Source organism: Dasypus novemcinctus, chromosome 10, assembly GCF_030445035.2.
Source record: "Dasypus novemcinctus isolate mDasNov1 chromosome 10, mDasNov1.1.hap2, whole genome shotgun sequence".
Taxonomy (NCBI): domain Eukaryota; kingdom Metazoa; phylum Chordata; class Mammalia; order Cingulata; family Dasypodidae; genus Dasypus; species Dasypus novemcinctus.
In genome coordinates, this window is record NC_080682.1 from 96,734,969 (window position 1) to 96,807,057 (window position 72,089).

The following is a 72,089-nucleotide window of genomic DNA, read 5'->3' on the forward strand; positions in this document are numbered from 1 at the left end:
AATGAAAGAGAGATAAAACTAATGTAATTTGCTTCTTATTCTGCAGCCTCATACAGTCAATTCTGTGAGACACTTCTCCCCACTCATGCATTATCCTCTATGGAAGTCACTCCAGGGATGTCTGAATTCTTACCCACCCCCTTAACTTCAAAAAATGTTACTATGGTTGTTATTATTGTTGCTGTTTTCATTCTTATCATCACCACCATCATTATTTTATGGTCATTGTCTCCATCTCTTTAAGTATTTACTAAGTATTTACTACAAATATCACATTTAATACTCAAAACAATCCTGGTGAATTGCTATTATCTTCAACTTTACAGAGAGGCAACTTTGATTCAAAAAGAAAAATAACTTTTTAAAATTAAGAGCAAGCATGACCTGTGACCAGGATATAACCTTGGTCTATGTGACTGCAGAGCCAGAGAAATGGAATGTGAGAAAGAGATGGTAGGGAGCTGGTTACCTTAAGTCTTAAGAAAAACTGTTAAGATAACTCACTAAGGGTGTTCCAGACTACCTTCCGGATCAGAGAATTTTCATTTAAACCATATGTTTACTCCTTGGCATTGGGGGAGAGAGGCTATGAGGTCAGAGAAATGGTTTTGTCTGACTAGTTGGTACACTTAAAGCAGATTTCCAAAAGAGGCAGGTTTTCTGATTTTAGGTGAGAATTTTCAAGGGTATAAACAAAAAGAAGAGATAAAATCTGGACATGTTGGGATTGGAAGATAGAGTGAGGACAGATTTAAACATCATACACAGAAAGAAGGCATGGAAAGAAATTGAGAGGAATAGAAAGAACAGAAGAAACACTAAGAGCACTGATCAGTGAAGGACCATGGAAACGAGCTCTAAGGGGAAAAGCAGGGAAGGGCAAGAGGTACTCAAGAGGGTCTTGATCAAGTCAGGGCTGACTCCATATAACTATCTGTTATTAGTCATAGTGGAATCTCTGGCTGAATGTTCTCTTTTGTGCTAGTGTTACCCAAGAAAAGAGAAACAAATATCTCCTGGAGATATCACGTGATCCACATGTTCCAGTATCTGTCTTTTATCATAAGGAAAGGCAAGTGCAGAAAGGAGCATGTGTTGAACCAGTCCAATGTTAGATTAGCAGGATTTGGAATGGTGATGAGGCAGTCAGAGTGAGCAAAGTATCAGGGTCTTAAGTATCAGTTCATACAATGTGTGGATGGACAAACTCAAAAGATTGAGTTTGTCTCTAGAATTTACTTCTTTAAATCCTTACTCATGGATCTGTCATTTACTAGACAATTCTTATTATTAAAAGCCCCAGACAAATGTAAGCTGTATTTAAGATTTATCAATATGAGACTTGAGGATACTGAAGAGGATTTAAGTGTCTCAAAGGGCCAAAATAACACAGAAATAAAGACAAGAGCATGACTTTGTTAATTTATAATGAGTTAAAAATTTTCACTTTCACATTTGTTGGGTACGATTGTTCAGAAAAATAATGGACGAGGAGGGTTTTGAAAGGCAGCTCATATTCTTCAAATATATTTTTCTTGACCTCTGGAAACTAGTAAGGAAGAAATATTTTCACTTTGGGGCTGAGTATAAGTCACTTAGAGTCATGAGAATTGCTGTCAACAGGCTTATTTTAGCCAAATTGTTTTGCATTTTTTTTGGAGAAAGAACAAGTCTTCAATGACTGATTATTTCTGAAAAGTAACAAGAAGAGAATTTTGAATCATTTAAATCAGAGCAAAAGTAATTGGGTTTTCCTTAAATAGCATATTTTATTATCTTAAGATTTTCTTTTAAAAATTCACATTGATTCTTTAATTCTATTTTAGCCTGATTTTAGCTCTTGAGTTAGATTTTTTTCTCAATACTAAAGCTTACTCTAGGATATGGATTAAAAAATCATTGATTAAATTTAGGTGACAGACCAAGATTAAATTGATATTAGACTTGACTCTCTGTAGATAGTAGGTCTACGGCACCAATTATATAGATGGGGATAAGTGAATAAAAACATCGTGCAGGCCATTACTGAACTGAATTCTGTAAAGGTACTTTACTTGGTGATCTAGGATCGTTGAAGACACTATCAAGATCAGGCCAGTAAAGAGATTTCAGGTAAATCATTGAGTAGACATTATAAACAAAAGGACTAATGATAGGAGCAGTAATTCTGGCCAAGAAAGTTCCTAAAAAAGAATACACAATTTAAGAATGTGGCCTGGAAGTTGTTGTGAGTTGCTCATTTTGGATAATGTTTTTGGAAGATGACCACATGTTTAGAAAGGGTGTTGATGATTTTGCATCTGAGAGGCAGAAAGGAAGGTCCATGTGAGTATGAAGTGGATGCTTTATTGAAATGTAAAATTCCAAAGGTGAAGTAGAGAAAGACAAAGCAAGAATGTGGGGATGGGTTTCAGGGTGATTGCAGGTAAGCACTGATTTCTTTTTTTTCCATGACACAGATCTTGCTCTTATCATTACCCTACCATAGCAGTGTGATTGTGGAACTGTGGATCAACAAGTCAGCCCTATGGCAGTCTCAAATTCCAGCAGTGCTCTTTCCTCCACATTCTACCTTACAGGCATCCCTGGCTATGAGGAATTTCACCACTGGATTTCCATTCCATTCTGTCTTCTCTATGTTGTTGGAATAGTGGGCAACTGCACCATCCTACATGTTGTCCGGACAGACCCCCGGCTTCATGAGCCCATGTACTACTTCCTTGTCATGCTTTCCATCACTGACATGGGCATGTCCATGCCCACGATGTTATCACTTTTCAGGGTGTTGTGGTCCATTTCCAGAGAGATCCAGTTTAATATCTGTGTGGTCCAAATGTTTTTCATTCACACCTTCTCTTTCACTGAATCATCAGTACTCTTGGCCATGGCCCTTGATCGGTATGTGGCCATCTGCCACCCTCTGCGATATGCTACCATTCTCACCCCAAAACTCATCACCAAGATTGGAATTGCAGCTCTGCTCAGGAGTGCCTTTGCCATGATTCCACTTCTGGCCCGACTGACCTTCTTTCCCTTCTGCCACTCCCATGTCCTTTCTCATTCTTACTGTCTGCACCAAGATATGATCCGCCTTGCCTGTGCTGATACCAAGTTTAATGTTATATATGGGTTGGTTCTGATCACTGTGCTGTGGGGCATGGACTCTTTAGGTATTTTTGTGTCTTATGTTTTCATCCTCCGCTCAGTGTTGAGAATCACATCCCATGAAGGGAGGCATAAAGCCCTTAATACATGTGCATCCCACATCTGTGCTGTACTAATTCTATATGTACCCATGATTGGATTGTCTATTGTCCATCGTTTTGCCAAACACTCATCCCCTCTCATCCACATCTTTATGGCCCATGTCTACTTATTGATTCCACCTGTGCTCAACCCAATCATCTATAGTGTGAAGACCAAGCAGATTCGCCAGGGAATCCTCCACATGCTTCTCCGCACAAACATAAGTTCTACTGTGAGATAAGCATGTTCTCAAGACAATGATAGCTTAAGTTCCAGTGATGCAAACTCAGGGATTTGTCTTCTCTCTATATGTGCCAACACAAGTCTACATAAAGAGCAGAAATAAAGTCATCAAAAGCAGCATGAAGCAGCCCTAAACAAGAGCACTATAGTCCACTGGTACTATACAGCCTGAGTTCACACTTTGCTCAATAAAACCACATTAATATGAATGTTTTGGAATGTGTTAGAAATCATTTCCGCCTATTCTCTTCCATTTTTAATCCTTACTCTTATTAAAAACTTCACCCATGAAGTTTTTCTTGAATATACCAAACTCATATTTCCTTACGTCCTGATAGTCTATATTATTTGTCATGGAATCTTATACTATATTTCTTGTTATATAAATTCTCTGTTATTTCTATCTTTCCTAAAGTCAAAGAAGTCTCATCTTGAATATAAAAGCATATTAGGGCACAAGCAGAGGTTCTCAAACCTCTGAGGAGATCTAGTTTCCTCAGGGGCAGGAAAAAAAAAACCATTAGCCTAGGATTTTTATCACCCCTAAATTTATATATATATATCTTACAGATAATTGAGACTCAGTAATTTTGTAAACCTTTCAGATATATTGTTACATGCAGGCAAAGATTATAAACCTCTGGTTTAAATGTACCTTAATAATAAGTTTACACTCTTCATTTAAACACTCTATGAGCAAAATATAGCTCACTTAGTTGTAGCTATTTATAAGTTGGTAGCAGAAGAATACAGATCACCTAACAAAGTCTTTAAATTCTTATCCAAAACTCTTTTCCATATAGGAAAATTTCTTGTATCTTTGAAATTATCTAGCACATACCTTTGCATAAAGTTGTTACAAATATACTTGAAAATTTAATTGAAATTTTTTGGTTATATATTTACATTTCCTCAAAGGAAAAATAAAATAGAGAATAAAAAGATTTCCAAAATCTTTGTGGCCCTCAATACTTGCATATGTCTTAATAATAGGTAATGTGTTTTTATATATCTTATATTAATCTAGTTACTATTAAGAGGAAGGCTTTGCCACCTATAGGAACTAGTGCTAGGTTTGTTTTACAAGAGGCAGTTAATAGTAATTAATGAATGTTTAACTGATTAATAAATTAATCGATCAGTGAATGAAGAATGGCTAGATTGAATATTGAAAAAAAAAAAAATCCTTCTGAAAGTCTTCTCTGCCTGTCTATGGAATCCAGAAGGGTTCAGTAGCCAGAAGTTAAAATAAGTAATCTGCATTTTTTTGTATATCAATCTCCTATCATTAGACCAAAGTACAATGTAATTGCTTTCATAATGCCAAATGTTATTGTTTAGATAAAGCAATAATAATAATCTTGATTCTTCCTCAGAAGCTCCTTATGTCAAGACATGATGGCAAAAAAAAAATAATAACAGAAAGAAAGCCCACTATTTCTTTCTTATCCATTATTCCAATTCATTATTCCAATAAAAACCTGAACAATAAAAACAGCATTTCCTTCAAAACAACACCGTGGATAATCAACTGATTATACACAGAATCTAGAAACAGCCACACACATTTATAAAGAGAATTTTAACCGTATAAATTGTTCAAGGCTTTCAATCACTAGACTATGTATGTATTAAAATTTTATAATTTTCATAACACATGTTTCATTGTTTGACTGACAGGGTAATATTTTAGCTCTGTGATATATCAAGAGGCAGTTTTTTTTTTTCTAGTGGAGAAAAGAGTTTATGCATTGTGGGGATTATAACAGATAGGTTTTTAGGTGTGTAAGTACGGCCTAGGTACTACAGAGTGCAGTCAGGAAAAAGGTTTGGTGTGAAAAGGGCTAAACTAAGAAAAATTTGTATGTTAACAATAAAGAGCCAGTGAACCCAGCTTTCATGATCCTGACCAATCCCTGTGATTACTTTTTGCCAAGAACTGTCTGACACACTTTTATCTTTATTAAATCAGAATACTAAGAGATACTGCTCTCCAAATGTAACAGATCAATCCATGTTTGGCAAGCTGACCCAGTCCAGGACAATTATACTTATTGTCCCAGAGTCATTACAGCTGAGACACTGGATGGCATCAATTCTAGAAGAGATGTTCGGGCTCTCCTGTTGTTGAACTATTACAGCAGCCAGCAGTTTGAATATTCAGTTTATCCTTGTATGTCATGATATAACTCAGGAATGTTTTCACACATTAAAATATCTTGCTTTTTTGTTTTTTAATTAAAGTCTATTTATATTGTGTAATCAAAGAAGTCAGAGAAATCTTTGTTACACTAAGTCATTCAAAAAGATAATAAATAGATGTTCTCCGAAAACTAAGGGAAAGGTTTTGAGAGGAAAGTAAAACAAATATTTTACCAACGGGTCCTATATAATACGAAAAGATATATATGGGAGTTTGTTATATAAGAACAACAGCCTTACTTATTTGGTTAATTAATTATGTCATATATGTATCCAATAATTGCTTAACAAATTATTTGTATATTCTGGGTCCCATGGATAAAATGGTGAGACTGGGTTTGGAAATAATCCAGGACTTTTTTGGCCTGTTCATGGCAAATTGACAAAGAAAGATCATGGGTTACACGAAGTATACTTAATCTTCTAAATTCTCCACTCTGCTGCTGTGGAATTCCATTGATTAGTACCTGTAAATCCTCCACTCCATTACTGTGGATTCCAGTGATCACAAATTCCTAGATTGTGACACTCTTCAGTTGTATCTGAACAGCTGCCAGTTAGCTTTCCATTTCCCCCAGGTTAGGCATTCTGGATATTTAAATTATATTCAGATGTTAGGTTTTCTGAGGACAGATCGGCACAGATTGATTCAGACATAACATTCAAATCTGTTGATTTATCCTGGGATTCCGTCTTCCTTGCTGCATCATAATCTTTGGGTCATGTTTTGTTTTGTATTTTTCTTTTACTTCATCTAAAGATCCTTAGTACTCCCATTCTTATCTCTTTGGTGTTTACTCCATAAACAGTGGGGTTCATGGTAGGGGGTACCAGTAAGCAGAGGTTTGCCAGGAGGATAAGGATATGCCTAAGGATGTTATACCCAAAGCGATGCGTAAAGAAGGAGTAGAAGGCCAGAATATAGAATAGCAACATAACACATATATGAGCTCCACAGATCTGAAAGTTCTTTGTCTGGACCTCCCCTGAAGGTAGTCAGAATACAGTCTGTAGGATTACCAAGTAGGAGAGGGAGATGAGGATAAAGTCCAACCCTGTGGCGAGGAGAGCAGCAGTGAGCCCATAAATGCTGTTAAGAGTGATGCTATTGCAGGCCAACTTGGCAATGCCCATGTTCTCACAGTGGGTGTGATGGATGGTGTTCGTATGGCAAAAATGCAGCCGGAGAATGAGGAGGACACTAAGAGTGACTTAAGCCACACTCCAGGCATCCAGAGCCAATCCCACCTTGCCAGTGAGAGAGCCTATAAATAGGGTTGTACAGTGGAGGGTGCACAGATGACTACATAGCAATCAAAAGCCATGGCCAGAAGAACTGCAGATTCAGATAGGAACAGAACATGAACAAAAAACGTCTGTGTGAGGCAGGCAGGAAAAGGTGATGGAGAAGGGCCCTGCCAAAAGATGGGAAGCATTTTGGGCACTGTGACCATACAAAGTAGGACATTGTTGAATGAGCTCATGGAGGTTCCTGTCCCAGGCCACCACTGCCATAACCAAGCCATTGCCTATCACAGCGAGAAGGTACATGAAGCTGAAAAGAATGGTGATCCAGATGTGGAAATCTTCTAATTCTGGGATACCCGTCAGCAGAAGGACAATGAGTTGAGTGAATGTACAGTTAGATGCTGTTACAGAGAAGTGGCCAAAGCCTGTTACATGAAAAACAGGGAAAAGAGCTAGAGTGAGCAATAGCAAAAAATGGACTTTTCTTCCCAGTCAAATCATAATAATTCTTTTTGACATGACCTGGAGGGAATAAGGACAGAGAATAAAATGGTCTGAGATGAATTATTAGATAACTGAATTATCATATGCAAATTGTTTCCCTTCTCCTGGATAGACTGTTCTCTTTGGAAAAAAAAGTGTGAATCAGAAAAATCAAGAGCTGAATGTTTTCTTTTTTTGAAATGTCAGTGGTTCTAACCATATAATTTATGTATATTTATTAGAACTTTTAACAGTTTCACGTCCATAATTTCTTCTTTATGTTTTGATGACCAATCTTTAAATAGTGATTTCTCTATTTCTTTTCTCTACATAAGACTGAATAAAAGGAGGGAAGAAATAATTCTCCATTTTTCTGAGGCCAAATTGAATGGCAAAAGAAGGGTCAGATGGTAGACTGATAAAGAACTGGAAACAACATGAAGTTTCCAATTCTTGCTTCTCATCCTGAGAGTGTTAATTAGGTTAATTCTTCTACAATAAAGAGAACACTTTTAGTTGTATACTTCTCATAAAGACCTTTGAAGATAATGGCTGAAATAACACTGAAATTTAAAGTGCTCTATAAAAGTAGTGATAGTCTTTATATAGTAATAAATACTGACACTCAAGGATCATGAAATTGAGCCAAAGAAGGAAAGGAAAGTTTCAGAGAGCGGAATATTCTCATTCGCAACAAGAAAACACATAATTATTCAACACCTATCATTGAAAGAGTCTTACGCGTAGTATAGTGACTGCCATTTTCATGACTATCACCAAGAGAACAAATCAAATTTTAGAGATTTTATAACAGGGGTTGTTGTTTTATTATATGAAATAACATTATAAAATAAACCTTACTTTTCTCTAAAAAATGCTTTAAGTACAGAATTATGCAGTTTAGGGGCTTTCAAAACAACTTCAATTTAACTCTCCACGTTCGCAATCAAAAGCTGTAGTTTTGGGATCCGAGCAGCTCGGGCGGCGGGAGGAGCGGCAGCGTGAGCAGCAGGCTTGGGGCAGGCTCTAGGCACGCCCGGGACCCGAGCAGCCTCTCGGCTGCCACCATGCCTGGGGGGTCCGCCCGCTCTGCTACCAAGGTGTCCTAGAGGCTGGTCAGATTGCAGAAAGGGGAGGGGAAGGAGGAGTCCAAGGCGAAGCTGTCAGCTAAACCTGTTCCTGGGCAAGGAAGCCAAAAATGGCAGCGGGAAAGGATAGATCTTCAGGCAAAACAAACAAAAGTGCAACCAAAAGTGAAAAGGAGGGTAAAGGAAATACGATCAGAAGGGGCTAACCTAGAAACTACAGATTAGCCTACAGAAGAACATGGAGAAACTAGAAAGAGGAGAGTCCAGCCTCTGATGAAACAGTTGAGAAAGAAGCAAGTCTAGTTAATCTCTCTACCACGTCTCATCAGTGGTCCCCGTTTCTCCCTTTTTGTGTAATCCAGGGGAATATTTTTATCAACTTTTTTGTTGTAAATAGTGTTTCAGCAGCTCTGGAAGAATATTTTTAAGGAGGAAATTGGAATCCCATTTTATCCCATTTTTTAAGTGTAAATTTTTTTTTTTTTTTTTCAAGAGGTGAATCACTGGCTGATTGTTGATTTTTTTGGTACAATCAGAAAAGAGAGTTAGGGGCCTTGATTGTTTTGGATGTCAACTAAACCAATACTAAATGGTGATTTTGAGTTACAGTCATGCATTTAATATGTGCTGAACACTTTTAATTATTTCTCTTCCCATGCTTTTAGTTAGAATTGTTTAACCACTCCCTGTCTTGGCTTTCCCTGTCAGAACTGTGTGCACTTGCAACATCCTTACTCTTGGTGATCCAGTTTTTATAATGACTTTGTTATATGCTGTGAAAGATTGGAAATGTGTGTACATAGCATGTATGGTATTAAATTATGAATTAAAAGGACTAAAAACGTGACAGCTTATTGATATCTGAAGATACTGGTAGTTGATGTCCTCCAAATTTTAAGCTGGAAAGCCACTGAAATAACTTTAGAGAAGACTTACAACTACATGGCTTTTAGGTTTTTGGAATGTAGATTAAAAATTGTGTACAATTTGTTCATAATGTCTATGTACTGATCATCAAAACAACCAATGAAATCTCAGTTATGAAGGAAAAAAGCAATAGTTTTGGCAAAGCTACTTTATAGGTTTATCAAAACATTTAGACTGCAACTTCTTGGGAGTTTCAAAGAGTTATGCATAATAGATGATATTGCCTTAAAAAACAGTCACCCAAATCTGAAATTCCACAGGTTTCACTTTTTATGAGTGGCTGTCACATCATCAGATAGCCATAAAACTGCTCTGCAAGCTATCTATCAATCATTCTTTGCATTACTTGAAATCATCCTTTCCAGATTATCCCAACCCTTAACAAATTACTGAGATACATTATTGCTTTATCAATACATATTTATATTATCTCTCTTTCACACTCTTTCTCTTGCTCTTGCTCTCATCCAAAATCTGGATGAGAAGTAAACAAAAAACTTCTCATCAAAGAGCAAACATATATTAACAAATAGATATATTGGCTTTAACAAAAGCTCCTAGAGTTATTTTGTTAAAACATGGAACTCTGATCACAATTTTATGGGAGCCTCTTAAGACTGAGATTTGCTTCATTTATTTGGGTGTCTCCCAGCAGTGCACGTGTATAACACCCATGTAGGAAATTTCAGCATATTTAAATAGAAGACATATCACATATCCACACAATAAGGAACAAAACAGCAGTAATAGTAAAAAATATGAAAAATGCAAAAATATATCAGGGCTTACAATGTGACAAACATTTTCCTAAAAACTACTCCAAGCACTTTACAAGGATTATCCAATTTATTGTTTTCATTTACTATATAAGGAAGCTATTGTTATTAGCCTTTTTTTTACACAAGAGAAAATTCAGGCACTGAAGGATTAACTTTAGGAAGTTTACATTACTAATGAATGTGTAAACTCTGTTTTCAATCTCAGGGATCCTAATTCCAAAACCCCCAGTTTTAAACACTAAATGATTCTAATTTACCTTTTAGATGCATGTTTTTTCTAGACCATTAGGAACATAAAAGGGCATATCTTGAATTTCCTCTTAGTACCTCCCACAGTGATAGTCCTGGTGTTAGAGAAAAAGTCATTACTAGATTATAAGAACTCAGAGGAGAATATTTATACATCTTTATAGTATTTTGATATCTATAAAGAACAACAACCCAGGGAATAACCTCTGGACCAAGGAGCCTTTTGGTTAATATACCTGCTAAGTGGTTGCTCTTATTTTTTTTTTAAGATTTATTTATTTATTTATTTATTTATTTATTTATTTATTTATTTATTTATTTCTCTCCCCCCCCAACCCCGGTTGTCTGTTCTCTGTGTTTATTTGCTGCGTCTTCTTCTTTGTCCGCTTCTGTTGTTGTCAGCGGCATGGGAATCTGTGTTTCTTTTTGTTGCATCATCTTGTGTCAGCTCTCCGTGTGTGCAGCACCATTCCTGGGCAGGATGCACTTTCTTTTGCGCTGGGCGGCTCTCTTTACGGGGCGCACTCCTTGCGCGTGGGGCTCCCCTATGTGGAGACACCCCTGCATGGCACGGCACTCCTTGCACACATCAGCACTGCATATGGGTCAGCTCCACATGGGTCAAGGAGGCCTGGGCTTTGAACCCCGAACCTCCCATGTGGTAGACGATGCCCTAACCACTGGACTAAGTCCGCGTCCCAAAGTGGTTGCTTTTACAACTGAGACCCCACAGTCAGTATTTGGATTAACTGACTAAACCATCTCTTTAACACTGTGAAATTATATTTTTCATTTTTAATCTCATCTGATAATTTTCTAACCCAGGCCAAATCTCTGAACAACAACTCTCCATTTTTGTGCCAGATCAGTATTTAGTCTTAATTATAATACTATACAATTACCAGGTGTCCTTCAGTATGATGTATTGAGGTTTTACTGAGAAAAAAGTGTGAGTGGACTTTGAAGAACTTCCACTTTTCAAAGGTAGATAGTTAATTGTTTTGTTTTTTTTTTTTTTTAGTCTTTAGAGTGATCAAACTAGACTTCAAATAATAATATATTCCTAATTAGGAAAATTAACTAGGCCTCCCAAGCAGAGTGCAATTTTCTACTTCTATGGTTAAATTAGCACAATTTACAACCTGTTACTACAACTTATAGGTCTAAAATTACATGTAAGACTCAAAAGAAGTCATGATAAATACCAATCTCATAATATACTTGTAGGCCAAAATGTCAATTTATTTTATGTAATATGAAATATTACTTTCTTAGCAAAATAAATACCTTTGATATCCAGAAATAAAGAATTTCCCTGAAATTGTTTCCTATTAAATGTAATTAATAATCTTGATGCTCCTTATTCATCATGGAATCACAACTAAAGAGGATGTTGATAATGATGGCATTGATGGTGGCAATTATAGCCTTAAGGAATGCAATTTAGATCATTAAGCCTTCAACACAAGATGAATTTTCCAGGCCAATAAGAGTCTATTCTCAGAGGAATGAGATTTTCTTGATTTTGACTAGAATTTTTTTCTGATTCCCCCATTTGTTATCTCCTCCTTGAGAATGTAAAAGGAATTCAGCTTTCAGACTTAAAACTAGAAGTACATTTTGTGTTTATTGCAATATAAATGAGAATTTAGGACAATAATAAAAGAACTGGTTCCAAAAATATGGTAAGGGAAACTTGGAAGAATTTACAAAGGTAAACAAGCACATGGCTGTGACATCAGGTAATGTAGTCTGTAATCCGGATCATTAAAATTGATAGGGCACCTTCAAAGAAAGTAGCTCTAGTTAAGATCTGACAGGAAAAAACTGATCTAATACTGACACAATGCACCCGCACTTTAGAGCTCAGAAACCATTTTAGAGGGTAGTTATAAAGTCAGAAAATATAAATGATAGTGATGATGATGATTTACAGAATGTATCCCCCTCTTTTCTTCTTCTGGTGCATGTTAATGGTTGAAGTTTATTCAGTAAAATTCAGAAACCTAGATTATCTGAGGAAATGTGTCACAGAAACATGTGAAATGCATTAATCCACTTAGCTCATCAACATTTTGCAAAGTGCCTTGATATTGAGAGGCAACGCTTTAATCACATCTTGTAATATCATGTATCAAACTGTAATGTCAATAATCCATTTATATTCCCTGATTTTTCCAGATTTTTATGACTGAGTTGTATTTCCCAAGAAATATACCTTATATAAAATATTTATGCAATTAAGAAAACATATCAAGTATTAGGTCCAATCATTTGCTTCTAAATGGGCATAGGAATACACATGGAAGAGGCCTGAGTCTGGACTTGAGTCCTAGCCATTTATGGACATTGACCTCAAAATACATAGCTAACAAAAATATTTTGTCAGTGTTTTTGTTAATTTGTTTTTATATGAAGCTGAATGTATTTATAGCTGATGAAAGAGCATGGGCTTTAAAATATTTGATATTTCCCATCCAATTAATTTTCAGAAAGTTGATATGAATCTATATTCCAAAACTCATCTAAAAGTGAGTGACTATCATGAGTACTTTCACTATTATTAAGGATTCTTCTCTTAAAAGTTTTTTTCAGTTTGATAGTGAAAGTGTTATAACTCATTAATCTTTTAGTTCACATTTCTAAAATGAATATTTTAGCATTATATCAGTGACATGTCTTGACTGTTACTGAAATTGTTAACATCATATCTCCCTATTTATCTACTGAATTGAAATATTATTTTTATCAATTTCAATGAGTTGTTTGTATTTTAAAACAAAGGGAAGCAGATGTGGCTTTGTCAAGCAGTTGGGCAACTGCCTATCACATGTGAGGGCCCAAGTTTGATTATGGGGGCTGTCTAAAGAAGACAAGAAAGACAGCAAGCTGATGGAATGGAGTGTCACAACAAGATGAAGTAATGAGGAGACACAACAAGGGAAGGAAACACAATGAGAGACACAACAAGCAGGGAACAGAGGTGGCTCAAATGCTTGGGTGCCTCTCTTCCACATGCTAGATCCTGGGTTTGGTTTCCAGGACTTCCTAAAAAGAAGATGAGCAGACACAGAGAACAAACAATGAACAGACATAAAGAACAGGCAGTGAGGGCAAACAATGAGGGGGAGGACAAATATATATATAAAATAAATCTTTAAAAAATGTATTATACCACTTCCAATAACTACTGAGGCAAATATTTTCCCAACATATTTATATTAATGTAAAGTATTTTAGCCATATTAGTTTCTTGGATTTTTAAAATTATTTTATGTAAATTGTATCAATAATGATAGTTTCAGCTATGAATAGCAAAAGGAAAATGAATTGTTTTCAATAATCAGGAAATTCCATTAGCTGACCTAATAGAAATACAGATGTAGGCAATTTTAGAGTTTTCTAACTCATTGTTCTAAACAATTAAGTATCTTCTAGCATACCCACCCCAATTTGTTGGTTATGGATTCCTTCTCTGTTTTATTTAAAGTTTATTTATTAAACATGTGCAGTGCACCACTACACTTTTATATAAGAACACAATTTGAATAAACCCCAAATGTAATGATAATGACAGTGAGTCTTAAAAATCTGTCAAAATGGTAGTCAGAACAGGAGAGCATAATAATATCTTGGGATAGACAATAGGAATGGGAAAGTATACTCACAAAAGTTTAGTGGCTTAATGAAGATAGAGACTAGGATGAAAACAATAATTGACCATGATATACCCCAAAGAAATTTTCACAACGGAGGGATTGCTGAGGATGGCTGTGTATCTGAGAGGGTTGGAGATGGCTACATAGTGGTCCAAAGCCATCAATCATAGGATACATGACTCCATCATGGAGAAGAGGTGAATAAAGTACATCTGGATAAAGCATGCATCAAAGTCTATTTCATGAACATTGAACCAGAAAAGCTTAAACAGTGTGTGTAAGGTGGTAGCCCAGATGCGCAGGACACTGACAGCTGGGATGGGAAGAAAGAAATATGTGGGTTCATGAAGTGATTGGTCCACCCTAATCACCATCAATATGGTGCCATTACCCCCAATGGCAGTAAAGTATAAGGCAAAGAAGCTTAGTGTTTAGTGATTTTAAGCTCTTAATTCTAGAAACACTGAATATAACAAATTGTTGCTTAACACCTTGCATAATATACATATAGGGTACTTCGTATTTAAAGTGGTCTCAGATGAATGCTTTTGATTTCTTCCTGCATTTCTGCTGAGGTATACATAAAGTAAAAACCTAATACTAAAGTTAATTTGCACAGGAATCTAAAAGGAACATTAATGAAGTTTATCAATATGTAAATAATATAAATAATTGGTGAAATATACTCATGCTTTCCAAACATATTTTCCTTATTGTACTTATTAAACATTATTTGAAGGAAATAGAAGATTTATAAAAGTAGAACAAAGTGAAATAAAAAATGAATCAGAGGTAAACTATAATAATATGTGATTGCTTTTGATTTAAAATATTTATGAGTTTAAATATGCATGTAAAAGATTCTTTCACACTCTGAATAAAATATGCACATTGTTTCCAAATGTATTCTTTTGATTATATATTTAAAATGTATTTTGCAGAAGATAGATGATTTATAATTGAGAGAAATATTTATATACAAAATGAATTACAAATAAATAAATAAATAAATAAATAAAAATTGTAAATAAATGAGTTAAAAATAACATTTTATTCCTACACTTCCAAATAATTTAGGTATGTGTTTGTTACTTTTATATGATGTACAACAATTACCACACAATAGTTGCTTAAAATAGCATACACTTTTTTTGTCTAAGTTTCCCTGGTTCAGGAGCTCAGGCAAATACTCATTTCTGTTCTCTGCTCTGGGTCTAGCAAGGATTTAGTCAATTTGCTGGCCAGGCTGCATTTTCATCTGTAGGCTCTATTGGAGAAGATTATTATTCTTAAATTTGTCAGGTTGTTGTCAAAATTCATATCCTGTGGCCCCATGACTGAGAATGTGTATTTTTTACTTGATGTGACTGGAGGCCAATCTCATTTCCTAGTGGAAATAATAGTTCATAGAGGTCAGCTGCAGTTTTTAGCTATGTGAGCTTCTCAAAATGGCACCTTATCACATCAAGGCTTGAAGGAGCATTTCTTCCTCTACTCTGCTAAAATGGAGGAAAGATCACATCACCTGTGCTGTGTATTTGTTCTGTTGAGAAATAGAAAAGCATGACCTTGTAGGAGACTATCTAATGGACCACTCCTTCCTTGTGCTTCTGTAACACCCTTGCAAAACATGACCTTGCAAAAAACTATCTAATTGACCACTCCTGCCTTTTGCTTCTGCCAACCTGGCAACACATTAGCCAATAAGTGAAAGCCATGCTAATTCTACATAAAACCCTACAGAAACCTGTAAAAACTGTAAATCAGAGGTTGAAAATTCAGAGATTGATTCGCCTCAAGGCCCGCACATAATAAAATTGTTCCTCTGCCTCTCCAAATGCCATTTGGGTTTCTCTGCCTCTCAGGTCATCTGGGTTTGCTGCAACATTTGGTTCCCTGACCAGGAAACTCAACTGAGCAGGCCCTTTGAACCTCCGGTTTGGGATTGCTGGGCAAAGCCTGCAGAGATCTCCACACGAATGAGGCAGAACCACCTGTCCCCTTGATGGGGCCTCCTTCGTGAAAAGCATCCCTGTGGCCCATGTCCTCCAACCCAGCCTGACTCAGTGGAGAGGTGGATTGAACAACATAAGAAGATGCCAGAAAGGTAAGACTCTGGGGTTATGAGACCCAATCAGTCCATCTCTGAATGCAAGGGGAGACTGATCACCTCCCAAAATCTCAAGATTCAAGATTCTGGGATAGAGTAGTCCCTTGTGTAGGACTCAGTAATCTCTGAGTGATTGAGTGAATGAATGGGGACTGCAGAAGTTTGTCTCTGCTGACCCGGTATGTGGCTCCTGAGCCTGTGCTATGGAGTACAAGTGGGCCCCAACCTACACTCCATGACTATATCATATGGCATAACAGCTAATCCAAACTCTACCCAGATGCCTTAGCTAAGACATGCCTAAGTTCTTGTGAGAGACGTGGAGAGGTGGGCATCCAAGTGGCCTCGTGAGAGGCACCCCTCCTTTGTTTGTCCTGCAACTCCAGTTCAGGAATGGGATCATCACAGACCAAACTCAGTCTTAGATTGTGTGTTAAAAAAATTCAGAAAAGGCTTTTCCAGGGATTATGGTGTCCATATATCTCCCAGAACTCTCCAGATCTTGTGCAAGTTGGAGTGGCCCATGTTTGGTGTTGACTGGCCCTCAGAAGGGACCCTAGATGTAACCAAGGTTTGTGCACTTTGGCATGTAGTCATCGGGATACCTGGCCACCCTGATGAATTTCCCTACATCAATACCTGGTTAGAAATCACCCAAAACCTGCCCCCTAGGGTTCAACTCAGTGTTGGAAGAAAGGGTCAGAGTAGTGTCCTAGTAGCTCAGATGGCCAGACCTTGAAAACCTATTATTCTACATGGACCTCCAGAAGAAGAAACATTATCCCTGTCATATGTTCCAGCCATTCCAGGACATCTCCCTGCCCTGAAGCCTCCATAAGCAGATCTCCCAGAGACTACTCCACCTTCAGTCTCTACAGGCCCATCAGCCCCCTCCCCTGAGGGGGCTCCTGAGACCCCTTTGGCAAGAAGACTTTGTTCAGCACAACCTGCGCTCCAGATTACTTTCCATGAAATACAAAGTCCAGCCCAGATTCTTGCAGATGGGATGGTCTAACCCAGGAGACCAGTCCTGTTTTATCAGCCCTTCACAACTACAGATCTCTTCAACTGGAAGCATCATACCCCTTCATATTCAAAAAAGCCTCAGAGTCTTATTGACCTTATGGAGTCCATTTCCAAACCCACTGCTCCACTTGAGATGATTGCCACCAACTCCTCCTGACCCTGTTCAATATGGAAGATAGAAACAAGATTCTCATAGAGGCTAGAAGTGGTTGTGAGAACAGGCCACTGCAGGTGTCCTGGATTCAGCGGAATGGGTCCAAGAGGTGGCACCAAAAGCCCAACTGGCCTGAGACTTTAACACAGATCAGGGTCAGACTGCTTTTCAGTGGTACTGAGAAGCCCTCCTCAGAGGGATATGGGAAGGAGCAATACAGTCAACAAACATGTCCAAAATGGCCTCCATCACTCAAAAGCCTGAAGAACCTCCAGGAGGTTTCTATGAGCATGTCTGTGAGGTCTTCATGATTTACACCCCCTTTGACCCAGAGGCCCTAGAAAGCCAGAGGATGGTCAATGCAGCTTTCATTGCCTAAACCTGCACCAAGTGTGGGCCAGATGAGCTCTGCTTGCCACCACCCTTATAGAAGCAGGTATTGTCACAAGAGTAGGAAATTGACTGAGAGGATTCGGTTCCTCCTTCAACTTTTATTACAAACTCTTTTGAGAACTAAACAAGGACATAGAAAGAGTTGCTGACTCCTTAGTCTCCCTCCAGAGCCAAGTCACCTCACTAGCCACAGGAGCCCTGCAAAACAGGAAAGCCTACTGAAAGAAAAAAAAAAGCAGCAACATTCATCTTCCTTAGGGAAGAATCCTGTTACTACATCAATGAATCAGGAATAGTTTATACCAAGGTAAAAAAGCTGAGAGACCAGATCCAGAAAAGAAAAAGGGAACTAAAGAATTCATGGAGCTGGAATCTGGGACTATGGTCCTCTCGGCTCCTGCCCCTAGTAGGTCTCATATTAGTCACATTTGGTCCCTGCATAGTCAATGCTCTCATCAGGTTCATTGAAACAAGAGTAACCCAGAAAAAAACAGCAAAATTTCTGGCCCTAAGAGAATATAAGCTGCTTAGCATGAGTGACACCCTATAAAAGCTATAAGGGTGTGAAAGGGAGGAATGTTGAGAAACAGGAAAGCATGACCTTGCAGGAGACTATCTAAAGGACCACTCCTGCCTTCTGCTTCTGTAACTCCCTTGCAAAACATGACCTTGCAAAAAACTATCTAATTGACCACTCTTGCTTTTTGCTTCTGTTAACCTGCTTGCATATTACAGTAGAAAATTTGTGTGCCAACCCAGCAACGCATTAGCCAATAAGTGAGAGCCATGCTAATTCTACATAAAACCCTACATAAATCTGTAAAAACTGTAAAACAGGGCTCATAATTCAGAGATTGAGTTTCCTCTGTGCCTGTGTGTAATAAAATTGTTCCTCCACCTCTCTGAGTGCTGTTTGGGTTTCTCTGCTTCTCAGGTCATGTGGGTTTTCCCCAAAAGTTCCATGCTCTTTGTTAGAAGCAAGTCACAGATCTGACCACACTCATGGAGAGGGGTTACACAAAGACATGGACAACAGTGGGTGCTGAAACAGCAGGGATCACCTTAACTACCATCTAGTCACACTGGTGTTAAGATTTTGCTCCTTTTACAGCATGAGCACAAGGAGCAAGTCATTGCATGAGCTTATATTTAAATATTCTATGCTATTAGAATATGATTGTACTGATTTTAAAAATCCAAACTCTTTATGGATATAGGCATACAAAGATGACTATAATGAGAATGACTTTATCTCATTGAGGAAAATTTCTACCTTTATTGGGTAATGCAAATTTAAATTACCTGATAGATTTTATAATCTTGAAAGAAATATAGTTACAATGTTATAATGAAATAATATCCTCCCAAGTTTGTTTATTTGGCTCACATTCTATGGTCATTGATTGAAATGTCTCTCTTTATAGTACTATAAAATATCTTGTGACACATATGTATTTGGTGACATCCACTTGGGAAAACCTTAGTCTTACACAAATCCAAGTATTCATCTTTTCCATTCTTATACCTAGATACTTATGTATAATAAAAATCATATTACCTGGCAAACACATCACTCCCAGTGAACAGTTTCTATTCTTCTGTTTCTTTTTTTATTAGTATATATTTTATTCTGTATATTTGTTCTTAAGACACTTTCCTCCTTCACAATCAGGTATCTTCTTCTTCCCTGAAATCTTGGTTGATTAATTTGCTACAATATCATACACATACACAACATATACAATATATAGGAAACATAAAAGAAAGCTACTAAGCCCTATAAAATCTATTACTTAATCACATTGAGTTTTTCTTCCTTCCTGTTGAAAACTTGGCTCAATACATAATCCAACCTCAAAACTGAAAAATTTATCTTTTGGCTTCAGAGCAATAAAAAAAACTAAAAATCTATTCAAAGACATTTGTGAGAAGCATATGTTAATACTTCCATAGAGGAAACAGTAGTATTGGGAAAAATTAACTCATTAATTATTCTTGAATGCAACTGTAGCATGTAGAATCTTGGGATTCATAATAAAGGAAACATTATGGACAAATGGAAAAAAGTAGCAGTAGAAAAAATATCTGATATTTGGAAAACAAAACTTCCTTCAGAATCTGAGCTTAATAGAACATTAAAGTAAATTCCTGAGAGCCAAATTAAATATTAAATTTGAAAAATATATATTAGAACTCAATAGGAAGGAAAAATCCACACCAAATACTATAGATGTAACTGCTATAACCAAAATAAAGACTCCTTTGACAAAAATAATATAGATAGCTCTTCCAGATTAATATGAGATTAAATTAATGATGCTGAAATCATCATGTGCTAATTGCTAAGCCTACTATAATGAAAACAAAAGAAGAAATACCCATTTCAGTAGTAGAAAAAAATGAGATGAACAGTTTTTAGGATACTAAAATAATTTTCTCCATCAAAAAGAATTGATTAAAAAAAATAGAACCCATATTTGACTCTGTTAATTAGAAGTAAATATATATCCAGAAAATAGGAAATTACCCAATAGTCACTAACATCAGGTTTATTAAATTCTTTTGAAATCCATGGTCTCAGAAACCCTAAAAGAATTATTCTGAGGAAATTGAATGTGCTTTTAGCATTATGGTTTTCCATATCTTTTTGATGGATACTTGGTCTCCTTTCAGGAGCTGGTGCTATAATAAGTTCACTCACAAACTATCTTTTAAAATGATAATTTAGTGACAGGGGCTATGAGTAGTAGTAAGGATATTTTCATGAATAGGCATGTTTGTGTTTATGTGTGTGTGAGAGTTTATATACCATGTAGGCAAATATAGTCTCCAAACTCATTAATTTCTGAGTAGTTAGAGAAATGAGAAGTTAATAGCAAAGATAAGATTAGTAAAGTAAGATTTCTATTGTAGTGCTACTCAGTGCTTGGACATGTAAACACATGCAGATTGTTTTCATATGTAATGTCTAGTTCAAAAATTAATTATATAAGTGCCTCCATTTCTTCTTGGAGTTTGAAATCACAGGCCCTCTTATTTCAAAGAGCTCTAGGCAGTCACCTACTCCAGTTCACCCATCTGAATTTATCCTGAAGTCCTTCTGTTTACATCCATGACCTTCAATGTTGGAAATTATTGACTACCAATTAGAAAACAACGAACCATGTAAAATACATACTGTGTTTCCCATTTCAACACATTCCCATTAGAATTCACGTAACTGATAGCCTTTTAGATATTCCTTGTGTGCAAATTACAGACTTCAGCCTCATCTTTGCGTGTTAATTACAGGTTTCAGTGGATCTTACAAGATGGCCCTCTTATAATAAATACCGATTTTGCCCCCACAAAAATGTAACTGGTGTTCCATGAAGCCCTTAAAAAAAAACGGCATTTTTTTGCTGTTGGCTATGGTCCTGAATTCTTGTCTACTTTGTGGTTTGTGCCTCCAATAATTTGTGACTATTGATTTATTTTTTTATTCTTTTAATACATACTTTGTGGTCATTTATATGTTGAGCTCCCTGCTGGTATCAATACCTCAAGGAAGAGAACTTTAGGATGTTCCCTCTCCTAATAGCATAGACGCTCTATAGTGGAGGGAAAAGACAAGGAACTTTTCCCAAGTAAATACTGCCACTGAGTTTCTAAAATGAAAACTTTAAAAAGATGAGAAAAATGAATGAGGAAATAAAAATAAAGGTGAGGTGGCAAGAAAATAGATTTTTTAGAGGCAGAAGTGAGAAGAGTTTTTATAAAACTTTTTTAAACTCCTGCTTTACTGTTCAACCCTTCAGAAATATTTTGCATTTCTTAAGCATAAGCATAAGCATAAGCAAAAAAGCAATCATACTTGTGAACATATGTTACAGAGATTTTGTTGTTATTTTTGGAATGGGTTTAGGAAGCATGGGTCAATCAGCAAAATGTGAAAGTAATATGTGAGGCTCTGATCAATATCTGAGCAACTGATGTCTTAGTTCATGAAGTACTATTTTCTCATTCTTGGCTAGACATGCTGAAATACAGCCTACCTGAAGCACTGTTATTATTTCTCCATTTTTATGCCATTTTAATTACTCCAGAAGGCAAGAAACTATTGTGGGTGATTGCCAAATAAAATATATTTTTCCTCTATGAAATATTCTTAGTGATACACTCATCCTAATGGCTACTAGGTGTATACAACTTACTTTTATTTTATTTTCATATATGTAATTTCTTAAATAAGTAGAATGCTGATCAGCAAATATAAACCCCAATCAAAAAGCACAATTTACTACACCATTGTACCAGTAAAGCTCTACTTTCAACCTGTTTTATAAATTTGCTTCCTAGTTTTCTAAGCTATATATCTGTACTTCATCAGTAGATACCATTGAAATTGGGAAAAATACCTAGCAAATAGTAAAATGAAAAATATTTTTGTAAAGTAATATCTAAATTCTACAACATCTTCACAAGTGAAAGGTAAGAAAATTAAATAGAATCTCAAGGAGGGATAACAAGAGAAATATAGTAGAATCCTTTGTAGAATTATTCATCAGGAATTAAACTGTGTAATACATGGAATCAAATTATAGGATGTTATATAATGGATGCATTGTTTTGGAGTACAAATCTTCCAATAACTTCACTGATTTCCATGTGTACTGGGGTACTATTTATTTTGATAACTATTATCTATTTTCGGGGGTGTGAAGGGTCATAAACTATTATTAACTTCCAAACCTCTCAGAATAGTAAGGAATACAAACATATGCACGAGGACTGTTCACATAGAAGTATTTTTCACTGATATTTTTCTTTTATTTGGCCCAAGGCAGGTATTAACTTCATGGGGATTAATCCAGAATTTTGAAAATGACTCTAATGTCATCTCTGTTACAATTTGAGTAGATTACCCAACATGCGGGTGCATATCTCCTGGGTCTTAATGCAGTACACAATGGGGTTGAGAACAGGAGGTACTAACAGGTACATATAGCCCATGATAATGTGCACCACAGGTGGAACATGCTTCCCAAAATGATGAATAATGGACACCCCCAGCATAGGGACATAGACCAGCAGCACAGCACAGATGTGGGAGACGCAAGTGTTGAGGGCCTTGAATTGTTGTGAAGCAATTTGCAGCACAGTGGTCAGGATCTTCAAATAAGAGAGGAGGATGAGCACAGAGTCCATGCCAAAGGTGATGAGAATGATGATGAGGCCATAAATGCTATTGATGCGGTGGTCAGAACAGGAAAGCTTGATATCTGGGTGCAGGCAGTATGAGTGGGAGAGCACATTGGCTTTACAAAACTTCAGTCGCTTAATGAGAAAGGGTGCTGGTAACATGACAGCCACAGCCCTTATCACAAGTCCCACACCTATCTTGGCAATGGTGGCATTAGTCAAAATCATAGTGTATCTGAGTGGGTTGGAGATTGCCACATAGCGATCAAAAGCCATGGTGAGCAGGATGCCTGATTCCATTAGAGAGAAAACATGGATGAAGAACATCTGGATGAGGCAAGCATCAAAGTTTATTTCACGGACATTGAACCAGAAAAGCTTGAGCAGTGTGGGCAGTGTGGCAGCACAGACTCCCAGGTCACTTGCAGCCAGCATAGAGAGAAAAAGGTACATGGGAGCATGAAGTGACTCTTCCACCCAGATAACTACTAAAATGGCACTATTACCTACAAGGGCAATTAGGTAGAGGACACAAAACAAAATGGAGATCACTGGATGGGAGGCCTCCAGGCCAGGGAACCCAGTCAGTAGGAAGGGTCTGTAGGCACTGCCGTTGTAAAGGACCATCATGTCTAATTTGGAGTACAGAAACAATAGTCATGTATCCCTAGAGTAAGAGATTATGGATTAGCACATCATCACCACTATACTTTAAAAATGAATAAAGTGCATGTATAACCTTTGCAAATCTAGAGTCAAAGATAAACATGGTGGTCCTTGTAGACTTTTATGTAGGAAATTATAATATTGAACACATATCAATTATAAATTCCCATATATGGCTAACTTAATTAAGACATGAAATAGTGTAAGTAGAATCTCTGAAATTGACTATACAGTTTTAATGATAAAATGTGATCACTGTTGCTCTGAGGGAATAACTTAAAACTAACTGGGAGATTAAAATCTAGAGGAAAAGATAGGAAGTGGAAAATCTTTCCTATATTCTTAGTACTTACTGTCTTCATGCCCATTAATAATACTGAGTTAGAGAAATAAAGGGAAGATATGAATGCCATCCATACAGAGTCCATACCTTTACCAAAATTAAAGCAATATCACAACCCTGATTAAATTAAATATTTTCTACCAATACACAACCCCAGAGCCATGTTAGGATAAAACATTGATTCCAATTTTATTCTATTTTTTTTTTTTCCACTCAGCTTAGTGCAGAGCATAAAATAAGACTGAGATCTGTGGACTGTGTATTCTAGCCCAACCTCTCACTCTAGCTACATGATGTTGCTAAATTGTTCTACTTTCTGAAAGTCAGTTTCATTTTTTAAAAAACAATGTGGGATGAAATAAGTGATCTTTTATGCTCTTTATCATATATGTCTAATAGGTTAAATTTATAATTTTTAAGGAATGAAATATATTTATTTGTTGACAAAATGTCCATCTCTGAAAACTGTCCTTTTTAGTCAAAATATAAGCAGGAACAAATTATCATGAATTTCATTAATGCTATGGGAAGCAAATATTTAGTTCAAAAGGGAAATCTTGCTGGGAGTAAATTTTCAAGCTGAGATCCTAAGGATGGAGGAAATGCCCACCCAAGTGAGGGTAAGGGGTATACCAGAAGGGAGAAAAGCACTTTACAAATACATGATGCACAAAAAAAGATGATATATTTTGGAATCTATAACAATTTGCAGAATAGATTTCAGTTGTGGGTAAAGTTTTGGCTTGAGTATTAGCATGAAGTAAGGCTGGAGAGGTAACCAGTTTTTTAAAAAGTTTCATATCTTTTCCAAATAATAAAAGAAATGGGAGGATATTAATTTTTCAGAATGTGTGTATTGTATGTGTATATATGTGTGTGTAGTTAGGGATGGTCCATGGTATGGTTACATTCATATTTTTAACATGTAATTGTAGTTATATTGGTTGCAAGGGAGCATTTTACTAATCTCAGTATGATACCATCCCTTTCTCAAAGAAGCTGTAACGTATAATAATAGCTAACACTAATGAACAGAACAATGCTGTGCCCCGAGAACTTTAGCACTTCACAAGATCCTCTCCATAAAGTTTATGAAACCTTAATGCAAAAATTTCTATTTTACCATGATTTTTCAGTATTGGATTTTAGAGAAGTAGTGTCTTTCCAGAAAGACTATTAAGCCACAGAACTGAGATCAACTCCGTGGAAAAATGGAAACGTGTAGGCGTAAGTTTTGCCACACGTTGAGTTGATTTCCTTAATTAGTCATATCACTACATGAAAATGAAAAAGAAAGATCATCTTCGGGGTGAATAATTTGGTCTCTGTGGACATTTCACTTAACCCCTTCTGGCCTAGATTTATTTCTATGAATTACAGATAAAAATAATAACAGTAATAATATTTACTGCATTGGGAGGCTGGGAAGATTATATTATGTAATTCATATCAAGCATTTCAAACCCAGCCTATACATAGCATCTTCTTTTAAATATTGGTTATTAACAATATTTTTCACCTGACAATCCCGCATTTTCTTAGCTGTATTTAAACACCAAATAGATTGCCTGAATCCATGGTTGCTTGCTATAGGAACAATTAGGAGGCACTTGAAGGCTACAAGTTTCCTAGATAAATTCCCAAGAATCCTTCCTAAAGTAATAGCATGGCATTCCATACATGAATATTAAGGATCTATTGCTTGCATTTAACATCTCCATTTCTCATTTGGAAAATCTGGTGATTCAGAGGGAAATTTGCACCTTTGAAATGGATAGTGAGCCAAAGGCTAAAGAGGAAAAATCCTTCCACAGGTCTTTGTCTAACTACTTATATAATCAAACTTTGGAGAAGAAATAAGTCTAGGAATAATAATTACATTTTGAATCAATCCCTTTTTCAGCATTGTAGTTAATAACAGAAGAAATACCTGGTTTCCCTCCAAAAATATTAGGTCAGTAATTCTGGACCACAGGTATAAAGAATATTTTCTAAAGTTATGTCTGGGAGAAGGCAGTTTATATCCGTGTGTTTGTGTGTGTTTACCAGTCTGTATCTGAATGCCTCTGAGCTTTTTCCATTAGAATCCTGCTTCTTGAGACAATACTACTGTGAGTATTTCCCCAGAGTCTATCATTGGGAAAATTATGTTTTAATTGTTTTCCTCTCCATATGACATTTCTTGTATTCATGTTAAAACTCATGTGGATATTCTCTTCTGCCTCTCAATAAGGCATAAAAAAGAATGTTATTACTCAGTATTTCTCTCCTTAAACTAAGATTTTTATCTATATCTGTTAAGCAAATTTTTATGTGATTAAGTCCCAGTGATATGGATATTATCTTATTAAACATGTAGGTTTCCCCTCATTACATTATTTTATTAACTATAGCATTTGGGTAAAACTTTTTGCTTCATTTCTTAAGCTTTTGGCTTGTTTTTGTTCCATATGTGTTTTGTGGTAGAGAGGAAAAGAAAATAAGGTTAATAAACTGATTATGACAGTTTAAGGAAACATGTCCCCAAAATTTAATTACTGTGGAAATTACTGAAGAAACTTTGGGTGTGAATTTTTATAGTTAATAATAATGGCAGTATTTATAATGTAGATCTTGAGAGATGACCCATGAGAAAGTATGGTATTAACATTTCAAAGCTTTAGTTAGACTAAGAACTACTTATTTCCGAGAGTACAGGATATGTGACTGGAAAAGAGTGAGTTTATTGAGCTAAGATCTTCCTTCCTAGATTCCCAATTTAAGGCACTGATAAAGACCTCACAAGATGGTGAAAACACAACTATGATGATGTTTCCAACCTGGAAGGAAAGGTATGGCTCAAACCAAATAAGATTGAAATGCCAGATTTACTGAGATTTTATGTATAGGATTTATGCAGATGTAGGCTGCATGGGAATAATAGGACTTTGAAAAAAAATGCCCATCTAAACCCATCACGATACAGGCAGATATAATTATATAATGAAGTGCAAGCATGTCGAAGAAGCCAGGAGAGTTGGGCAGATTGTTAATACTACATGGTGCCCCACACAGTCAAATGATGGGCAGTCAACAATAGTGCTACTCATTGTATATCCTCTAGTGTCATCAAAGTGGATGATCAGAAAGGCTGAGGACAAACTTCCCAAGAAAAAAACATGACATCTTGTCTGTTTTATAGCTTTCAACCATGTTTCTGTCCTAGCATTTACTGTGCAAAAAAGAGGTTGATTTTCTAGGGGAAAGGGAAGCAAGTATACATAGTAAAAAGCCCCCCATTCCTTCTGAAAATGAACCTATTGTAATTTAGTTAGGATATTGTGTACTGGGGACAGAGAAATACCCAAATATTTTGAGAGTGGTGGGATGCAGGTTCTTAGTATTAAAACCTGAAGTTACAAATCATCATCATGCCTCCTACTTCATGAGTGTGAGAACTAAAACTATAATACTTCTAAAGGAAACTTAGGGAAGCATCTTCAGGAACTTACGTTAAGCAACAGTTTCTTAGGCATTATATTAAAAAGCAGAAGCAACAAAAGAAAAAATAGATAAATAGGACTTCATCAAAATTAAAAGCTTTTGTGCATCAAAGGACTTGAGTATGACAGTAGAAAGACAACCTATGTAATGGGGGAAAACATTTGGAAATCACATATCTGATAAGGTTAATAACCAGAATATATAAAAAAGTCCTACAACTCAACAAGAAAGAAACAAACAACCCAATTAGAAAATGGGTAAAACATTTGAATCAATATTTCTCCAAAAAAAATATATACAAATAGCCAATAAGCACATGAAAAGATTGTCACTATCATTAGTCACTAGGGAAATTCAATAAAAAACACAATGAAAGGCTACTATTTAAAATATGGAAAATTAGTGTTGGAAAAGATGTGGAGAAATAGAACCATACATTCCTTTTGTGTGGGAATGTAAAATGTTGCAGGTGCTATGGAAAACAGTTTGGCAGTTCCTCAAACTTTACATATGCCCCTGCAATCCTTTTTCTAAGGAATGTAAAATGTTGCAGCTGCTATGGAAAACAGTTTGGTAGTTCCTCAGACTTTCCATATGCCCTTGCAATCCTCTTTCTAAGGATATACCCAAAAGTATTGAAAGTAGGAACTCAAACAGATACTTGTACACCATTTTTCTTAGGGGCATTATTCACAATTGCCAAAAGAAGGAAGCGAACCCAGTGTCCAGCAACAGATGAATGGATAAACAAATATGGTATATGCATGCAATGTCATACTGTCCTACATAAAAAGGAATGAAGTTCTGATACATGAAACAATGTGGATGAGTCTTAAAAACATCAAGCAACATGAAATAAGCCAGGCACAAAAGAACAAATATTACATGATTTCACTGGCATAATATAATTAGTATAAGCAAATTCAGAGAGTCACAAACTAGTATAAAGGTTGCCGGGGGAAGGATGAGGGTAGGGAATAGGGAGTTTTGTTTAATTGATACAGAATTTTTGTTCAAAGCGATGGAAGAGTTTTGGTATGGATGGTGATGATGGTAGCACAATATTGTGAATGTAATTCATGTTAGTGTATTATATATTTGAATTTGGTTAAAAGGAGAAATTTTTGGTTGTATATATTTTGCTAGAATAAAAATAAAAACCCACAGGACTATATGACACAAATCATGAACCCTAATGTAAAATATGGACTGTAGTTAAGAGTATAATTATAATCAAATCGTACCGTTCCATCAGTTGTATCAATGGTACCACACTAATGCAAATTATTAATAATAGAAAAAAACTGCAAGTGGGATATTGGTATATGGGAAATTTTCTGCATGACTTTTCTATAGAACTACACTTATTTTTAAAAAAAAGTTTTAAAAATGTAATCCATTAAACTATTCATTCTTTCATACAGCAAATGCAAACCTAAACCCCAATATATGCAAATCTCTCAGTCTGTTAGAGGGGATGCCATTTTGAACAAAAGAGAAAGAACCCCTGTTCTCTTGAGAAGTATGTTTTAGTGGGGATTGTCCAAAATATTTCTAATGTCATTGAATCGCAAACCTGCCCATTACCCATTTGCCAAAAATTCTTTTTCCTCAGCTCTAAGGCAAAGAACTATGTCTATATGTATCCATTTTTAAAGATTCTAAATTACGTGTTTAAACTTTCATCTCCACTTAGTGTAGTTTACTTTATGGCTTTTTAATAATTTGAGCCTCTCCTCCATCTATCTATCTATCTATCTATCTATCTATCTATCTGTCTATCTATCTATCTATGTATCTGCATCTACATAACATATAGTAATTATATTTATATTTCCAATGTCTATAATAATTTATTGAACATGTTAGGTGCTCAATTAAATTTTGTTTAATGAAAAACTAAGTAAATAAGAAGCTGGATTGTTATCTCACATGAGTGAGATGACTTCATTTGGAAGAAGGTGGTGTCTCCTTCTTACATTCTTACCATCACTGTGTACATATTAAGTGCTCAGGGCATTAGAACACATATGACTAGGAACTCTCCTGTCTTTTTCCTGTCCATCGAAGATTTAATGTCACTGGCTGACTCTGATGCCACCACCATGCAAATGGAAGAAGCACCACATCCTAAGTCGGATCTGCTTGGTCTTGGTGTAAACAACTGGATTGAGCACTTGGAGGTGTGAGAAAGTGAAGATAGGAGAGCAGCACACGACTGCACAGGGAAGCCTGTTACCCAAATCTGTGAATCATGGACAGGCCAATCATAGGTGTGTAGAAGAGCAGCACAGCACAGATGTGGGAGACACAGGTGTTGAGGGCTTTGAGGCACTCAGCCTTGGAGGCAATGGACAGCACTGTCCATAGAATCAGTCCATAGGAGAGGACAATGAGCACTGAGTCCACACCCAGAGTGGAGAGCACTACAAAGAGACCATAGGCACTGTTGATGTGAGTGTCGGCACAGGCCAGCTTCATGACGTCTGGGTGCAGGCAGTAAGAATGGGAAAGCTGGTGATGCTGGCAGTAAGGCAGCTTCTTTAGCATGATGGGGACTGGGATGTGGAGACTGACACTGCGCACCACGATGGCCAAGCCCAATTTGGCAATCCGGGGGCTCGTGAGGATGGTGCCATAGTGTAGCAGGTTGCTGATGGCCATGAAACGGTAAAAGGCCATTGTCAGCAGCACAGAGGACTCCATGATGGAGAAGGTGTGGATGAAGAAGAGCTGGGCCAAGCACACATCCACTGCCACCTCCCTGAGCCCCAGCATGTAGATGGTGAGCATGGTGGGCAGCGTGGAGGCAGACAGGCCCAGGTTGGTCACTGCTAGCATTGAAAGAAAGTAATACATGGGCTGGTGCAGGGAGGGCTCTGACCTCACCACCCACAGGATCAGGCTGTTTCCTGGGAGAAATGCCACATACATGGCACACAGAGGGAGGGAGAGCCAGCTGTGCACAGCCTCGAGGCCAGGGACGCCTGTTAGGAGGAAGTAGATGTCAGTGTCGTTGGAAGATGGCATGGTGATCTGGTGGAGCAGAACTCTGAATATAAGTGCAATCACAGCCCCTAGAACCAAAGGAATTTGTGGGTCAGAATGTGTAGTATAAACTGAATGCTTATACAACTCCCCAAAATAATTCTCTGGCAACTCATGAACTTATAATTTCCTTAAGTATCTCCCCTTGTCCATAGATAAGAGGCCCTTAAAAAAGATGTGTTTGAACTATTAGAAAAAAAACCTGTCTGCATGGTAAGCCTAGCTCAGGAGTCACACGATAAATTATACCTGAAATCATAGAAGAGTTTTAAACATGGCTCTGGAAAGGGACTAAAGATAGATTTGGCCCCAACTGATCATTATACATACTGGGAAAATAATTCTAAGTTCCAATGCAATGTGTGAAACTTCAGATCAGAATCCAAATGGCCTCACTTACCAAGTCAAGTTCTCCTTTTATCACTTTACACTGTCTTTCAGAAGTTATTTCTACCATGTGTTGAATATGAGAAACTTGCAGGCACTGTTGGTCATAATAAAAAAAAAAAAAACCCTCTTGGAATGTCAGCACACCTTTGTGAGCACACAAATACAACCTACAAACACATTCATACACAATTGCAAATGCCAACTTATGACAAATATTTTAAACACTTATCTAAATATGTCTCTGAGTGGATCTGACTATGTGGTACACTACTTAAATAGATGATTCTTAACTCATAGAATGTCAGATTGGTTGAGTTAAAGCTAGTCTTTAACTATTCAGGCTTATACTGATGAGAATCCAGAAAGCAGCAAAGGCAATTACTTGTCAATAAACCATGATTTTGATTCATGTATAAACTACATATTTCAGAGAAATACCACTCTCTGGGCTTTGATCTTCTGTCCTCTCTGTGCTTGCTTCCTGCACCATTGTATGCAATTTCCTGCCAGCTCAGCCACGTCCCTATATTTAATTGAGTATGCCTTTCCTCCTCTGATAACAACATATGAGAGTTCAAAAGCTTTCCCCCTTTCCTCCTAATCATAAACACAGGTGATTTCTGAAGTCTTCAGGAATACAAAACCTTAAAGTATAACCAGCAAGGACAAGTTAATCTTGAGTGGTCTTAATTAAGCATATACTTAGAAGATTTGTCTGCTTTTTGGGTTTTCTCAGATGACATTGATTTTTCATTATTTCTTTACCTGTCCTCTCATTCAGTCCAGTATTCCTCTGACATTGAAAAGTAGGGCTACATAATTAATCCTGCCACCTTTTCTTTGGCAGATAGTAATGTCCAAGCATAATGCATTGCATTTATATTTCACTTAAAGCACCTGATAAATACAGCATTTTATAGCATTTCAATACTCAGAAGTAGGCAGGTGAGTTTTCATGCCTTGTATCTAGATTAAGAAATCATTTCTAAGAACTCAAATGCATAACTTCCCAAAAGCCAAGAGGGTCATGAAAGAGCACCTAATTCCAGCTGACCCAGTGCTTTGCCACCCTAGTACTGTGACTTGTAGGTGAAGACAAAAGCCAGCTCTTGTTGATGAGACTTAGGGTACTCACAGACTTCAGCCTTAAATAAAAATAAACTGAAGGGGAGCAGGTGTGACTCAAGTGGTTGAGCACCTGCTTTCCCCATGGGAGGTCATGGGTTTTGTTCCTGGAGCTCTTACAAAATCAAAACAAATCACAAGAAAAACAAATGAAAAAAACAAACTTGGTGAACCTGATGTGGCTCAGTGGTTGAGGTATGGCTTCCCACATATGAGGTCCTGGTTTTAATCCCTAGTAACTCAAACAAAAAAAAAAAAAAAAGAAAAGAAAAAACAAGTAAACAAAGACTCCCATTATGCCTAATTTTTTCATTTCTTGCATGTTGGCTCCTTCTTGTTTTCATCTCTCAATCTACTTTATTATATCCATGTAGTAATTAAATTGTCCCAGGCACTGTACTGTATGAAGGAATAGAACTATGAAAAAGTAATAAGGTACCAGTAATGAAGGAAACATCAGAAACAAGATTATTTTAAATATGTGAGGAAATAAACCATGTGGAAAGACAAGTTGATGCTGTGTCAGACTGAGAGTCTAGGAGACAACTTTCTGAGCAGATGGCATTTGGGATAAAGATAACAGAAAGTAGAAGCAAGATAATTATAGTTGTGTGTAATTAGGAGAAGCTTCATAGAGAAGTGTCAGGAAAAATCTCAGATTATGAGAGCTTGGGTTAATGAGGCGACAGGGGTCTGCTAGAGCTGAATTTATGATAGAAGTAAGAAAGGTTAGAGAACAGAAAGAACTTGAATCAATAAAATCACTGAAGGAACTGCATTTCACCTATATAAAAAAAAGAAACTCAGACAAAACAAAGTGTTAAAAACATACACAGAATTCTTTACTGTGCTGAATATATATACCTAGTGACTCTGAATGTCTTGCACAAGAAGAAAACTTGCTCCTCAGGGCGAACCTCTACGGTGCAGGCATGGCCAGGCACAAAAACAGGTTCTTTGAAAGGGATGCCCAAGAGTATTTAATCACTGGTGGTTAAAGAACAGAAAATATATGGCTATTGTAACAAACAAGGATAGTATGTTGCGGTCACCCCTCAGGCTGAAGTGTGGTTTGCTGGCCTGGCGAGGGGCAGTGGCCGCGGTAGGCCTATTCCAAACTGCTGCCCCCATAATAGGGTGGTTGGTCGGGCCCACCGCCACCCCTGAAGGAAGCTCGGCATGGGCGCAGAGTGCCCTCGGGTCTCCCCTTCTCGGCAGCCATGTTTCCGCGGCCGCCCCTCCTCCCGGATGATGCCACCCAATGCCTTGTGGGGCGGCACCCTTCTTCTTTCTTCCTGCGCAGGCGCAGGGCCGAAAATTCCAGTCTGCCCTTTTCCCCTCCCCCGACAGCAGCAACAGCCAGGCGTGGGCGGAAAAATCCAGTCTGCCCTTTTCCCCTCCCCCGACAGCAGCAACAGCCAGGCGTGGGCGGAGAAATCCAGTCTGCCCTTTTCCCCTCCCCCGACAGCAGCAACAGCCAGGCCTGGGCGGGAAACTCAAGTCTGCCCTCCACCCCAGCAACAGCAGCCACCAATCCCTAAACCATGCCCCTTCCCCCAGCAACAGCGACAGCCAATCCCTAACCACCACCCCTCCCCCATCCAGTACCACCCACTGACCTTTCGCCGGCAACCAATCAGAACAGGGCATGGCTTCGACCAATCAGCCTTCCCCAGCTTCCCCTATAAAACTGTTGCTTCTCCCTCAGTAAAGTGGACTTGCGTGTTTACCTTGTCTCCGCGGTAGTTCTTCTGCCGTGCGCCCTCCAGTCCTGAGAGCCCCCGACAAGGGCCTGGCCTCCCTTGTCCCCAGTTCGTCGCCTGCTTCTCCGGGCGACCCCTTCGTCGCCGGCTTTGCCGGGCGACCCCGTCAGCCGAACCGCGCAACCCCTGTGAGACCGACCCCTCATCTGCTGCCGGACCGACCCCTCGTCCCAAGCGGGACCGACCCCTCATCCCAAGCGGGACCGACCCCTCGTCTGCAGCCAGACCCCACCTCTACCGACCGAGCAAGCTGCCGCAGTTGGCGCCCAACGTGGGGCAAGGCAACTCCACCACAGCCTCACTCCATAACCTGGCGGCCCCCCCGCTCCTCTCTTCTCACCATGGGGCTTCTCTCGTGCAACATTGCTGCTACCTGAGCCTTGGCTACCTCATATGATCCACGGCAGTCTGGGAGAATCGCTGGATGGCTTTCTCCTTCCATGTCGGGGGCTTATACCGACCCGCTATGATTAAGAGGAGCCTTGGATTTCTCGGGAGCGCGCGCTTGCACGTCTGAAGTAACCCTACCACAGCCCTACACACTCTTCTCTTCTCACCCCTATCTTTTCGCTCTGCATTGCTGCTCCTGAACCTTGGTGACCTCATACGATCCACGGCGGTCTGGGAGAATCGCTGGATGGCTTTCTCCTTCCATGTCGGGGGCTTATACCGACCCGCTATGATTAAGAGGCGCCAATAAAACTCTCAGGAGCGCGTGCCTGAGCACCTCCACCCCTGCCTTCACCTCTGCCTCCTCCCCTCCGTGCTTGCTCCCCTTTGCCTTGCTCCACTGCTCGTCGTTCCGCCCTCCCCTCATCGGGGCCTTCTCTTGGCCCGCGACCACCGTCGGAGCCCCACCGGCTCCGACCCCTCGTCTCACCGCGCACCTCGGCTCCCATCGCCGCGCTCTCAAGATAAGGGCCCCTTTTCTTATCGGCTCCAAAAGGCCATTAGCAATGGGTAACATCCTATCTGCTAAGCAAGCCCTGCAAGTTCGGGCCCTCGCCGGTCTCCTAGACACTCACCGGTGTAAGATCTCTTTGAAACAGCTCCAAGTATATTGGGACCTTCTTCTCCCCTTTAATCCGTGGCTTACCACATGTCAGCTTTGGGACCCGGACACCTATACTCGCCTTATAGATAGGGTCACTTCTGCTGTGGAGCAGGAAGGTAAAAGATTCCCTCCTGGCTTATTACCGGCACTTTTTACCATCCGCTCCTGCCTTCAAGGCGCCCCTACCATCGACTCCCCCCGGCCGAGCCACCGCCGCCACCGTGATTGTCAGGACGGCGACTTTAACAGGGACCCTGATTGGAATTCTGATACCGACTCCGATTCCGACTCTGAGTCGCTTGTTGAGTGCCTTAATAACGCGCTCGAAAATTGTCCCCCTAAACAGTGTAATCTAGCAGTGCTGAGCGCCGGTGAAGATGGCGAACTTCCGCCTTCTTCCTCGCTCAAAAAGGGGAGGTCCCTTTGCCCCTCCCTCCCCCTGACGACTTCCTGCCTGGGTGGGCCGGAAGCTTCCTCCCCGCCATTTTGTAGTACTGCTGGGGACGGCCCGCAGCCATTTTGTAACACCGCATGGGCAATGGCTCCTCTTGCGCCTTCCACGCCAGCGGCCCCCCCCAGCTCCGCCTCCCCCGGCAGCCCCTCCATCCGATCCGTGGCAAGCTGCTGCACGCGCGGCCCCCTCTAGCCTATTTTTGGACCCGTATTCCTCCCCTGCCGGGACACCTCCGCCTACCTCCCTGCCGCCTCCTACCACCTGCTTTCCCCTTAACGTAACTCCCACCCCTTCAGTTGCAGTTGGTCCCAACGCAAACATCAACACTCCCTCTCCTCCTTCTGCTGCGCCGAGGCCACTCAGCTATCAGCGCCTCGCCACTGCTGAGGACAATCCCCCCACTTCATCTTCTCGGCCTCCTCCTACCCGACCTCTTCCTGCTCACTCTTCCCGCAGGTGCCCAAAGTCTTCTGTAACCGCGGCCCCCCATGCCGCCATCGTTCTCAAGCAGCTCCAGCCCCGCTAAACGGCCTGCAACCCACTTTCCTCGGCCCGCGGCCTGCTTTCTAGCATCTAATAACGTTTCTGCTTTTGCCTCCCCATACTTCTGCGGAGCTTCCTCCTGTCTCGACCTCACTCCTCTTCTCAGCCATCCAAAGCGTCCTTTCTCATCCCCCGCCCCCTCCTTTTTTTGCTTGAACCCCTATTGCGTTGCAGATTGGGCCGCCCCACGTCGGCCCGCCCCTTTAACATCGGCCTCTCTCGCGCCCGTGGAGGCTTTGGCCTTCTTGTTGTCCTCGCCTACATCTCCACCACTCCCGACGCTGCCACCACCACCACTGCTGGTGCCCTGACGCGACTTGTCCTCACCGCTGCGATCCTCCAGACCATCACACAGTCTGCCTCTGCTGCTCTTCGCCGCCAAGAAGAGATCAACTACCTGTAACGCGCTGTCACTCTGGACTTTTAACAGCAGATGGACCTTATAGCCACTGAGATCAACGAGAATTGGACATTGGCCACCCTTGTTTGCAACGGCAAGATACCGCCCCCCAAATTGTACATTTATATCCCCATCATACTCACCTCCTCTTCAGCCCCGCTTACCTCATTGCTTACTGCCTCTTGGGCCTCGGCTACTTGTTGCTGCTGCCATCCTGGCCCTTATTTGAAAAGAAGGGGGAAATGTGGTCACCCCTCAGGCTGAAGTGTGGTTTGCTGGCCTGGCGAGGGGCGGTGGCCGCGGTAGGCCTATTCCAAACCGCTGCCCCCATAATAGGGTGGTTGGTCGGGCCCACCGCCACCCCTGAAGGAAGCTCGGCATGGGCACAGAGTGCCCTCAGGTCTCCCCTTCTCGGCAGCCATGCTTCCGTGGCCTCCCCTCCTCCCGGATGGCGCCACCCGATGCCTTGTGGGGCGGCACCCTTCTTCTTCTTTCTCCCTGCGCAGGCGCAGGGCAGAAAATTCCAGTCTGCCCTTTTCCCCTCCCCTGACAGCAGGAACAGCCAGGCGTGGGCGGAAAAATCCAGTCTGCCCTTTTCCCCTCCCCCGACAGCAGCAACAGCCAGGTGTGGGCGGAAAAATCCAGTCTGCCCTCCACCCCAGCAACAGCAGCCACCAATCCGTAAACCCTGCCCCTTCCCCCAGCAACAGCGACAGCCAATCCCTAACCACCACTCCTCCCCCATCCAGTACCGCCCACTGACCTTTCGCGGGCAACCAATCAGAACAGGGCGTGGCTTCGACCAATCAGCCTTCCCCAGCCCCTATAAAACTGTTGCCTCTCCCTCAGTAAAGTGGACTTGCGTGTTTACCTTGTCTCCGCGGTAGTTCTTCTGCCGTGCGCCCTCCAGTCCTGAGAGCCCCCGACAAGGGCCTGGCCTCCCTTGTCCCCAGTTCGTCACCTGCTTCTCCGGGCGACCCCTTCATCGCCGGCTTTGCCGGGCGACCCCGTCAGCCGAACCGCGCAACCCCTGTGAGACCGACCCCTCGTCTGCTGCCGGACCGACCCCTCGTCCCAAGTGGGACCGACCCCTCGTCCCAAGTGGGACCGACCCCTCGTCCCAAGTGGGACCGACCCCTCGTCCAAAGCTGGACCGACCCCTCGTCCGCAGCTCTACCAACTGAGCAAGCCGCCGCAGTATGTGACGGCTAATAATTTGTTGGGGATAGGACTAAATTACAAATAAAGTTATATATATATACATAGTCAAATCTCTGCTGCTCCAAGAAGCTGGTCAAGTTGTTTAACCCCTGAATTTAACTTTATGAACTTCTAGTCAGTTACAGACAGAGGGAACAAATGTGAAATAAGGTGAACACAGAGTCAGGGATATTGGTTGAGAATTATGCATTCAGATTAACTGTTTGAATGTTCTCTATGAATTCCCCATTCACATTCACCCTGCAGTGTTTTTCTAAAACACTGAGAAACAGAGAAAACCTTTAATATTTCTTTAGCAAACTGAAAACTCTCTTGCTTCCCTCATAGATCTCCAATGCAAAGAAAAAAAAACACCAATTGTACTTAGGGTAAACCAAACTAGGACTTCTAATTTTACTGCACTTACTCAGGCTTCAAGAAAATAATATTATGAAAAAAAGCATTGAGATGCTCATACATGTGGACTATGTCCCCATGAATATTTTTTTTTATTTTACACTCATCTGACTGCCTAGAAGAAAAAAAAAAAATTGGTGGGCTTGTAATTGTGTGACATATTTTCCTTGTTTTAATTTTTAAAGGATAGCTGTTGAATGAAGGGATTGGTGATAACAAGCATAAGAGTGTGATCTCTAGTCCTGACCATATCACACAAACACAGGGGAGGAAAATCCTTGGACAAACTCAGAACTTCTATAAATTTGCATATAGCAAAAAAAGTCACTTTCAAATATATTTTTCACTCTCTATTTATTCACACAGTGTCTAGAACCTGCTAAGGACAATGAAACATCACAGAGGGGAGGGTTACAGATGAATTATTACACAAAGAACTATTACCTTATTCTTTCTGTAAGGTAAAGAATAATATTATTATACAAATAGTAGCTGTTTCTTTTGACTGGTAAGCAGATTTTTCAATCATCTGTAGACCTGTGGCTTCCTGGAGCAAGGTGTGAAGTAATTCTGGCTTTTCTAATATCAGTGTTGATTTTCTTCTGCAGGCACATTAGGATTCAGGTCAACAGCATGAAAAGCCCACAGTCAGCTGTGTTAGTAATAAGACAATGGGTTTCTTGTTCTCAGAAGTTTCTCTTTTCACATTATGTGCATACACTCATATATACTGCATGATTTCAGTTTTCTCATCATCTAAAAAAAGAAGAATGAGGCAATTGCAACAGTTATTATAGTGTGCTAATCACATAAATTTATTTGACAATAAAATAAGACAATAGTGGAAGAGTTCTTAGTATTCTATAAAGCACATAGGAAGTAAATAACGATTGCCAATACTTGTTCTTTAATTATTTCTAAATGTACTTACCATGCTCAGAATGCGAGAAGCTCTTTCATGGATGATTCTTCAAGATTTACAAAGAATTGTTTTTTTAAAGATTTATTTATTTCTCTCCCCTTCCTCCTCCATTCCGGTTGTCTATTCTCTGTGTCTATTTGCTGCATCTTCTCTGTCCGCTTCTGTTGTTGTAAGTGGCACAGGAATCTGTGTTTCTTTTCTTTGTTGAGTCCTCTTGTTGTGTCAGCTCTCCGTGTGTGTGGTGCATTCCTGGGCAGGCTTCATCTTCTTGTGCCAGGCGACTCTCCTTATGGGGCGCAATCCCTGCGTGGCAGGGCGCTCCTTGCGTGCATCAGCACTGTGCATGGGTCAGATGCACATGGGTCAAGGAGGTCCGGGGTTTGAACTGCGGTCCTCCATGTGGTAGACAGATGCCCTAACCACTGGGCCAAGTCCGCACCCTACAAAGAATTTTAATTAATCTTGACTGCCCTGGGTTTATTGATTCAGTAAATATCTTTCTCACCTACCTTCTTGCAAGAAGAAATAGCATGTCTTTTCAGACTGCTTTCATAAACCAACAACCCCTGCTCTATTTTGTTACTCAAAATTTCCCTCATCTTTACTTTTTTTCCCTTGAGTGGCAGAGAATCAGTTGGGCTATATCAAGGTTTATTTAAGACATGGAAGACTTTCAATGGTGAGTTAACAGTCCATCTCCAAATTCCACATTTAACTCTTTTCCTCTGTTATGACAGCACATTTGATGAGGTTTTCAGGAAATTTATCCAACAGCTCTGAGCTAGTACCTAAAAGTGAAGAGCCTCTTCTTTTCCTCTAAAAGTTTAAAGGATATACCATCTTTTTCAGGGTCTTAACTAAACACATATTAAGTCTGTTCTTAAATGAGCACTAACAATAATCAAGGCCAATGACTTGCTTTTTCCTATGTAAACCCCACCTTATTGACTCACCACAAGGAGACAAGACTTGAAAAAGTCTCTCCCCTTCTCAGGAGTGCAGTGGCAGAGCTTCCTCAATGGAGAGTAATTTTACAGCTAACCAGCCACCCTGGGCATCATCCCCACAAGAACCTGATAGGCACCAAGGGCTTTGGAACAGCAGCTGGCTTTAACCATGCCATTGCCAAACAAGTTCCACAATGGGTTATAAAGAGAGCCATTGTGACTGGGAATTCCTTGGGCCCTCCCTGTCTATGTATGAATGCTTTGGTTACTAAGTCCCCTTATGTTGCAGTTAAAAAGAAATGGTGTGTTTTAGAGTATGAGTTTCAACATCAGAGATCTGTGTTGAAGATGGTCTCTACCACTTGCAGTGACACAAATTACATAAGCTCCCTTTGTCTCAAATTTCATGTATTTAAAATAAATTTGTATAAGCATTGGGAGAAAATGGACATAATGATGAACAACATTGGCCCTGGGGTCAAACTGTATGGGTTTGAATCTCAACTCTGTCACTTAATATCTCTAACCTCTCAATGACTCAGTTTCCTCATCTTTGAAATTTGCCTATTGAGAGAAACTAATACATTGGATTAGTGTGAGGATTAAATGGAATAACCTATTAAAGAATTTATAATAATGCATGGCAATACTCACACGATTATCTATTATGATTAATATTTATAAGAAACATAATTCTTATGAAATATAATTATATGAAACAATAATATTCTGATTGTTTAATGCAATAATACATGTAAATCTCTTACCATAGTTCCTAAAAGTCATACACTGAATATTTACTCAGTAACAATAATTACTATTATTATAACTTTCATGCAAGTACAACAAAGAAAATTCTTATTCCAGCAGAAATAATAGAAATTTAGTAGAATGACGGATTTTACAACTCTGAGGACATGTCTCTGTAGTTAAATAGAAATCAAAATACTAGCCACAAGTTTGAATGTGAAGGTAGAAAATCCATGCCCTCCAAAGTAATGTTATATGAAAATTCTGTTTCATCCTATAGTTATAAAACAACAAAAATCTCAGGGTTTTTTTTTGTGGACAGTCTTCTGTCAAACGAATATGAATGTGGTAATACACAGAGGCCTTAAAAGCCTTTCAACTCATAGCTATATGCCATCAAGAAATAAAGTTTATTGAATATATATGCAAACAAAATTACAAATCTAATCCTGGGCAAGATATATGATGTATATGAGACATAAAAAGCAGACATTGGAGAATTATGATTCCTTGTATCAAGGGAAACAAAGGGTTGTCTCCATGTTCACCCTGATTTTTTGCCTAGGGCACTTTACAAGCCTAGAATGGAAAGTTGAATGCAATTGAGAGCAAATCTTCCCTTACTGAATATAGAACAGAGATCAGATTTCAGATAGACTGAGAGAGATCAAAATTTGGGGCACATATTTGATAACAAGGAGGTTCAGAAGGAAGGAGTCCTGCTTAGATATCCAGCTGAGCTTTTTAAAAATACTCATGTGCACATTCACAAGGCATGGCTCCAGAAGCCTTGGCAGAAAACATCTACTGGGGGGCAGGAATGGGTTATATGTTGAATGGAGATTCTGGAGTTTATACAGTATTCAGATACAAAGCAATTTCTGCAAGAATGGTGAAGAAACATCTTTGAATACTTTATGCCTTGATTTGAAACCCTGGAAAGACACCATAAAAGTAGTACTACTTTAACCTGAATAAGAGTTAATAAACCCTCACCTTAATAATACTAAAACCAAAATGCAAAAGCACCAAGATGATCCTCCAGTAAATTAAGCATCAGAACAAATCTGACTTACCTTACATAAAATAATATGAACCAGATTATCAATAACCTGGCATCAACAAGGCATGATAAATACCCAAAAATGGACAAATAAAGAAAAACAAAAATATAACTCATAGACAAAATAAAACAAAAGAGCAATAGAAAAAAACCCAGGATGATGAAGAGATTCTGAAATTAGAATAAAAAGTACTTCATAAATATGTTTATATACTCAAATAAAAATATAGACATAATCAGTTGCCAGATAGGGAACAGAGAAATGAAAAGTATATAAATGAAGCCAATGGTAATTACAGAATGGAAAGTGTAATACCTGAACTAATAGGAAAAAAAATCACTTTATGAGTTTATCATTATGTTACCAACATATTGAAAAAACAGAAGAAAGAGGAACTTGAAGTAAACTTGAATTTCAGTAGCTATGGAGAGAGTCTGAGAAAAGCAATCAAGCTAAAGCAAAGAGTAAAAGCACTGAAAAAAATATTAACAGTGATAAAAAGAACTATGTGTAAATATCAAATCTGACAAAGTGTAAGTGAGTGTAGTCAGAGGAGAAAAAAACAGAAAAATGGTTCAGGAAGCAAGTTTAAGAAATAATAGCACAAAAAGAAAAAATGCACAGATTCAGGAATATCAATAAACCCCAAGGATCATTAGGACTAAGAAAATTCTACCCGGGTACTTCATATTCAAACAGATGGAAATCAAAGACTAATATAATACCAGCTAGAGTTCCAAAAGCTTTTGTCAGAGTACATTAGCAGGGCTTAGCTCTCATACAAAAACATTGGAAGAAGGGCAAAATCTCTCCTGGGAGCTGCATTTAGGATCTGCAGAGCAGGGGAGTAATCCACATGGTATAGAAGGGGAAGGACAAGTGAAGAAGAGGTCAAAATGAAAACCTTGAGTTACTTTTCCCTGTGGCTGGGAATGGTATTCATCCCCCACCCTCAATGTGAACAGCTTCTGGAAAACCTTTGCTCATGGCAGCCAACTGAGAGGGTCATCCTCTCTAGGAATGGGGAGGGTACAGTTGAGGGCAGATAGTGTTTTCTCTTCAAAACTTTGGCCCGCAGAGCAGGCTTCGAATTTCAGCTCTGCCAGCCCAGAAAGTGGAAGCTGAAAGAGGCACCTCCACAGAAAGGTGCACTGAAGATTGTCCCCAGCTGGCAGGCCAGGAAAAAGCAAGAAGAAGGAAAATAAAGGTTTTCAGAGTTTTTAAAAAAATATATATATATATAGTCTTTATTTTTATTTTTTAGAAGACATAAGTGTTACATAAAAAATATGGGAGATTCCCATATACCCTGTTCTCCATACCACCTATATTTACCCACATTAACAAAATCCTTCATTAGTGTGGTCCATTCATTGCAAATGATGAACACATTTTGGAGCATTGGCAATAAACATGGATTGTACTTTATATTGTGGTTTACACTGTCTCCCCCACAATTCTGTAGGGTAAGGAAAGACATATAATGGCCTGTATCTGTTGTTGCAATGTCATTCAGAACTATTCAAAAGTCCTGAAAATGTCCCTGTATTACATCTGTTTTCTGTCTCTCTGACCTCAGAACCTTTAGTGGCCATTGCTTTCACATCAGTGATATAATTTCTTCCATTGCTAGAGTCACAGTAAGTCTATAGTAGAGTAACATATGCATATGGAATATGCAGTCCATGCTAGTCCACAGTTCATTCCCCAATTCTGGGCATTCTGGAATGGTGATGCCTACTCTACTTCTAAATGAGAGGAGATACATATGGCCAATGGATGGGACTCTTTTGCTTTCATTGTAGACTCTCTCGGTTCCTTGGTTGGTGGTTGTCTACCATCACCTCCTTGTTAGCTGTCCTGGGTCTTTTTGGAGTTTTGAAGTCTCTCATAACCCAATCCCCCATGAATCTGGTATGCACACCATTATTGGGTCATGACCCTATTTTGATAACTTAGGCTAAGCAATTTTAAAGGTTTAGAATATGCTGAACCAAAATTCAAAGATAAACCATGAAATAAAACCATTAAGCATAAGAAAGAAGTTGACTGTCAGAGTAAATTCAACAACATAATTGTATACAAAGATATCAGCAAAAAATTACAAGCTCTACTAAGAAACAGGAGGATATGACCCAGCCAAAGGAACAAATTAAAAATCTTGAAGAGACACAGGATTTAAGACAACTAAGCAATGATGTTTACCTAAATCTTTAAATCAACCAAGGAGTAGAAGGAAACTATGGATGAAGAGATAAAGGATATTAAGAAGATATTTGGAGGGTATAAAGAACAGTTTGAAAGCATGCAAAAATTAAAGTAACAGAGCTTATGGAAATGAAATACAGAATGGATGATATTAAAAATACATTAGGCGACGAACTTGGCCCAGTGGTTAGGGCATCTATCTACCACATGGGAGGTCTGCGGTTCAAACCCTGGACCTCCTTGACACATGTGGAGCTGGCCCATGTGCAGTGCTGATGCGCGCGAGGAGTGCCGTGCCACGCAGGGGTGGCCTCCATGTAGGGGAGCCCCACGCGCAAGGAGTGCACCCGTAAGAGAGCCACCCAGTGAGAAAAAAGTGTAGCCTGCCCAGGAATGGTACCACACACATGGAGAGCTGACACAACAAGATTACACAACAAAAAGAAACACAGATTCACATGCCACTGACAACAACAGAAGCAGACAAAGAAGATGCAGCAAATAGACACAGAGAACAGAAAACTGGGGTGGAGGGGGGAAGGGAGAGAAATAAATAAATAAACTAAATCTTAAAAAAAATACATTAGAGGCATATAACAAGAAATTTGAATTAGCTGATAAAAGAATTAGTGAATTAGAGGACAGAACAATTGAAGTTGAAAAGATAGGGCAGAAATTTTAAAAAATGGACAAAAGTGAACAGCGTCTCAAGGAACTGAATGACAAAGCAAAACACACAAACATATTGGTTATAATTATCCCAGAAGGAGATGAGAAAAGAGAAGATGCAGAAAGAATATTTGAAAAAATAATGACTGAAAATTTCCCTTATGAAAGACATAAATAACAATGTCCAAGGAAAGCAACAGACCCCAAACAGAATAAATCTGAATTGACCACCTCTGAGACACTGACTATTCAGAATGCCAAATGCTAGAGATAGAGAGGATTCTGAAAGGAGCAAGAAAAAAGAAATACATCACACATAAGAGAAGTTCAATGAGACTAATTGTCAATCTCTCATCAGAAACCATGGAGGCGAGAAGGCAGTGGTATGCTATATTTAAGGCACTGAAAAAGAAAAAGTGCCAGCCAAGAAATCTTTATCTATCAAAACTGTCCATCAAAAATAAGGATGGGGAAACGGACTTGGCCCAGTGGTTAGGGCGTCCGTCTACCACATGGGAGGTCTGCAGTTCAAACTTCGGGCTTCCTTGACCCATGTGGAGCTGGCCCATGAGCAGTGCTGATGCGCGCAAGGAGTGTCGCGCCACGCAGGGGTGTCCCCCCGCCCCCCGTGTAGGGGAGCCCCACGCACAAGGAGTGTGCCCCATAAGGAGAGCCTCCAAGTGCGAAAGAAAGTGCAGCCTGCCCAGGAATGGCGCCGCCCACACTTCCCATGCCGCTGACAACAACAGAAGCGGACAAAGAAACAAGACACAGTAAAATAAACACAGAGAACAGACAACCGGGGGAGGGGGGAATTAAATAAATAAATAAATCTTTCAAAAAAAAAAGAAAAGAAAAGAAGGATGAGTTTAAAGTCCTCACAAACACTAGGACAGTTTGTTACCAAAAGACCAGATTTACAGGAGATACTAAAGGTAGTCCTGCAGTCTGAAAAGAAAAGAAGAGAGCAAGAGAGATGAGGCAAATTGCAAAAAGATAGACAATAGTAAAATATGACAATGGAAGGCCAAAGAATAAAACACTCAAAGAAAGTAATGCCTTCACAGTAATAACATTGAACATAAATAGATTGAATTCCCTTACTAAAAGAGATAAAATGAGAGAATAGATAAAAAAGGAAAATAGAAGTAGTCTCTCTGCTGTTTACAAGAGACTCACCTTAGATGCAAGGGCAAAAACAAGCAGAAAATGAAAGGATGGAAAAAGATATTCCATGCAAATAGTAACCAAAAAAGAACTTGAGCAGCAATACGAATATCAGGCAAAACAGAATTCAAATGCAATACTGTTATAAGAGATATAGAATATGTATATAGTTTGAGAGATCAATAACCGACTCTCAATAATTGATAGAACTCTTGACATAGAATAATTAAGAACATAGAAAGCTTGAATAATATGATAAATGGTCTAGAACTACCAGACATTTATAGAGCCTAACATACCAAAACAGCAGGACATAATTTTTCTCAAGTGCTCATGGCTCCTTCTCTAGGACAGACCATACGCTTGGTTACAAGACAGGTCTCAATAAATATTAAAAGAATAAAATTGTACAAAGCATTTACTGTGATCATAGTGAATGAAGCTTGAAACTAATAACATGGTAAAAAGGGAAAATTCACAAATACATGGAGATGAGTCAACACACTCAAATATTCAGTGGGTCAAAGAAGAAATTTCAAGAGGAAGTAACTAGAGATACATAAAAACATGAATACAATATATCAAACCTCAGGAATATAGCGAAGGAAGTGCTGAGAAGGAAATTTATTGCCTCAATTCTTACATTCAAAAGAAGAGCTACAACCAAAGACCTAGCTGCACACCTGGAGGAACTAGGAAAAGAACAGCAAACTAATCCCAAAACAAGCATAAGGAAAGAAATAACAAAGATTAGAGCAGAAATAAATGAAATCCAGAACAATAACATGAACAACAACAGCAACAACAAAAACAATAGAGAGAATCAACAAAACCAAAAGCTGGTTTATCAAAAATATCAACAAAATCAGTAAACCCTCAGCTAGACTGGTGAAGAAGAAAAGAGAGAGATAATACAAATAAATAAAATCAGAAATGAGAATGCAGACATTACCGCTGTTCCTGAAGAAATAAAAGAGATAATTGATACCATGAAAAACTACACCGACAACTTAGAAAATGTAGACAAAATGGACAAATTCCTATAAACACACAACCAATCAACATGGGCCCTAGAAGAAATAGAAAACCACAGTATACCAATCACAATTAAAGAAATTGAAATGATCATCTAAAACCTCCCTTAAATGAAAAGCTCATGACCAGATGGTATCAAAGGTGAATTCTACCAACCATTCAAAGATATAATACCAGTCTTCCTCAAAGTCTCCCAAAAAATTGAACAGGAAAGAATGCTACCAAACTCATTCTATGAAGCCAATATTACCCTAATACCAAAACCATATAAAGATACTATGAAAAAAGAAAGTTACAGACCAAATTCTTTAATGAATATGATGTAAAACTTCTCAGTCAAATGCCTGTTAGCCAATTCCAAAAGCACATGAAAAGAATGATACACCATGATCAAGCAGGTTTTATCGTATTTGTGCAAGTATGGTTCAATACAAGAAAATCCATTTCTGTAATACACCACATAAAAAATTGAAGAAGAAAATCACATGATCATCTCAATTGATGCAAAAAAGGCATTTGACAAAATACAGCATCTTTTCTTGATAAATACAGTCAAAAGATATATAAAGAAGCTTTCTCAACATGGTAAAGTGCATATATGAAAAACCCATAGTTAACAATGCACTCAGAGTTAAAGGACTGAAAAACTTTCCTGTTGTGTTTGGAAACATGACAAGGATGCCCACTGCCACCTTTGGTATTCAGTATTGTGCTAGATTGTCTAGGTAGAACAATTGGGCAAGAAATAAAAATAAAAGTCACCCAAATAGGAAAGGAAGGAGTAAATCTCTCGCTATTTGCTGATGATATGATCCTGTACATAGAAAATCCTGGAAAATCCACAACAAGCTACTAGAACTAATCAACAAGTTCAGCAAAATGACTGGATACAGGACTGATATGCCAAAATTAACAGTGTTTCTATACACTACTAATGAGCAATCTGAGTAGGAAGTCAGGAAAAAATCCATTTACAATAGTGACTAAAATAATTAAATATTTAGGAAACACTTAACCAAATATGAAAACTACAAAACATTGCTAAAAGAAAAAAATCTAAATAATTGGAAGAACATTCTGTTTTAATGGGTTGGAAGTCTAAATATTGTTGAGATAAAAATTCTACCCAAACTGATTTACAGTCTCAATGCCTTACCAATAAAATTTCCAGTGGCCTTTTTTTTTCTGAGGTAGAAAGGCCAATTATCATATTCATTTGGAAGGTAAAGGGACCCTGAATAGGCAAAAATATCTTAAAAAGGAAGAATGAAGTTGAAGAACTCACACTTCCTGATTTTAAAGCATATTACTTAGCTACACTGGTAAAAACATCATGGTACTGGCATGAAGATAGACATATTCGCCAATGGAATCAAATTGAGAATTCAGAAATAGACTCTCACATTTACAGTCAAGTGATTTTTGATAAGGCTGCCAAAACCACCTGCCTGGGTCATAACAGTTTATTCAGCAAACTGTGCTGAAGGAACTGGGTAGCTATAGCTAAAAAAAAAAGAAAGAGAACGCCTATACCTCACCTTACACAAAAATTAACTCAAAATGCATCAAGAATCTAAATATAAAAGCTAGAAACAGAAAACTCCTAGAAGAAAATGTAGGGAAATATCTTCACGATATTGTGGTGGGAGTGATTTCTAAAATCTTATACCCAAAGCATGAGCACCAAAAGAAAAAAATAAGTAAATGGAATCTTCTCACAATTATTCACTTTGGTGTTTCAAATGACTTTCTTAAGAGAAGGTGAAAAGGCAGCCTACTCAATGGGAGAAACTTTTCAGAAATCACGTTTTCAGTAAGGGTTTCATTTCCATGTTATATAAAGTGTTCATACAACTCAACGATAAAAAGCCAAGCAACCCAATTAAGAAATGGACAATGGACTTGAGAATACATTTTTCTGAAGGAGAAATACAAATGACTAAAAAGCAAATGAAAAGATACTCAACATCACTGACTTTTAGGGAATGCCGATCAAAACTACACTGAGATAATGAGATACCATATATAACCTTAGAGAATTACCTTTTTTTTCCTTTTATTAGAAAGCTACAAATGTTGAAGAGGATGCAGAGAAATAGGAACACCTCTTCATGGTTGGTGGGAACGAAAAATGGTGCAGGTTCTGTGAAAGATGATTTGTCAGTTTCTTGGGAATCTAAATATAGAAATATAGCTGGCAATTTTGCTACTAGGAATATATTCAGAAAAACTGAAACCAAGAGTGCAAACAGACATTTGCACACTGATATTCATAGAAGCATTATTCACATTTGCTAAAAGTTGGAGTCAGCCCAAGTGGTCCATCAACTGATGAATGAACAAACAAAATGTGGTATATATTTATATGAGTGTGTGTGTGTGTATGATGGCATACCATTGAGATGTCAAAAGAAATGTTGGGATGCATATGACGCTTAAATCTATTATGCTGAATCAAACAAGCCAGGCACAAAAGGACAAGTATCATATTGTTCTCACTAACCTGAACTAAAGATGAGGTGTAAACTCACAGAGTTAAACTCAGGAGTATAAGTTAGCAGGAGATAGAATGTGGATTGAGACGGTAGGGCTGATGCTGAATGTATGTAGAATGTTTAATAAAGCGAGATTGCAAATGTGTGGAAATGGTCAGAGTTGATGGTAACACATTATAGTGAGTATAACATGGCTGATTTATAAACGTGAATGTAGCCAAAAGGGGTAGCCTAGTTTGGTTTATGTCAGTTGATAGACAGAAGATAATCCAATTACTGTATAACAGCGATTTTGATGGTGAATGATGATTGTACAAATATAAAAATGCTCCTCTATTATAAGGTGTTAAGAATATGGAGACGCATGGGAAAATACAGGTAAGGTAATATAAACACTATAGTTAACATTAATTTTGAATATTTTTATGTAATGGTAAAGAAAGTACTATATCAATGCTAAGAGTATATAATGGGGGTTTTAAGGGTATGGGGGATTTTTCCTTTTTGCAAGTATTTGTTAATAATATATGATTGATTATTTGTATGTGTTTCAATCTCTACTCCAGCATCGTGATGTTTATTTCTTTTGTAGTTATGAAGACGTTTGAAATGACTGGGCTGATGACAGCACAACTCTGTAAGGAAACTGAGAGCCTCTGAGTATACACTTTGGGTAGATTGTATAAGGCAGGGGACTTTATAATACAGTGAACCCATGCTGATAGTGGAGTGTGGTTAACAATACAAATATGAGAATGTTCTTTCATGAACTATAGCAAATACAAAATATTAATACCTGGTGTTGATAATAGGATGGTTTGTGAAAAACACACCAAAATAAGTTATGGACTATAGATAATATAGTAATATTATGATGATGTTCATTCTTAATTTATAACAAATGTGTCACCTTGTGTAAGGTGCTGTTGGAGGGGCAATATCTTGGAATACTATATGGTATGTAGATTATTCCTTAAAATTTTGAAATAAAAAAATACAACAAGAAAAAAATAAAAACAGCTAAAGTGAAGATTTAATACAAACTAGAGAAGGGTAATGAGTGGACTCTTCTTATTTGAAAAAAAGGCAAGGCACCAAACAATGGAATGCTTTTACTCTTTTTTTATTATTTTTAAATTTTTTATTGTGAAATAATTTTATATTTACATAAGAACTGTATACCCTTCACCAAGTTTACCCTAGTGTTATCACCTTAGATAACCATGATACATTTATTAAAACTAAGAAATTAACATTGGTAAAACACATTAACTGAAATAGAGATCTACTTTGATCTTACTAGGTTTTCCACTAACATCCTTTTTCTCCTCTACAATACAGTCCAGGATACTGTCTCACATTTTTTTAACATGACATTTTTGTCTCCTTCCGTATGTGATGATTTCTTGTAATTTCTTCGGGCTTCCATGACCATGACATTTTGAAAAAATACTTGTCAACTATCCTATAGAATACCTTTGAATTTGGCCTTAGCTAATGTTTTTCAAGATTAGCTTGTAGTTGTGGACTTGGGGGAAGATTATCACTCATCACGTTATATCAGATAATATATGATGTCAATGTGACATGCTACTGGTAATGTTAAACTTGGTTATTTGGTTAAATTGCTGTCTGCCATGTTTCTTCACTATAAAGTTGCTATGTTGTGTTTTTTTTTTAAGTCCATACTCTGTTGGTTAGAAGAGAGTCATTGAATCCTATTTATATCAAAATGAGGAGAATTAAAATCTACCTCTTGAAAGCATGTCACATTGATATCCTGTATTATCTGATATTACTACATATTTTTCCTACTTCTCTCCACTTAGAGGGCTTGGAAGCAGTAACACTTAAGTAACAACAAATACACCTAGCACTAAGTTCTTAATTTCTAAATACTTTCATTCAATAAAACAAACTGGGGTTCCTTGTTTATATCAAAATGCTTCAAGATTTGGGGAAGGGAAATTATGAGTTAATTTTGTAGTGTCAAAAAGAAGGAAGTGATAAAAGACCATAGAGTTATGTCAAAAAGACTAAACCTGAAAGAACTCTCAATGATCAAAGCTAGACAAGTTTTAGGGTCAAATTTATTAATATTATTATTCTATTATAACACAAAGCAAAAAGTAAATGTGAATGAGCCTATACTGATATAAATATGCAATTAAAGAAATAAATATGGCAGAAAGAACAACTCTTCCTTGCAGAAAATTCCAGAGAATAAATCTGGAATGAATGAGAGCATTATAAGATTAGTTTTACAACACCACAATAGTAATTGCTACAGACATGATTTACTGATGAAAGCTAAAACTAGTAGGTGAAACTTTAAGGAGAAATAGTATATTTGCATAGTTTTAATTTACTTCCTGGAAATATTTTTTATTGGATGTTTATTCTAGCCTTCCCCCTTTGCTTATTTGACCATGATTTTAGGCTTCATTTAAAAAAACAGAAATGTAAACGATAAAGTGTGAACTTTGTTGTATGCAAATTGAAAATGTTTGAGGACTGCAGGATGAATGCATATCTGACAAATATGCCAACTGCATTACAAATATATGACATATTCTCACTGAAGTTCATTAGCAAAAAGGAGATAACTTAAATAACTCCAAAAAGTAATGCTTTGATAAGACATTATAATGCAAAAGATGAAAAGAGTTTTATATAAACAATGTATTTGCCTGTAGATTTTTTTCTTACAGGAGTATGGGTCAGTAACTTTGAAACTATTTATTATAATATTAGAGATAAACAAATAATGAAATAAATCATAGATAATAAGATCCAGATTGCTTACTGGCAGATAAAGAAATTACAAACAAATAATATTTCTAAAGTGATATAAGAAAAAAAAAAGTCCAACCTATAATTCTAATCTAGTAAAAATTTCTTTGAAAATTGAAGGAGAAATATTGGCATTTTCAGATTGGCAAAGCTGTGTTAGAAATAATGTTAAAGTTTTTCAAGCCTAAAAGAAATGCTCTCCAGTATAAAATTGGACCTATATTAAAGAATACAGAGTATTGCATGAGGTAAATATGAAAGTAAATATATTTTCATCTTTTAATAATTTAACTACATGACAATTGACTATATAATGCAAATTGTGTTGTATTCATACAATTAAATACTATTCAAAAATACAAGGAATAAACTATTGAAACATAGTTGAAACCCAATAAAATTATGTTCAGTAAAAGATGTCAGACTCCCTCCAGTGAGTATATAGCTTATGAATCCATTTATGTAATATTCTTGAAAGATGAAAATTAATCTGTAGTAACAAAAAGCACTTTAGTATTTGAGGCCTGGTCACAGAAGGATTATAAACAGATAAAACAGAAACTTTTTGGGGGACGGGTATGTTCATTAGCTTGATTGTGGTGATGGTTTCATGGGTGTACATGCCACATTTATCAAACTGTGCACTGTATAGAGGTACAATTTATAGTATGCCTATTACATCTCAAGTATATTATTAAAATGAGAATAAAATCTTATTAAAATAGGTATGATGGAGACATTAGGAAAACATGAAGGAAGGTCACCTAGCCCAACAGAAAGCGTGGGGGGAGAGTAATGAAGGTTGTCTTCAGTGTGGTGATGCTAAATGCATATGCTGGGTGGGGTGAGAGGAGAGTGTGTAAGGAAGAAGAGCATTGGGCATGGCAGGCAGAGCTACAGAATAAACTAACGGTCAGATACCAAAAACCGCAAAGTGTTCATGAGGCACTTCAACAATTTTAGTGGTTCTGGAATGCAAAAATTAAGGCATGGTCCATTGAGAGATAAGTCATATAAGGAGGGTTTTATTTGCCATGTTTAAATATTTAATCTTTTTAGTCTCTTTAAAATTCATGACCTCAGGGAGGTGTCTCTAGAAATCCCACAGTTCAAGTGGATCTACCCTCATGTCCTCCTTGTAAACTGTCCTTCAGTTACCAGAACACCGGTGGCACAATGAAGTCTATGATTACATGCCTACTCTGTTAATTCATTTAAACTCTTCAGACTGAGGAAGCTATATTCTATTTTATTTATATTTTGAATAGGTGGTGGCTGAGGGTAGTTGAATAAATATATTTTCAGTGAATGTTTAAGGGAGAAGTCAAAGACTGGCAATATATTTTCTTTCTTCTTTCCATGCCAACATTGTAAATAATTTTACAAAACAGTTTGTCCCAAAGTATTTCCATTTAAGTGATTTGACCTGTTCCTGGTTATATATATATATTTTACACTTTTTTTTAATTAAAGTTAATAGATCACAAAGAACATTACATTAAAAAACATTTTAAAAAAACATAAAAAGCATAAGTGGTTCCCATATACCCTGCTCCCCATCCCTTACTGCACATTTTTATAAATTGTATTTTTTTGAAGATATATACATCAAACAAAAAAATGTTACACTAAAAAATATAAGGGGTTCCTGTATACCCACCAACCCCCCATCCCACTCCTCCCATATTTTTAATAGGGCAATTTCATCAGAGAAGGTACCTGAAAGTCCATTCCAGAAAGACAGACATGGCAGAGTGCAGAAATCTGGTTCTCTAGTCTGAACTGGTTCATGAGATCCTAGTCAATTTTCATAAAATTGGCCTCCCAAGATGTCTACTGTGATTGTTTTTTAATACTCCCAAAAGGATTAAGGGACATTGAGTTGTATATAAAGTATCTCATTGAATAACCATTGCTTCCCATGGAATTTTACAAGGGCACAGAATTTCCCATGTACGTATTAGGAAGTTGAGTAGCAATGCTGTACCTTCAAGCAAAGGGCTAGAGAATATTGGAGGCTCTGTCCACCTCTTGTGTATTGAAATCTAAAGAAATACTGAGATGTATAATATATATGTGGTAAAATATGACATTGCAGTTACTACAATTTTTATTTCTTTAAATGCATCTAAATATTCTGAAATCCTATTATCTGGTTCATATTTTTCCAATGGCATTCATGTTTATATTTATTATGCAAATCAGAAGGGAACATATTTTGATTTTATATATTTGCCAAATTTTTAGGAACTATAACCAAGCGAGACCTTCCTTACCTTAGTTTTGGTAGGATGCTAAGTTTTAAGTTGGAAAACATCTTACTGAATCCTACCCTTACTATCTTGTTTAGACCTGTAAATTATATTCTTTCATAAGGCTATCAGTTTCACCTAGAATACCCTGAGTCTTCTAGAGGGTGAAATTGAGTTTTGTAGAATGATAAACATGTTTTCCCCCTTGAACAGGGACAGCTTTGGATGTCTGGGGAAAGACTACACTATACTTCATCAGTGTTTTTAAATAATAAATTGACCAATAGATCAATGGAAGCTATAACCTGGATCAAGATTTCATCACCAGTATGTTATCCCTGTGGCTTATAGCTTTTTTGGGTGAAGCATCTTCAGGATGCGTACTTGAATCTCTTTGGTTTTGACACTGTAGACAATTGGGTTGAGCATTGGAGGCACAAGAAAGTGCAGGTAGGAGAGAAGCATGTATACCTGGGCTGGTAGCTGGTTCTTTGTAAAGCGATGGATTATAGACAGGCTGACCAGTGGTGTATAGAATAGCAATACAGCACAGATGTGGGAAACGCAGGTGTTGAAGGCCTTCAACCGCTGAGCATTGGAAGCAATGTTCAAAACTGTCTTCAAGATGAGCACATATGAGAGGAGTATGAGAACAGCATCCAGCCCCAGAGTGGAGAGCATGACAAAGAGCCCAAAGCCACTGTTAACATGAGTGCTAGAACTGGCCAGTCTCAGAACATCAGGGTGAACACAATAGGAATGGGAAAGGGCACTCACAGGCTGGAAGTGCAGTTTTCCAAGGAGCACTGGCAATGGCAGATGAAGGGCAGCGCTACGGGCCACAATGGCCAGACCAATGGTCCCGATGCGCTTGGTTGTGAGAATAGTGACATAACGCAATGGCTCACGAATAGCCACACAGCGGTCAAAAGCCATGGCCAGCAGCACAGCTGACTCAATGACTGAGAAAGTGTGAATGAAGAAGAGTTGCACAAAGCAGGTTGAGGCTTCCACCATCCTCTGACCTAGGAGAAAGACAGCTGCCATGGAAGGCAGTGTGGAAGCTGAGAGTCCCAGGTCAGCCGTTGAGAGCATGGAGAGGAAGAGGTACATGGGTGTGTGAAGACTGGGCACGGTCTTGACAATGTACATGATAGTGACATTGCCCAGCACAGAGAGAACGTAAATACAACAAATAGGAAGAGCTGTCCAGCAATGAGCACCTTCTAGTCCTGGGAGATCCATCAGTATAAAGAAGAAGCTGCTGGAATTAATGTTGTTAGATATTGCCATATTAACTGTTGGAAGGGTCTTCTCTGGACAAATTGGAATAAAACAAAGAGTTATTCTTTCACAGCATTTTTCTATCATCTCATCTCATAAGGCCCAGCCTACTGACTAATATTGCCCTGCCTCATCTCATTTTCTCATAGTACTGAATCCTATTTCTTTAGTACCACTAGAGAGTGATGCTGATTCTCTTCTTGGTGGTTTGCCATCAGTTTCAGCAGCATATTTGAGCCCTTCATATAGGGAAAATATAATCCTCATCCTGAAGATAGTATACTTAGAAACACAAAAGACAATTCCATGTTGAGAGCAAAGGGCCCGTGTGCATAAATTAAATTATTTTTAATGCTGAAATATAGGATTATAAACAAAACTAGGTAAGAGAATTGTATTGAAAGGTTTGGTAGTTAGAATGCAAAGTGTAATTCATAAATGCTTACTCTGAATTCCTGGTATTACCAGATATATCTTTTTTCTTTTCTTTTTTTTTTTTTTTTCCTGAAACATGCCCAGGACATTGAAATGAAAACTTGGGAAGGACACCAGGAGAGGCTTGGTTTTGATGCATACATTTACTGGATTTCAATTCCTTCTTAATTCTTGATACAAGATGCTGTCTGCAAAATGCTAAGAGAGGTGGGACAGACATGTGTGAGGAAGAAGGTGAAGACTAGACAGCATTTATATTCTCAAAGGTGTCCAACATTTACTGAGATCCTGCTATGTACTGAATGTTAGGGATACAATGGCAGGCAATATACAGCATTTGCCTTTGTAACCTGCTGGTAAACATAGAGTACATCCATAAAGTATCTCATGAGAGTATTGAACATGAAAGAGAGAAAAGGTCCTAACAGTTCATCTGCATCCTGCTCTCTGTATCTCATCTTTTCTAAGAAGCATCCTGGGTAACATTAAGAACACTTATTAGAAAGGAGAGTAAAGGGTGAAATTTGAGTACATACAGTTGTGAGAAATCTGACTTAGATATCTAATCATAGATATGATATATTTGTTCATGTCTCTACAGCTCATATTAAATGGCTTTATGCCTTTCTCAGCATCTTAGAGAAATTCTTTTAACAATGGAAACCTCAACAGCATCCTGGAAAGTCCACTATGAGGCAGCAGTGACTGAGAGAACATACTTCATTATATTCTCATTTTTTTTCCCACCAGGTGGTCCTAGTTTTGCTGTATAAAATCACGAATATCTACAATCACCACTCCACATTAATCACTGATCTAAGGAAAAAATAAGAGTAGAAATTCCTTGGAGGGTGAGCAAAGGTGTCAGAATTGAAACAAGTATAGTAATCAGACAGTGAGCAAATATTGGCAGTTACGATAGAACAAGTGGTAGAGGAAAAAGAATCATAGCCACTTATAAGGAAGACAAAGAGCAGAGGCAGGCCTATGAGATTTGAGAAAAGAGTCTTAATAGAAACTGAGGAGATCTAGGGTTTTTTTATGGGTGTACCTTTAAAGAAGATTAGGGTGAGTGGCTCTCAGAAGTTTTCTGCACTGGTTTGATTAAAACTTTCTCTGGATATTGGTTACAGAGTTACAGGAGAAGAGAGAGTAGACTTACCCATCAATCTTCCCCTGACAAGGTTTACCTCTAGGCTGTTGAAGACCGTGTGATTTCAAAAGTAGGGAAAGAAATAATACTACATATGCTAAATCACATCATTTCCTCCGAGATAAAATGCTTTTAAAATTAACTCTATAACCTAAGCTAAATATTATCAGTCCCTTAAACTGTTACTTTCAAGACAAGAACTCCATTTAGTTCTTCATCCTAGGAGCCTTATTTGTAAATATTTGTTGTTACCTCTATTACTTTGTTGTGTGAGAATCAGAAATCATATCATAATAACTTGTCCTTCCTCCCTTCCTCCATCCCTTCCCCCCTCCCTCCCTCTCCACTACCCTCCCTCCCACTTTCCTTCTTTCCTCTTCCCTCCCTTCTCCTTTTTTTTCTTATACCAATTATTTATAATTTATCTAATAAGTGTCATATATAAATGTAGTATGACATGCAGTTGATCTTAAACTCTAAGGGCAAGAATTGCATGTTGAGTGATGGAAGAAAGGTCAAGTATTGTTTCCCAAAACTATGGAATATATCACATAAAAAAAGTAGAGGAGCTATATACCTCCATCAAGTGATCTTTCTGCCTCAGAGATCCACATAGAGTTTTAATTCAAATATGGGACATCCCATGATTTCCATTCCAGGTACACCTTCCACAAAGGCTATGGAAAAGTTCCTATGATCTGACTATCCCAGCCTAAAAGGTCTGCATCACTCACCACACCCCAGGACAGGGACAGAAGCTCTGTGGATAGTGGTACAGCAGGGGCCTCATGAGGCTCCCTGCCTTAAACATAATGTCAAGCAGGCAGGTTTATAAAGCATTGGTCCTGGCTGTCCCAGGGGCTCACACCCAGTCCCTGTGGTATAGGCTCTAAGAATAATTTTAAATATACATGCTTCTGGCAGAGCTGACTGTTGCTAATCATTATGAGTCTTTGCCAGGTCTCTGGAAGGCCACATGGTGTAAACTTAGTACATGAAGCTAGTTCAGATTCAGGCTTCTTTTCCTCTTTTCCAAGCCTGCCTTCCTTAACCTCTTACATAGATATGTCACACCAAAGACCCTAGCTTATTCTGCCTCAGAAACACCCTGCATCACCTTTATATCTCTGAGAATGCAAACTCTCCAAGCACAGGCCCTCCCCACCCTGTCCAAGATAGCAGTTTTCTCTTAGATTGTAAATATGTTGGAGGTGGGAGTGTAATTCTAGAGCACTCTTTCCGTGAGTGATGATATTAGTAGATATCATTCAAGATAAATCATTCCTCACTTTTCATTACCATAGAATAAAGCTTACTGTTCACTAGTGTTCTCCCTTTCCCTCCTCAAAGTAAGTTCTTCATGTTTTCTAAGGAATGATTATGGGGAGTGGAGGGAAGATTAAAAATGCTACACGTGGAGCATAGGAAATGAACCTGAAATTTATTCTGAAGCTGAGGAGAGAGTGAAATAAGATACCAATTATATCTCCAGTAAGTTTGTTCAGCTGGACAGGAATGAAATAGGGAAGTGGGATAGGGATGAAATGAAGAATGAGGCACCGGTACTTTCTGGGCAGGTGGTGGAGAGCAGGGGAGAGAGTACCATGAACACTTTCTAGTTAAGTAATTCATTAGTAGTACCCACACAACTCAATGTAAAGTAATACCATGGCTAAGATTTAATGTATCAAAGGACACTGTGCAGGAGACGTGGGAAACAGATATACATAGGCAAAGGTTAGAGAGATGAAATTCAGAATTCCAAGTATTTTCTCTCTCTTTGCAAGGGTCACACAGGATGCAGTTCTCTCTCTAGCTGCAAACCTCAGAGACACATGAAAGATGTCTGTATCCAGGGAAGACCAGGTGAGTTTTGGAGTCCAGAGTTGGTCACATTGGTAGAAATCTGTCATATGACGAGTCATGGTGCAGACCACAAACCAGTCACCAGGTACACATAATACCTTTCATGTTCACTTTGCACATGCTGCCAGCCTGATTTATCTTGAGTCCTTGCTTTGGGCATATACATCAACAGCAATTTTCAGTAACTATGTGGCCCTTGTATGAGCTTAGTTCTCAGAACTTGGTCAAGGGTCATCAACATGACTATAGAGATAAGCAGGAACAGAGTAAACCAGCACTTTCAAGAATGTTATTTCCCACTCAACATAGGTTAGAAATATTTTCATTATACATTCCTGAAATATGACTAGCTTCTAATGAGAAATAATACTAATTCTAATCACAGGTGACAAAGAAAATCACTATGAAGTTTAGAATTATCATTTCAGAAAAAGAGAGGCCTCAATATGGACCCCTTAAGAGTAGGAGGGAATTAGAGTGAACTTACTGGTGTTCTACTATAGAACTATTGTGACTAGTAATGGAAGAAACTGTAACACTGATGTGGAGAAAGTGGCCAAGGTAGTTGCTGAGGACAGGGAGAGGAAAGAAGAGATGTGATGTGGGGGCATTTTTGGGACTTGGAGTTGCCCTAAAGGGACAGATGCTGGACATTATATATCCTGCCATAACCCACTGAATGTACTGGGGGAGAGTGTAAACTACAATGTAAACTATAATCCATGTGGTGCAGCAGTGCTCCAAAATGTATTCACCAAATGCAATAAAAGTGCCACACAGATGAAAGAGGTTGTTGATGTGGGAGGAGTGGGCGGTGGGGTTTGGTGTGTGGTGGAACCACTCATATTTTTTAATGTAATCTTTTTTGGTGATTTATTATATTTTTTAAAAAAGACAATTAAATTAAAAAAAGGAGTGTATTTTGTGAATACAGTATATTCTGAACAATTTGGAACAACTTACTAGAGAAACAGCAGTGAAAACATTTATTGCTTAAAGAGTTATTCATTGATTTCACAGCATGATATATAATCATAGATGAACATTCAAGATAGAAATAAAATAACATTTAGAATTAATAGTGGTAGTAGGGAGCATAGACTTTAACCTGGAAATGAAGAGGACCAATGGAAATGCTTGCACAAGTGTGTGAACTAATCAAATTTAGATTTTGTAAAGCTAATTTCAATTCTATTTGGAGTTGTCTGAGAATAAAGGCAAGGATGCCAATTAGCAGAATGGGAAATGGTTCCACTTAATAAGTCCAAAATTGAGGTAGGGATAGTGGTGATATAAAAGAGGGGAATGATAGGAAAAATGTTTAGGAAATTGAGTCTATAATATTGGGGACTGATGGGAAATTGTGAGTGAGGGAGAATAAGGAATATGTTTGGCATTATTCAGATTTCTGATTGTGATGAGCAAGTGACTGGAGGTGCCATTCATAGAAATGCAGAACACGAAAGTGAGAGCAGGTGTGAGGAGCAGATGAGGAGGTGGAGGTGATAAGTTCCAATTTGGACTTATTAAGTTTTCCAGGAGTGAAATGGGAACCTGTCTGGAGTTTAGGAGAGATGTTGAGTTTGAGTTATACATTAGGGACTCATTATCAGGGAAAGGTGAAAACTGGGCAACATCCATTTTCAGAGGTTTGCCATAGGAACTGAATCCAGCAAATGCAATGAATAGAACTAGCCAGTGATATCTAAGGATAACGGAAAGAGAGGTGCAAGAGAGACCAAGGAAGTATAGAGAGTTAAGAGTAAGTGAGTGGTCAATAGTGTCAAATATTGATGGTAGGTCTTGTGATAAGTATATAAAATATAGTCTATAGGATTTCGTAATTTAGAGTTCATTGGAGACATTTGCCCACACAATTTCAATGGAATAGTTTGAACATACTTTGATTGCATTAGGTTAAATTGCAGTACAATTTAATTGCAATTAAACTATGGTTTGAGAATGTATAATTAAATACTGATAATATAAAGAAAATCAAGGAAATGACCTATGTAAAAATCAGGTGAGTGGTATAATATAGTGGGAATGATGAGATTAAGTTCAGGAAAGAGTTCTGGGGAATTCTGGGTGCTGATGATTTACTATTTCTTTACTCAGGTAGTATTTATGTGGATGCTCATTTTGCAATAATTTGTTAACCTACACATTTATTTCCATGAAGTTTTTTCATATGTTCTAAATATGAATACATATTTTTCAAGTAGCTAGCTGAGCTGAAAGTAAAAAATAGATTAAGTTCCTAGCTATGACCATATAGTAAGAGCTTATTTTATGAGGGGACAGCACACGAAATTTATCTGAAACAATGGCAAAGCAGCTAGTGGAATAGGAGTAACTGGAAAAAATTAATTCCAGGCAAGTTACTACAGTAAGTTCATTTTTTATAAGGAAGGTATATTTGTTACCTATTGCTGCCATAACACTTTACTACAAATTTCAGGGCTTAATAACAAACAAAAAAATATTATCTTAAAGTTCTGGAGCAAAATTTTAAAAGTAAACCTTCTGGAACAAAAAATCAGAGTGTCAGGGATTTGAATTCCTTCTGAAGATAAATACTTTTTTTTGCCTTTTCCAACTTCTAGATGTCATTTGTATTCTTTAGTTTATGGTTCCATTCCTCCAATCTCGATGAAAAAGCATAGCATCTTCTCTTCTTTCTGACTTCTTTCTGACTTTTTGTTGCTGTTGTTGTTGTTTTTAACAAATCAATTTTGATACATATTAATAAAAAATGCAACCATCCAAACTGAGTCTTTGTGGAATTTGGAGTATCAGTAAGATCTTTGTTTCACTATGCATTCGATGTCTCTTTGGAAAGCTCTCATTTTGAAACTAAACTCTTTTTTAATAAACTTCAAACACAAAAATATCTTGGACTTCAAGACTATTTAATATAGTTTGGCAGCTCTTCCACACATTATCAATGGCACCCAATATTAAAAATAAATAAATTAGGTATGATTTTATCAGATGAAATTAGTTTCAATGTTGATAGTAGTGATACTGAGCATAATGATGTTAATCGACATGATGAGAACAAAGATTAAAAAGTTCATGACATTTATGACAGTTAAGTGGGGAGACAAAAACCCTGCCAAGAGTTTCATTTGAAGGTTTCCTTTTGTTTCCAGTATATATTACAATGTCATCCAGGAAACTAGCTTTATTTTCTTTGCACCTAAAGGGTGTATACATAGTATGTTATAATATATGGCTCCAATGCATGGGAATGCAGCATTGTTTTGAAGAAGAAAGTGTTGAAGAAAATTTTGTCTATTCAGTAGCCTTCAAGTGGGTCCATTGATAAACAGAAAACACAATGGTTATGATAAAATGGCAGTGTGGACAATGATATTAACTGTGGCTCACAAGAAAATCAAAACATGGAAAGGTATGATGTATGTCTATGATATAGAACTGTAAACGTAATCCAGGGTTAATGGGAAACCAATTCATGAATTATAGATAGATTTTAAATACAGCACCATATCATTCTGCTGAATTTGGCTGAAGGCACCTGTGCTTTTTGGTGTCACATGAACCATAAAATTTAGTAAAAGACATAGATTAGTCTCTACATCATTTTTTTCATACAATTATACTATATTAGGTTGTGGTATAAATAATTCAATAACCTTCATTTATTTGCATGATGTTAAGTAATTTTACTTCTACAGTGCAAAATGTAAGGGCTCCTTCTAGAGAGTGCGGTCACCCCTCGGGCTGAAGTGTGGTTTGCTGGCCTGGCGGTGGGCGGCAGCCATGGTAGGCCTATTCCAAACTGCTGCCCCCATAATAGGGTGGTTGGTCGGGCCCACTGCCACCCCTGAAGGAAGCTCGGCATGGGCGCAGAGTGCCCTCGGGTCTCCCCTTCTCGGCAGCCATGCTTCCGCGGCCGCCCCTCCTCCCGGATGGCGCCACACGATGCCTGTGGGGCGGCACCCTTCTTCTTCTTTCTCCCTGCACAGGCGCAGGGCGGAAAATTCCAGTCTGCCCTTTTCCCCTCCCCCGACAGCAGCAACAGCCAGGCGTGGGCGGGAAACTCAAGTCTGCCCTCTACCCCAGCAACAGCAGCCACCAATCACTAAGCCCTGCCACTTCCCCCAGCAACAGCAACAGCCAATCCCTAATCACCGCCCCTCCCCCGTCCAGTACCGCCCACTGACCTTTCTCCGGCAACCAATCCGAACAGGGCGTGGCTTCGACCAATCAGCCTTCCCCAGCCCCTATAAAACTGTTGCCTCTCCCTCAATAAAGTGGACTTGCGTGTTTACCTTGTCTCCGCGGTAGTTCTTCTGCCGTGCGCCCTCCAGTCCTGAGAGCCCCCGACAAGGGCCTGGCCTCCCTTGTCCCCAGTTCGTCGCCTCCTTCTCCGGGCGACCCCCTCATCGCCAGCTTCGCCAGGCGACCCCGTCAGCCAAACCACGCAACCCCTGTGAGACCGACCCCTCATCTGCTGCCGGACCGACCCCTCATCCCAAGCGGGACCGACCCTTCGTCCTGAGACCCCACCTCTACCGACCAAGCAAGCCGCCACAAGAGAGTAGATCAAGGATGCCATTTTTACTCACATGGATAAAAAATATTCAGTCATAAAATGGTTATTTGGTTTTGTTAGCACTTTAGAAAATTACTTTTCTATCATCTGAGTTCTAGTTTCAGTCACATAAAGAAGTAGGCTATTTATTTTTAAACTTGCTTTTGTTAAATGTTCTCATCAGAAATAATTATACCAAACTTATTTCAATGAATTAAATTATGAATGCTTTTACCTTGTATTTGTCATAACTAATCCAATTTATGTGACTTTATAAAAATTCTCAAACTTATTTAGCATGAAGAATTGTGAAAGGCAATGAAGCAATTGCAGTGGATATATAGAACAAATCTAAATATTGATGTACAGATGTTACATAGGATTCTCCATATCCTCTCCTGAAAAAGAGTTTTAGAATTTTATCTCATATCTGCTTGTTTTTCACCACATAGACAATTGGGTTCATCACAGGAGGAATGAAAAAATGTATGTTGGCCATGACCACACAGAAGTGTGAGGGAAGCCTCAGGCCAACATGCACAGGCAGCATATACAGGCAGATCATGGGTGTGAAGAAGAGGACCAGAGTACAGAGGTGGGAGATGCAGGTGTTGAGAGCCTTGAGGCAGCCAGCATTGGGATGCAATGCTCAGTACAATTTTCAGAATCAGCACATAAGAAAGAAGAATGAGGATAAAATCAAGTCCCTTGATAGAGAGCACCGCAAACTGTTCAAAGATGCTATTAATCCTTGTGTTGGAACAGGAAAGTTTAATCATATCAGGAGGTAGGCAATAAGAATAAGAAAGTACATTGGAGTGACAGAAGCACAGCTTCCCCAAGAGGATGGGAAGGGGCGCCTGTAAAGTCAAGGTTGGTACAATAATAGCCAAACTTATCCTAACAGTTATACCATTGGTGAGGATGGAGGTAGAGTGAAAGAGATGGGAAATGGTGATATAGGCCATTGCCAGTATGACAGCAGACTCAAAATCTTGGAAGGTATGAATAAAGAACGTTTGAATGAAGCATGAAATAGGAGTCAGCTCTCAAGAATCAAACCAGAAGATCCTCAGCATTGTGAGGAAGGTGAAGAGGGACAGATCAAAATCAGAGGCAGCTAGCATGGCCCAGAAGAGGTACATAGGCACATTGAGGGACTGCTCCCACCAGATAATATGATGGTTGCATTTCCCAGCAACGTAATGAAGAGCATGGTACAAAAGGTTATGCAGATTCAGATGTGCTCAGCCTCCAGTCCAGTAATGCCTGTCACCAGGAAAGTGGAGAATATGGAGTTGGTGCTATTGACAGGAAATGTAATGCCAAAGCCACATGCATTTTCTAGAATGAAATGAATTGTTGCAGGAATAAATTAAAAAATCTGATATTATATTTTTACAGTCTGAGTGCATACACCTTGGAATAAATGATTACTAGAAATGAGAGCTCTTTTAAACTGACCCAGACTGTGTTTCCAAAATTAAATCAAATGTTGTTTCTTAATATATACATTCTGTGCCTACAACTAGAAAATAATACCTTATCTTTTGAACATCTCCAGATATTTTATTCTTAATATATTTTAGTAATTGAAAGGAAAGAGAAATCCTTGATTTTTAACTTGTCAACATTATAAAAATGATATAACTTTATTTTTAAATACAAAATCTAAAATAAATCATTTAAAATAAAATCCTGAATAATGTAATATACATACTTACCTTGCATCGTAATTCTAGTACTACAATATTCTAAGCAATTTTTCTCTGCCTTGATCAACAATTATACACATTAAACTAATAGATCTCAGCATGTTTTGATATACTGTTTTTTTCAGCAAAGAAATAAGTGTAAAAACTGAAAACAATAGTTTAAAATTGCTCATGAGCTTGAAATAATTATGTTTCTTTGGTCTAAATTCTATTCAATTAAAAATACAAAACATTATTGTTGATGATGTAAAGTTCATTCAAATAGTTTTTGAAAGCTCTAGTCTTATAAACAATGTTCAGAATATTAATTAACAAAATATAAGGATTGAGGGATATTAATAAGATGAACCAGCAGGAAGCTCCAATTCTTGTCCTCCCATAGAAACATTGTAAAAGAGCAAAACACTTTCAGAATCACTTTTTTCAGAATGCTGGAAAACAGGCAAAAGTTTATAGCAAATAAGCAAATGCTGAATTAATAAAAAGGTCTCTTTAAAATTCTCCTGGCATTCAAGGAAATTTCTGTCAAAACAATAGCTGAATACTAGCTAAAGGAGCAGAGATTGCAGTAACCACACACAGTAAGAAATCCATGCTTTGCAAAAACAGTTAAGGAAGCAATCAGACTACCACAGTCCTTAACTACAAACAAAATAAAACAAAACAACCAACCTAAGGAAGAAGGAGAAGATCTGATTTTCAAAGTTACAACATTAAGATATCCATTGTCTGATTTCAACAAAAATTCACAAGGCACATAGAAAAACAGGAATAGATGGCCTATCCAAAGAAACTAAATAGAGAGACATAAACCATCTCAGAGGAAGTCTAGACATGGGAGTTACCAGTAAAAGATGTTACTTCAACGTTCTAAATAAGTTCAATAAGCTAAAGGAAAACGTGAAGAAAGAACTAACGGGCATCATAAGAATTCATAACATCTCAGGGTAGGGTGGTTGCTAAAGCCTTGCTGTGGCACTTTTCCCTTACATGTCCACCGTCCAGAATACCTGTGACCTGGTTTGATCTTTATTATTCATGCAGGTATCTTCTGAGGATAGTAATCCCCAGGGATGTTCCTTTTCTTTTTTTGGTCTGAGGATCATCATTACCCATTTTTGCTTTATCATTTTTTTTCCAATGATGGCCCAAATACTGGGTGCTTTTTTACATCAGGTCAGTTGAAAATCAAAACAGCCAAAATAGAATTTTCACATGACATATCTAAATAAGTGCTGGCATCTTCTCAATTAACTTTACAGTCAATTTTAAAAAACAAATTATCTACATCTTTGAATTATCCATTTATTCAGTAATATCTTTTTGGAATTCTCAAAAGTTAAGTTCCCCGCTATGCCAAGCAGGATGGCAGAGTGAATAGCTACAGGGCTCCATCCCCCTACAAAATTTCTCAACAGCCAGCAAGAACTAGCAGAAATATCTTTCTCAAAGTTCTAGAAGACAGTTATAGAATGGCAATAACGCAGTGAGCCAAATCAAGGAAATACTACTTTAAAAGTGGCTTTTCTACACATGCCTCTTCTGTACTATCAATGAACCTGTGGTTTGTGCTGGGGTTGGTGTATGCACAGGAGACTTGAATCTTGGACTGTCCATATGCCAGCTGGGCCCTGAGCCTCAGCAGGCCCAGCTGCCATACGGGACTACTCTCCAGTTTATTGGACTTACCCACGTCAGTGAACAAGGAGTTGAGGATGGTCAACCACCACACCAAGGAACTAAGAGAGTCTACAATTGCAAGCAAGAGAATCCTATCCATCAGCCATGTGGGATCTAAGCTCTCTCGAGATTTAGAGATGGAGTGGGCATCACAATCCCAGGGTCCTCAGGATGGAGGAATAAATTATGGATTAGAGTAAACTTACTATTATTCTACTATGGAATTATTGTGACTATAACAATGGAAGAAATTATATCATCAATGTGGAAACAGTGGCCATGGGAGTTGTTGAAGGCAATGAGAGAGAAAAAGTGGTGTGACATGGGGGCATTTTTGGAACTTGGAGTTGTTCTTAATGATATTGCAGGGACAGATGCAGGACATTACATATCCTGCCATAACCCACTGAATAGACTGGGAAAGACTATAAACTATAATGCAAAGTATAATCCATGCTCTATAGCAGTGCCCCAAAATAGATTCATCAAATGCAATGAATGTACCACACTAATACAAGAAATTGTTGATGTGGGAGGAGTGGAGAGTGTGGAGAATGGAGTATATGGGATCCTCTTATATTTTTTTAATTGTAACATTTTGTGTGATCTATGTATCTTCTTTAAAAATGATAATAAAGTCTATTTCATTTAAAATTAAAAAAAAAATAAAAGCAGTAGAGTTTTCTGCTGCCCATTCTGGCACTTCCTCCATCCCTTCAAGAGCTCAAATTGGAGCCACCTCCATTCTCCATGCATGTTCCCGGTCTCAGGTCCAGAGGGAGTTGAGTAACTTGCAGGCACATACTTTAAAAGAAAACAAAAAAAGTGGAGGTTTCATACTTCCCAATTTCAAAACTTACTACAGGCCCAGAGTAATCAAAACTATGTGGTACTGGCCTAAAGACAGACATATAAATCAATGAAATAGAATTGAAATTTTACAAATTAAACCACTCATACATGGCTAGCTGATTTTTGACAAGGGTGCCAAGTATATTTAAGGGGGAAAGAATAGATAGCCTCTTCAACAATTCTTCTGGGAAAACTATATCCATTTGTACAAGAAGGAAGTTCAACCCATATCTCACACTGCATGTAAAAATCAACTATGAATGGATCAAGGACCTAAACATAAAAACTAAAACCATAAAGCTCTTCCATATGTGGGAAACTTCATCATCTTCTACATGGTTGTAATTTCTTAGATATGACACCAAATGCATGAATGAAAAGAGAAAATGATGAAGTAGACCTCACCAAAAGTTATTAAAAACTTTTGTACATCCAGGTCATTATCAAGGAAGTGAAAAAATAACCTATAATATGGGAGAAAATAATAGCTAGCAATATATCTGGTAAGGGCTTAATTGCCAGACTATGTGAAGAGCTGCTATAACTCAATAAGAAAAAGACAAATAACTAAATTAAACAATAGGTGAAGGACTTGAATACAGATTTCCCAAAAGAAGATATAGAATAGCCATTAAGCATGTGAAAAGATCCTTAACATCTTTGGTCACCAGGGAAATGCACAATGATGTTGATACTAATAAAATGGAGGGAAGCGAACTTGGCCCAGTGGTTAGGGCATCCGTCTACCACATGGGAGGTCCACGGTTCAAACCCTGGACCTCCCTGACCTGTGTGGAGCTGACTCACCCGCAGTACTGATGCATGCAAGGAGTGCCGTGTCACTCAGGGGTATCCCCACGTAGGGGAGCCCCACGTGCAAGGATTGTGCCCTGTAAGGAGAGCTGCCCAGCACGAAAGAAAGTTCAGCCTGCTCAGGAATGGCACCACACACATGGAGAGGTGACACAAGGTGACTCAAAAAAAAAGAAACAGATTCCCATGCCGCTGACAACAACAGAAGTGGACAAAGAAGAACATGCAGCAAATAGACACAGAGAACAGACAACTGGGGTGAGTGGGGGGAACGGGAGAAAAATAAAATAAATCTTTAAAAACAAATAAGTAAATAAAATGGAAATACTGTGTTGGCAATGTTGCAGAAAAAGGGACATTTATGCATTGCTAGTAAAATTACAAAATGATGTAGCCATTATGGAAATCGAGTTAATGGTTCCTCAGAAAGTTGAACATATAATTATCACATGATGCTGCACCCCCACTTCTTGGTATATACCCAAAAGAAAAAGGAGCAGGGAATTTACAAAAATTTATAAGTATTTGCTATACAAATAAATTGTATAACAATGTTCACGGCAGCATTACTCACGAAAGTCAAAAGATGGAAGGAACACAAGTGTCTATTAACTGATGAGTGGATAAACAAAATGTGGTGTATACATACAGTGGAATATTATTTGAGCCTAAAAGGAATGAAGTCATGATACCTGCAATAACATATATGAATCTTAAAGACTTCATGCTATTTCAAATAAGCCAAACCAAAAAGACAGATATTGTATGATCTTGCTTATACAAAATACCAATATATGCAAATCTATAAAGACAAAGTAGATTACAGAACACAAGGACTAAGGATAAGGGGACATTATTGCTTAATATAAGCTGAGTTTCTTTTTGAGAGGATGAAAAATTGAGGTAATGGATGTTGGTGATTATAGCACAATATTGTGAATGCAATTGATGCCACTGAATTGTATAACCTAAAGTGATTAAAATGAGAAATTTTGAGTTGTTTATTATGTTACATGATAATAAATTTTAAGAGTAAAAAATAAACACTGAAAATTGATATCATAAATGCATATGTAGGAAAATATATTAATGACTGTGTTCTGTTGTTGGGCCATACCAGTGAACTATGGTCATATGAAATAACATTAAAGAAATCATAAATGTAATTAACTTCTGAAGTATCTTTGAGTATAACAGAAAATTCATAATTTAGTAGGAATCTGAGACAAAAAGCTCGATAAAAAAGAGAAAATGAAAAGTGAAAAGATTCTGAGAAGCCTAAGAATTTCATAATTTCATGGTAAAGTAGAAGGGTTTAGAATAGCTGTGGTTATTGGGTGAGATCACTTAGAGTGGATCTTATCTTGCTAGGGCTGCTGCAACAAAGTACCACAGACCAATTGGTTTAAAGAGTAGAAATTTATTTTTTCACCATTCTGGAGGTCAGTAGTGGTCTCCAATAAAAGTGTTGGCCAGGCCATGCATCCTGTTAAATGCCTCTCTCCTGGATTCTAGTGGGTGACAGGCAATCCAGGGCATTCCTTGGCTTGTGGCAGTGTAGCTCAGTCTCTGCCTCTGTCACAAGATGTGTGCTATCTCTCTCTCTATCTTTTCTTTGATTGTGCCCCAATTTTCTTGCCCTGTAAGGATAAAAGTCATATTGGATTAGAGTTCATTCTACTCCAGTTTGGCCTCATTTTAACAAATAATATCCTCAGAGATTAAATTTCCAAATAAGGTCATATTTACAGACCCAGAGGTTAGGACTTGAACATGACTTTCAGGGGGTATAACGCAATCCGTAACAGAGAATATCTCCAACACAATAGCTTCACTACTAGATTTAAATCATGATACAATACTGCACAATCAAAATAGATGAGTAAATAGTAGCCTACAGAGCTAGAACCATTTACAAGTTTATTTGGAAATCAACAGTAAACTCTGAAGTGACATTTTGTGAATTGCCTTGAGACCAAAAAATAATATAAGCAACAAGCAAAGGACCTCTTGTTTCTGCTTAGCAACAAACTGGAAAGAGTATCATTCCCACCCTAACAACAACAAATGTGCTGTGTAAAGTTTCACAAACATCACTGAACACATAAGAGAGATGAGGCCTCAGGTCAACAAATAAACCTATAAAATAAGAAAAGTCAGATGCCTCCAAGCTAAATATTGGTTATTTGGATTAAATGCTAGATCCCAAGAAAGCCAATATAAGGAATCCTGCTAAAGTGTTTAAGGAATTGATAAAAACAGAATATGGGTATATTAGTCAGCCAAAAGAATGCTGATGCAAAATAACAGAAACCAGTTGGTTTTTATAAAGGATATTTATTTGGGGTAGAAGCTTACAGTTACCAGGCCATAAAGCGTAAGCTACTTCCCTCACCAAAGTCTATTCCAGGTGTCGCAGCAAGATATCTGCTGATGTCTGCAAGGGTTCAGCTTCCTGGGTTCCTCTCTTCTAGGGGCTTGCCTCTCTACGGGTTCAGCTGCTCTGTTATCTTCAGAAGTCCAGCTGTGGACTTTCAGGTAAATGATTCTGTCTCTTTCCCAAAGACTCGGTTCTCTGTGGGTTCAGCTGCTCTGCATTCTCCTGTGTGTTTACTTCTTGGGCTGGACCTCAAAATTCCAAACTCTCTCCTCTGCAGTATAATTTTTCTGAAGTCCCCATCCACTGAGGGGGTGGGGACTGAGTGTCCTACTGATGTGACCCTATCAAAGCCTTAATTATTACTTAATCAAGTGAAAGTGAAATCTCTGAATCCAATATAATTTAATATGCCTGGGGGGACAGAACAATTTACAAGCATAATTCAATATCTTTTCTTGGAATTCATAAAAAATATCAAACTGCCACAATGGGCTAACATAAGATAGGTAAACTCCTGTGTGTGCCAAAGACTCAAGAAAACTTGCACACACTCACAAATTAGTTTTTATAGACATGAATGCACATGAGAAACATTGAAAGCAAGATAAGGAGCCAAAGAATGCTTCTCTTGTGGCTCAGTTTTGTGTGAAGGAAACAACTGCTGCTTACGGAAATCATGTAGTAGCCTAAGTTTGAATTTTTTACTTGTCTCCCCTATAAAGTACATACCTTTAGATGCTGGGAAATGGCAAGAAATCCATTGTTATTAATGCATAGAAGAAAAATGCTGAAGGCTGGGAAACGGAAGTAAAAATAAAAATCCTCTAGCCTTTGAGAAGGATCAGAAAGATATCCTAAGCTCATCTAACTAAAGGTCTCACAGTGTTGGAAAAGAGGAAACTCACTGATAAATCCATTCACACAAGACCAAGGAATACAGTGCCTGCCTAATACTGAAGCTGAAACACACACACACACAAAAGAGAGAGAGAGAGCATACCTCTCACCCACCCTGCTCCCTACCACCAGAAAAGCAAGATTCATGTCCTATTAAGCAGTCCCTTGCTAGAGGAAGGATTTAGCAATAATAAAGAGAGGACTAAAAGTTGAAGGTAGAGGAGACATTGAGAAAAACTTTCTGAAAGCAAATATGATATTAAAAGATGTTCAGCAC

At 38.2% G+C, this 72,089-nt stretch overlaps 3 protein-coding genes and 1 pseudogene across 3 annotated transcripts; 1 reads left to right on the forward strand and 3 right to left on the reverse strand.

The window, feature by feature from the left end:
* The first annotated feature begins 2,527 nt into the window (after window positions 1-2,527).
* On the forward strand, window positions 2,528-3,487 carry LOC101431837 (olfactory receptor 51G2-like). Its single transcript, XM_058306340.1, has one exon. The coding sequence runs from the start codon at window positions 2,528-2,530 to the stop codon at window positions 3,485-3,487; it is 960 nt and encodes a 319-aa protein (XP_058162323.1).
* A 19,204-nt stretch (window positions 3,488-22,691) lies between these two features.
* On the reverse strand, window positions 22,692-23,615 carry LOC101431413 (olfactory receptor 51L1-like). Its single transcript, XM_012520266.2, has one exon. The coding sequence runs from the start codon at window positions 23,613-23,615 to the stop codon at window positions 22,692-22,694; it is 924 nt and encodes a 307-aa protein (XP_012375720.2).
* Window positions 23,616-29,558: 5,943 nt separating this feature from the next.
* On the reverse strand, window positions 29,559-30,510 carry LOC101430966 (olfactory receptor 51G2-like; annotated as a pseudogene).
* A 24,011-nt stretch (window positions 30,511-54,521) lies between these two features.
* On the reverse strand, window positions 54,522-55,469 carry LOC101430531 (olfactory receptor 51G2-like). The gene has a single exon (XM_004480094.2). It carries the CDS (start codon window positions 55,467-55,469, stop codon window positions 54,522-54,524), a length of 948 nt encoding a protein of 315 aa, XP_004480151.2.
* Window positions 55,470-72,089: the final 16,620 nt, after the last annotated feature.

What these genes read in the sequence shown, in the direction of transcription:
- LOC101430531 (XM_004480094.2), bottom strand. Translation starts at nt 55,469, where the DNA reads ATGGCAATATCTAACAACATTAATTCCAGCAGCTTCTTCTTTATACTG.
- LOC101431837 (XM_058306340.1), top strand. Translation starts at nt 2,528, where the DNA reads ATGGCAGTCTCAAATTCCAGCAGTGCTCTTTCCTCCACATTCTACCTT.
- LOC101431413 (XM_012520266.2), bottom strand. Translation starts at nt 23,615, where the DNA reads ATGGTCCTTTACAACGGCAGTGCCTACAGACCCTTCCTACTGACTGGG.